Consider the following 72,089-nt stretch of genomic DNA (forward strand, 5'->3'; position numbering starts at 1 on the left):
ATTCTCTTCCTAGTAGCACATTAAAGTTAGCTTTCGAGGGAGTGACAATAAATATGGTGGTCCTTCTCACACTACCAATTTGCACATTCAACAATATCATTCCTTCTGGTTGAGACGATTTTCCAGCATAATCAGAAATAAGGATATTGTGAGGTTTCAGATCTGCCAATGTTTTCCCAAAACGTTTCAGTAATGTCTGTGGGAGTATGTTTATAGCAGCACCTCCATCCACTAGGACTTTGTTGACTTCAATTCCTTCGATCATAAGGGTCAACAATAAAGGTTTCAGATGGTCCTTCATTTCTGGGGTAGGTAAATCGAACACTGCTGAATTGAACCTTGGAATGACTCGAGATATTTGATTCACCCATACTATTTTTGACTCATAGTTGGGGTCACCGAAAAAATCTTCACGGTGTATGTCTTCTTGTTCATTCACGGATTCCATTGCTTCAGCATATTCGGAAGGTAAGATTGATACCACTCCGCAAATATCTTCGAGAGAGTCCTCAAAACCACTTTCAAAACAATCTGTGATCAAATCTTCCTCATCCTCTGTGAATTTCTTGGATACCCCACCTTCGTAAGGTACAGGAATCGAAAACGGATTACCTTTGTGTACCTCGAAAGTTGCCTTTCTCATTCTTTGTTGCCTTCTCCATTGAGTCTTGGTGAGGCCATTAAAAGGATATTTAATTCCTCTTCTAGAACCTCCTTACATATTTGACCCGAATCGGGGGCCTCCAGAAAATGGGTTTTTCGAGTAGTTCACAATTTGCTTCCCTCGACCCATTCCAACATTGGGCCTTTGTGGAGAAGTCCACTTCCCAATGGGAACATGCGCATTTGGCAGGTATGTATTACCAACTCGGGAGGAGTTTTACATCTCCATCTTTCCGATGGGAGCCATAGGAGCATTGCCTTGTGGCATGTGAACTTGACGCATCACTATGCCAGTCTTCACTTTCGACTTTCCTCGAGCCTTCTCAGCTTTGTAATTTTTCATAAGTTCAGATTCCTCGAAAGCCTTAGCCGCTGATCTATCGAACATAGCGCTACATCTCAGGCAAAGCATAACTTCCCGATCATCATCTTTCTTCTTCGAAAGGAAATCAAGCAAACTGTCCCGCTCTTTCGGATACATGGGTTCCGGTTCTTTCGCAAAATCCTCTAAGAGCTCCTCCAGTTTTTCATCCGAAATAGGTTCGACAACTTCCTCTTCGTTCACAACCAGGTCAACCATATTAATTTCAAGCACATTGATCCCCATAGGGAGAGGTTCCACATATCCTGCTTGTGCAGCGAATGGATCAGTATCAACTTTCATTTCTTTCTCCTCGAAAGCCAAGCGACCATCAGTAATTGCTTTCTCGATCATGTCCCTAAAACGTACACAATTGTTAGTCCAGTGACCATACATGTTGTGATACTTACAAAATGTTTTCCCTTTTCTTTTTTCAAAAGGAGGGATTTTATGATTTTCCGGAAGTATAATTTGCTTATCTTTCAGTAAAATATCGAATATTTTATCAGCTTTCGTAATATCGAAACTATATTTTCTATTAGATCCGGCCTCTATATTATTTTCCCCAGGCTTTAATAATTGGCATTGATAGGTTGGCTCGGGTTGTAATTCAGCTAAGTTCACTTCCATTTCTTCATTTAGACATTCAAAATTATCATCGTTAAAGTCCATATTGTCTAAATACGCCACTTTTTCTTTTCGAACAAACTTGTCAAATTTTCTCAACCTTTCTTTCTCTGCTCGAATTTGTTCAATTCGTCTCACTTTCTCTGCTAGTTGAGCCATGTCTCTTAATTGTTCATTTACAAGTTTCTTTCGAATCGAAAAATCCAACCCAGTGGCTGCGATTTTTACCAACTCATGCTCTGGAATATTCGTGTAACATCGAGACTTTAATTGTCTAAATCTATTCAAATATTCGTCCAGTGTCTCATGATGTTGCCTCTTAATATTCATCAAATCAACTATGCTCACCTTGGTTTCCTCTCGAAAAAAGTTTTCGTGGAAACTCCTTTCTAGTTGTGCCCAAGAAATAATCGAATTAGGTGGCAAAGTCGTAAACCACATAAAAAAGCATGTTTGGTTAGTGAACTTGGAAAATATTTCATTTTCAAATATTCATTACCCACTAGGTCTCCACACTCGACTAGATATCTCGCTATGTGTTCTACGGTGGATTCACCTAACTCTCCTGAAAATTTTGAGAATTTTGGGACTTTCATCCCCCTGGGTAGCTCAGATTGGGTAATATAGTCAGGAAAGGCAGATACAAAGTATGGGTGCTCATTTCGCCCCGTTTCAAATCCGTGCCTATTCAGTACCCTCTCGACTATATGATCTAAATTTTCCTCGACATTTCTCAGAGGTCCCCCTTGATTAAGATTGATACGATTTCTAATCTCTCGAATATTCGTCTCATTGACGGTTGGATTTTCGAGGCCGTTCAGATTTACACTCGTATCTCTCGAGAGCCGATTATCATTAATTTTATCTCCTATTTTGCCCATTAGCTCGTATAGGGGTGTGAGTATGTTGTGCATTTGTGTAGACAACAAATTCACCATATCGTGGTTACTATGATCCATTTGTTGTCGAAGGGCTATCATGGCTTCATTGCTTATACCCGTGGGTATATAATTACTTTGTCGAACCAACGACCCTTCTTGGCTTGTGCCAACATGCTGGTGAGGATCGTGCATGATAAAACCCATCCCATTTGGGGCTGCATTATAACCATATGATGATATTTGCATTTGAGGATTGTGCCCAGAATATGGTATTGGCATTTCTACGCTCATGGGCTGGGTACTTCTCCAATTCGGAGGCATCCCCCATGGGTATTCTCGGGTAGCGTTCACCATTTCTTGTGACGCACTAAGAAATCCCGCGGAGTTCAGAATATTTACAGGAGGTGGAGACATTGCCCCCCTGGTCTCATTTGGCACATTTTCTTGATTTGTATTCCGATTTTCTCCATTACCCTGTTCTTCATTAAGCGCATCTCTTCTGCTGGATGTAGACATAGTTCTACCACTTCTAAGTCTCATAAAAATTAAACACACACAAAACTAGTTCACTTAGTTCGATTAAGCTCACCAAACGAGTCCCACCGGGCGTGCCAAATTGTTTGTGGGAGATTTCGTTCGTAGGTTCTTTTTGTTCGAACTAGCACGAGTTCCTCCACTTTGCTCCATGCTTAGGACCGTGAACTATTGAGGTAGACCTTTGGAAGAAGCTTGAAGCTCCATGAAGAGGTCTTCAATGGAGGAGAAGCCTCAAGGTGGTCCGGTTACTCCTTGCTTAGTGTAGAAGCTTGAGGAACCAATGGTTAAGGTTGAAGAACCTTGGTGAAACCTTAGAGAGAATTCTCCACGGTTTTAGAATGGACTCTTGATGAGAGAAATCTGAATATTATTTCTCAATTTGTTCAAAAGTGATTACAAATGAAGTAATTAGAAATATATAGGGAAAGGTAGCTTGTAGGAGAAACTATCCTTAACCATGGTTCACTAGGAACCATGGTAGGGTAAGCTTTAACTCCCACGGTTTAGGTAGCTTGTAGGAGAAGCCAACCTTGACCATGGTTCACTTAAGAACCATGGTAAGGTTGTCTTAACCTTCCAAGGTTTAGAAGCTTGCAAGGCAAGCTTCAAACCTTGAAGAGCAACAAGCTAATTTCGGCCAAAGAACAAGGAGGAGAGCTAGGCGGCCTTGGTTCATGTTTGCTCCTTGAATTAATTCAAAAATGTTTGATTTGGTTTAGTTAGGTTCATCATATGATGATGAGACCTAGCTAAATCAAATCTATGAAAAATTAGGAGTAAAATGAGTCCAATATGCAAAATTTTGCCTAGGCCCAGTTCTGGCCCAATTACTTGTTACACCCTCAAGCATTGCTAAATGTCACCCCCTTTTCCCTACTGAAAAAATATAAAATGAATGTATCAACTAGGGAGGTTAAATGGAGCTAAACTCTCCAAGTAGCCTACCTTAAAAACAATATACAATCACTAGGAAAAAGCAAGTAAAGTGCCTCACAAATACAAAGGCAAAAATAACCTATACAAGAGACTATTTACAAAATATATGAAAAAGGTCTTTAATATCATCCCATTCCTCTTGGTTCTTTCAGTATATCACCTCTTGGATTCCTTGGCCTTGGTCATAGTCTATCATCCCCTCCCTCTTGAAAAGGATTTGACCTCAAATCTCGAGGGTCCTCATGATTATTGGCCATACCTACAAATATATAATAAAATTCATTAGAGGTGATATTTTCAAAAAATAAATGTGAAAGGAATATCCTAGAAGGAATCCTTTCATGGAACCTAAAGAAATCAATGACACTAGACCTACTAATATAATGAATAGGATCCTCTCCTAAACATAGACTAGGTATATTATTAAATCCTAAAAATGTGCTAAAACTAAAACTATAGCACACTAAAGACTTAATCCTAAAAACTAAAATATCTTGCCTAAAGTACCCTATGTGGTAACCTAGGCATTTCCTAGAAAATAAGGAAAATACTACTAAGAAATTTCCTAAACAATTTTGGATTATATTATTTGTTGGATGGTTATGAAAAGAATTTGTCACAAGGAACCTTGAAGGTTCATATGTTATATCCAACAAATAATATATTCCATAAATTGGGTGCATTATATTGACACAACTAAGGTAGGACAAGTCCTACAAAAAGGAAGGCTATCTACCTTGGGCACCACCAAGGAAGTAGCATGAGAAGTAGAACTAAATGAAGTCCACTTCTCCTTCACAAAATCTTGAAGTTGGGATTCTTTTTCTTTAAAAATAATGGATTTGTGAATCTCTTCTTCAAGACTAGTGACAGCGTGAGGGTAAGAGTTAAGGTCTTTATGAATAAAGAGAGTAGTTTTCATAGATTCTTTAGTGATAAAGCAATTCTCTTTAGACATAATTCCCTTAGAGGATATTTCTTCCTCTTTACTTTTCCCTACCTTTTCTCTTTTTCTTTTGTTTTTCATTTGTGCTTGATCCTCAACCACTTGTTGAGGTGAAAGAGGATAAAGTACAAATTTCTTTTCCTTGTGAGTGAAGGAAATTTCATTAGTAAGACCATTATGTATAGTTTTCTTTTCAAATTGCCATGGTCTTCCTAACAAAATATGACAAGCTTCCATTGGTACTATATCACATAAAACTTGGTCCTCATACTTCCCAATGGAAAACTTGACCTTCACTTGTTGGTCAACTACTATGTCGCCATCCTTATTAAGCCATTGCAAATGATAAGGTTGAGGATGTGGCATAGTAATTAAACTCATCTTTTTAACCAACCTAGTGCTACAACAATTGCACCATGAACCACTATCAACAATGAGAGAACAAACATTATTTAAAATATTACATCTTGTATGAAAGATTTTCTCTCTTTGTGATAGGGTACCACTAGGTTGATTATGAAGGATTCTCCTAAGCATTAGGAGCTCTCCTTCATAAGGATAAACTGGCTCCACTTTGGTCCTTTGAAGCTTTGTTTCAACCTCACTCTCACTAGAAGAGGAGGTAGTAGTCTCTTCTTGACTACTATAAGTGTCATGCCCCCTTAAGATCATGACTTTCTTTGTAGGGCATTGAGAAGCAATGTGGCCTCTCCCTAGACACTTGAAACATTTAATATCACTAGTCTTTGTGCTAGTGTGTGGAGTGTGGGTACCTTTACCCTTCTCTTTGTTTTTATCCTTATTCTTAGCTAATTCCTTGGAGGGTTCTAAAATATTTTTCTTTTCAAAAGATTTTTCCTCCTCCATGTAGTCTTTCTTAAGAGATCTAGAGTGGGAGCCTTCTCTTTTAAAAGAAGATTTTCTCAATATTTGTTGTTCTACCCTTACACAAAGTTGGACTAAATCATTTAAGTCCCTGTAGGGTAGTAGCTCCACTTGGTCTCTAATCTCTAAGTCAAGACCACTTAGGAATCTAGCTACAGTGGTGGCTTCCTCTTCCCTAATACAAGCCCTCATCATTAAAAGCTCCATTTGTTGCCTGTACTGTTCTACAGACAAATCCCTTTGTTGGAGCCTTTGGAGCTTATTCATAAGCTCCCTTCCATAATAGGTAGGAATGTGCCTCCTCCTCATTGCACTTTTAAGATCATTCCAATATTGAATTGGAGGATCATTGTGGAGGCGTCTCTCTCTTTCTAGGGTTGTCCACCAATACGTGGCATGCCCTTGGAAGCTAAGGGTAGCCAGAGGGACTTTTCTCTCTTCACTCACCCTATGGCAAGTAAAGAGTTGCTCAACCTTCATTTCCCAATCTAGGTATAACTCCACATCATCTTTGCCAAAAAATTGGGGAAGGTCAACTTTGACTTCCCTTGGCCTTGTGGTCCTCCTAGGAGTATGTTGGTAGTGATCCCCTTGATTCATGCTTTCATTAGGGGATGTGTATTGGGAATGTGAGCTCCTACTCTTTTTCCTATGTTTCTTCATATCTTCTTTTAATTTTTCTTCCTCTTGCCTTAAAATTCTCAATTCTTCCTCAAGATAAGCAAGTTGTCCTTCTCTTTCAATTCTTTCCTTCTCTCTTTGAATGGACTCTTGCTTTTTCCATAGTTTAAGTGATTTAAGCTCTTTAGTGATGTAAGAAAGACTTTTTGGAGAGCCATCACTTTCATTATTGGAGGAATTTTGAGACATTTTAATTCAAGAGATTTTTCCAAACAAAAATAGTTTTTATGAAAATAAAATTTTTGAAGTGCTTAGACTTGGCACTTGGAGGTCTAAGAGTACAAATTGAACTTTGGAGGGAGGTGAGCTACTAAAGAGCCACTTAATAACCAAGCCTCTTCAAGTAAAAATCTCTAAACCCCCTTGTACTTTTGCCTTGCACAAATCAATTTTCACAAAGTTCTTTTCTCAAAGAAAATAACAAACAAGTGCCTATGTGTACAATTTATATGATGCTTGAAAACATAAAGAGCAAGAAAACATAAATTGCTTGAAAACTTAAATGACTGAAAACATAAATTGCTTAAAACATAAAGTGCTTGAAAACTTAAAGACAAGAAAACATAAACTAGGCGTGGTAAGCAATTTAAACCTAAGTGAGAGCTTGAGAGGTACCAAAGACCTTCAAGGACCCTTTCACAAGTGCTAAACGAAATTTACTATGAGAACTCTTAAGGAGAGATGGAGATACACCAAAGGCACTCCAAGACACTCCTTAATAAAGGCCTTGTACAAAAATTTGGAAAACAAAAAATTACAAGAAAATTGAAATTGAAATTTTCTTCAAATGAAATGTAAATTCACACTCCAAATGAAATGTAAATTCACTTTCAAATGAAATTAGTGGCTGCACTTTAATTTCAAAGAAAACAAATTAGCCACTAATTAGAATCAAATTTTAGTCACGGATTTTGTAATGAAAAACTAGTTTTAGAAACAAAAATTTCCGTCACTAAAATTAGTTCTAAATTTTCACAAAAATTTTCACAAATAGCTTTGTTTCTTCTTGCTCCAATTCAGCCTCCAATTGCAGCCTCACAAAGTGTTTCACTCCTCTTTTTAGAAGTAACCTTGATGTTAGTCACTTCTAGATGTTTTCAAGAGCCTAGCCACCAAGAGAGAACAAACTCCCTAAGCAACCACCAAAGCCTTCAAGTGGATGTCCTTTGCCTTGGCCTCCTACACCTTTTAAGAAGCACTCAACCACCTTCAAGACTGAATATTAGTGCTAAAAACTGAAAAGGAACAATTTAGAATAGCTACACCAATTGGTAGAAGAAAATGTGACAAACTAGAAAGAGTTCCACAAAAATGACAAGCAACAATTAAAGGAAATTTTGAAGGCTAGCACACAAAGATTAACCTAGGAAAGACACTAGAATGGATTACAAAATTAAAAGCTAAGATTAGAAAACAAAAATAAGACTCAACAATGTGGCTGGTCACAAAATTTAGGTGTCAAACTAGTACCAAAACCAAGAGCAACACAAACAACATTTCACTCCTTTTTGGCTTTTTCTTTTGCTTTTTCTTTCTTTTCTTTTTGACAAAATATTTTTCACTTATTTTTCTTTTGATGTTCAGGAGTTTCAATGCCTTTTTAAACACTTATAGGTCTCGGTTTTAATATAGAAAAACTGCAGCAAAAATTTTACACAAAACAAGAGGTGTTCACATGCATTTTATAGCTAGTGCTTCACTATTTTGTATGGTTTTTAGGTCAAATTTTTAAGCACTCATTCTTTTGTTTTTCTCATGCATTTAGGACACTCACACCTCTGTTTTGTCTCTGTTTTAAGGCTCAAAAAATTGCAATAGGTTTCAGCCACACAACAAGACTCAAAGAAACCTAATAGGAAAGTGTTTATGAACTTTTCTTGACAAAACTTTTATTAAGACATAATAGAAACCTAACTCTAGGAAATTTGCTAGAACTAATAGCAAATTAGGAACTCAATCATGTAAAACAAAAGCACATATAGTAAGGTACAAATTTAATAAGAAAATACACAAAAATTTCGGACACAAAAACACTAAACAAAAATTAGGTCGAACAAGCTAGTCTAGGAAGTTTCAACATACAAAGGACTACACATGACTTTCTAGGACAAAACAAGTGATTCAAAAACAAAATCTATGCAATATGAATGTTGTCCAATCACGGACACATGTTATAGAATGGAAAAACTCAAGCAAAAATTAAAAACGCACAAGAACAAGAGTACCTAAAGCACAAACAATTGATTCACGGATTCAAAGGAACAAGCACTAATATGAATCAATTTAATTCACATATGACATATAGGATCCATCAAAAAAATTTATTAGAACTAGATCCTTGCAGCAAACACAAATTTAGACATGTATAAAGGAAGATACAACACGGATTCACTTAGAAAAGTTAGAAACAAAAACCTCAAGAGCACTAGGCTCTAGATACCAAAAATGATGGAACTAGGTGAGGAGATTGATGTTCCTCCACTTTGCTCCATGCTTAGGACCGTGAACTCTTGAGGTAGACCTTTGGAAGAAGCTTGAAGCTCCATGAAGAGGTCTTCAATGGAGGAGAAGCCTCAAGGTGGTTCGGTTACTCCTTGCTTAGTGTAGAAGCTTGAGGAACCAATGGTTAAGGTTGAAGAACCTTGGTGAAACCTTAGAGAGAATTCTCCACGGTTTTAGAATGGACTCTTGATGAGAGAAACTTGAATATTATTTCTCAACTTTTTCAAAAGTGATTACAAATGAAGTAATTAGAAATATATAGGGAAAGGTAGCTTGTAGGAGAAACTATCCTTAACCATGGTTCACTAGGAACCATGGTAGGGTAAGCTTTAACTCCCACGGTTTAGGTAGCTTGTAGGAGAAGCCAACCTTGACCATGGTTCATTTAAGAACCATGGTAAGGTTGTCTTAACCTTCCAAGGTTTAGAAGCTTGCAAGGCAAGCTTCAAACCTTGAAGAGCAACAAGCTAATTTCGGCCAAAGAACAAGGAGGAGAGCTAGGCGGCCTTGGTTCATGTTTGCTCCTTGAATTAATTCAAAAAAGTTTGATTTGGTTTAGTTAGGTTCATCATATGATGATGAGACCTAGCTAAATCAAATCTATGAAAAATTAGGAGTAAAATGAGTCCAATATGCAAAATTTTGCCTAGGCCCAGTTCTGGCCCAATTACTTGTTACACCCTCAAGCATTGCTAAATGTCACCCCCTTTTCCCTACTGAAAAAATATAAAATGAATGTATCAACTAGGGAGGTTAAATGGAGCTAAACTCTCCAAGTAGCCTACCTTAAAAACAATATACAATCACTAGGAAAAAGCAAGTAAAGTACCTCACAAATACAAAGGCAAAAATAACCTATACAAGAGACTATTTACAAAATATATGAAAAAGGTCTTTAATATCATCCCATTCCTCTTGGTTCTTTCAGTATATCACCTCTTGGATTCCTTGGCCTTGGCCATAGTCTATCAGGTACTAACAAGTACATAGAATGACTAAAACCTTGTTCTAGTAATAGTAATAGTACCTAGTTGAAATGCGTGTATGGAAACGTGAGTGCATAATTGTATGCTACATTATAAGAGAGTCACGTGAGTATTTCAGATGTTAGAATGTTAAAGCTCATGAAACAGAGGTAGCAAGATGCTGTAAGAAAAGAACAAAGAAAAAGAAGTCATGTATGGTGTCTTAATGCTTGTACGTTGATTCGTTGTCATCCGATACCACCTAGTGGCGGGTGTGTTGAAGAGTCGGTCCTCAAAGTGTGGATGATTATAGTTGGTACTTGGAGAGACACTACCAGAATTTCTCTTATTACATGCGACTTTTCTTGCGAATTTTGTATTAAATTCTGCAGCAAATATTATTTCTATAAATTTTTCTGTGAAACTTTATTTGCAGGTATTACCTTCGTGGATAATATGTTTTTGCGAATTTTAAAATTCGTAAGAAATTTTCTTGCGAAATTTCTTGTGAGAAAAATTCGCAGGAAAGTTTCCTGTAAAAAAAAATTGAAGGAAAGTTTCCTACGAATTTTTTCGCAAGAAATTCTGCAAAAATATTTTTTACGACAAAAATCAAAGAAATTACTACAAATTCTATCAATAATTCTTTAACTTTTAAATGCTCACAATGAATTAATCCGAAGCATTTGTTTCCACGCCTCCAACATGTGATACATAATCTTTTAAACTCTAAGATTGTAGATTATAAGTCTAACACTCAACCATACAAATCAATTTGTAAGGTACGTGTTGTCCCAACTTATATACTCTTTAATTTTTTTATTTTTAATTGATGTGGGACTTGAAGTTTTTTTTAAAATATTAAACTTATAAATTTAAATATATTTTTTTATTTTTCCTGTGAATTAAAATTAGCAGGAAAATCCGCAAGAAAAGTTACCTGCGAAATTTTTCTATCATTTAATAAACATTACTTGCGAATTTATTTTTGCAAGAAAATTTGTAAGAAACAAAATAAAATTCTTACAATATTTTCTACAATTTTTTACCATGGAAAAAAATTCTATGATCACTAAAATTGTAGCAAAATTTGCAAAAATTTCTTGTAGATTATTTTTCATAAAAAAATTTTTTGTAAGAAATATCTGTAAATTATTTTTTGCAAATAAAATTCGTAAATTTTTTTTGTGAAATTATTATTGTAAGAAAATTTGCAAAAAAATTCTGCGAATATTTTTTTGTAGAAAAATGCGCAGGAAAATGATACTTTTCTAGTAGTGAGATTACCGACGTATGGTGTGATCGTTCTTTGGGGTATAAACATTGAGTTATGACAACAATTTTCATATAGTTTGGCAATCTTAACTAAGTATGAGCAATCATCAGTTAGTGAAAGCCCACCATATTACCATGGTGAGGGGTGTACTTCCGATAGTCATCCAAACTAAATTATGTAATATCACTAAGTTCTGAAAGTTCTAGTGGCAGCTAACTAATAAAAAAGAATTAAGAGGTTTTGTAACGAAAAACAAGTCAGAATCTAGCATGAATTGACTAGATTGTTAGCTTGTGTGTGAGGTTTTGATTAAAGTTGTTGTTGCTTGACGAAATGAGGAGACTCACTTTTATATTTTATTTTCATGACTGATAAGTGTCAAATTTGTCTAATGAAAATATTGAATTAGAAAACTTATCTAGCACAATTTTTTCTTGGATATAATGATAAAATTATGGTAAATACTGATGAAATCAAAAAGGGTTTTTAATTTAAGTCATTACATGGAGTGATGAGTCTTTTGATCAGATTTCCGTTTTATTTTGTAGTTTTTGAAGACTGGAGGCAAACGGCTCAGCCCTTTTGAAGGGTTGAGCGCTTTTAAGCCAGAGAGCATCCTAAGGAGAATAGAGGAGAAGGGCTCAACGCCTCCAAAGGGTTGAGCAATTTTGTCACTGGAAGAATGAGCACTCTCTGCCTCTTAGGTGCTTAGCGGTTTCAAAGGGCTCAACCCTTTGAATTACTTAATGATGAAGAAGTCTCCTAGGTGCTCAGCGGATTTGAAGGGCTCGGCCCTTTGGATTCCTTTGTGGTGAAGTATTCTCCAAGCGCTCAACGGTTTCTTCTCTTTCCAGTTTACTCTATTTTAATTTCCAGCACATATAATAGGGCTGATGTGAGAGAAAAAGGGATATGAAGTTGCACGAGAGAAGAACAAAGAGGGAGGAACAAAACAAAACACTCTAGAGCTCGTGGGAACGAAGTTCTTAGGAGAATTTCTTTCTTCTACCTTTCTCATTTCTTTTCATCTTGTGATTTCTTCTGCTATGAAGAGCTAAAGCTCTAGGGTTGAGATTGATGTAATCATCGAACTTCTATGTATTCCTTTTTGATTCATATATATATATATTACATCTATTATTCAGTGCCAGTGATTTGTATTCTATTCTCAATACTTGGATAAACAGATCATTTATATTTTATCTTTGATCATTTAAATTATAATTCTTTTGTACTTTCAGGAATTATTAAATCGCTTACTTTCACTATAATAATTTAAGAAAAATAAAAAAGGTTTTTACAACAATAATTTAATAATCTAAAATCTAAAATTAGTATAATTATATTTTATATTTATGAAAAATAATTTTTATGGTGATATAATTGTTTTAAATTATTGATAAGTTGTTTTTAAAATATAAAAAATTAATTTATAAATAAAAATGATATATTAAAGTTGAAATATATAAAGAGTTAAAAGGATTCTTAAAAAGACTAGTAAGGTTAGCCTAGTGGTTAGGAGGGGAGGGGTCAAGGTAGTTAGAAGCATGAGGACCTAGGTTGAATCCTCATTGATTTCATCAAAAAATAATCCCTAAAAATACTCTCACGCAAGATAAAAGTTTATATTTAATATATAGTAATTGATAAGATGATTTTTAGGGATTCTTTTAACTTCTTACATATTTTGATTTATATTTATCATAATTATTTTTAAACCAAATTTAAATATTTTTAAATATTGATAATAAAAATAATATTGATTATATATATATATATTGATTATATATATATATATATATATATATATATACTAATTTACCAAGTTTTTAAATTGCAGTATATCTCAGACTTTTTTGTTTTATATTAATAAAAGAAATAAAAGCAACGATTTTGTTTTCAATTTTATATTCAACTCAAATTCGATGTCCATTCAAACGAAAACTGAACTGTTATTTCTAGTTTTGCTTCTTTGAACAGTTTCTTCAACATGCTATATCATTTAATATTATTGGAAATGCATTGACTAGCTAGGATTGACTAAATCCCATAATTTATTACAGTAAATAGAAAGTAAGGTTCGCCTGATTGTATTTTGAATAAATTTTAGGCAAAGTAGTAATACTTATGTGATTAGTATTTTTGTTCAGTTAATAAATCCAAACTGTTCCTTCATCAGATCAGTTTCGTTCATTAGTCCAGTGCAGTGTTTAAAAAAGTGCTTTATTCTCTTTTACATATAACCTTTCAAAACAGTGCTTTATTCTGTAATTCCAAAATGGCAAAATCCACTGCTTTATTTATTTATTTAATATTGTCCATGTTTATTAATTTTTATTATTTCCATTTCAATTAAAATTCTTCTTTCCTGTCCCTATCCATTTGTAGTTCTTATACTTATCACTTATTAATTATTAATTTCCATAAATCACTAACAACCAAAATTATAAAATAGATATGGTTTACTTTATATTTAGTTTTAAAAATTGGACCGATCATTAAATCGGTTAGGGTATTGGGTCAGTAGGTAAAGATTGAACCAGTAAGTCACTAATTGAACCGCATGACTCGATTTTTATTAATTTTTTTTAAATATTCATGTTAAATATATTTTACACTTATAAACTTTAATAAATTCATATCGTATTTTAAATTTCAGTTTTCATCTTATTTAAAATTATTTTTATTTTCTATAAGAAATACATAAAAAATTATATGTTAAACTATAAATTAATATAAATTAAAAATATAAATAATATGTATATATATAATATGCTTACAATTGATGTTACAAAATAATATATGTAATATTTACATAGATATTATATTATTAAATATATAATTTAGAATTAATAATATATTATAAAAATTATTTAAGTTGCATATATTATAGACAAATATATTAGAATAAGTAGTTATTCTTATGTTTAATAAGACTCTTTACTCTTCCATTAACAAATTCAATTCTCATTGTTATTTTTGTGGTTTGTGGTCCTTTTAAAAAAAATTGTGGTTGAACCAGTTTGACCTATCGGTTCACTGGTCAAACCAGAAAATTGACCGGTTTAATTCGATTTGAAACGAGTCGAATGCATAACCGATCCAACTTAAGATTTAGATTGGCTGGACCACCGGTTCCTGGTTCAACCGGTCCAACCGGCCGGTACGATCCAGGTTTTTAAACACTGCTTTATATATATATATATATATATATATATATATATAATAATAATAATAATAATAATAATTATCTGTCAAATTATTATTTTGAGAGACAATGACATATTAGGAGTATTCCATTATTAATAACTTGCTTTAAATTTTTCTCAGGAGCTCGTATTTGCCTAATAAAGGATTTGGTGAAGAGCACTGCACCGTAACTTGTGAGTTGAGTTGTAAACATTTTTCATATTATGTCTTTTTCCCCACTGCTTCATTTGTTTAAAATTTATGAAACTAATAATCATATTTTTTTAATTATGAAGAAATTATAAATAAAGAATTTACAGTTTGGTTTAATCAGCATAAGTGAACTAGAAAAAAAAACTCTACAGTTCAATTCAATTTTAAATCTAAAATTAGCTCACTAAACTATAAAATAATTGAGCTCAAAATTGAAAATAAATGGTTCAATTTAGCTTTTAGGAACTATTTTTTGGTTTAATTTTCTACTTAATTGAACTATATATAAGCAGTCTAGCACATATTGTTTAGACACTATACATGTACACATGTACTATGCAAAATAGGCGGTGTCAAAGAATTATGAGACTCAAAGGTAAAAATTTAAATTTAAAATTTAATTTAGTAAAATTCATAAGTTTATATTTTTTCTCTTATTTAAAGCAAAATTATTAATCAAAATTTTATAATATATTCCTAATATTTCATTCCCGATATATAAAATCACAAATTCATTCGATTTATTCAATAGAATAGTTAAATTAAATGATATTTAAATAAATTTAATTTAAAACATTAACTTCAACAATAAAAAATACAAATATTATCAATATGATATCTGAAAGTAATGCGTGTGTTTTTTTTAAAAAAATTATATATATATATATATATATATATATATATATATATAATTTAACACAGTGGAGTTTGATTTTTTTATTTTTTATCATTTTTAATAATGATTTTCAATATTATAATATAAAGTAAGACTTAGATATTATCAATTCATTTTCATCCAAAAATTTTAATTTTTTAGAATTCAAATAAAAAATTAAACGTGTAGTTTCATAATTTAAAAATTGTTCAAGACGATTTTCAATAGAAGAAGTAAATTGGTATTTTTTTGTGTCAAAAAATAGATTGATATAATAAGTATACAAATTAATCAATATAAGGAAATTTTTTTCAATTAAATATGTGGTCTTATCACTATTTCATGCCACCAAAATATTTTTTATAGATCCTATATTTATATATATAATTTAAATTTTATACTAATTTAATAAAAAATTTAAATGAGATAGAAAAGATAACATGAGTTCAAAATAGATGCAAAACTTATTTATCTTAACCTTTAAAATAAATAATAAAATTATACTTAAATAATTTACATATTTCTTAGAAGTGTATTATTTTATAAAATAAAAATAATATATATATATATATATAATTTACTTAATTAAAAAATATATAAAAAATATAATTGAGGCCAGGCAACCGCTTGCAGATGCCACGGCCCTGTATGCAAATAATTTATTTAATAGGAAGTTTTTTTGTTTAGTTATTGATATATGCAAAAACTTTTAGTGGTGATACCGCGACAATCGTAATACTATGTAAAAATTTGTATGACATAGTAGATTGAGGATATTTAATTTGTAGCATTGTAACTAGTAAGTTAATTGTTTAGAGTTTAATTTATTTTAAAAAGAAGAATATATAAGATTTTTAAAGAATTTTAGAGAAAAGTTTTAGAGAGTAATTTTGGGTCTATGATGAACTCCTTTCTCTTCCAAATTTCTCTATTTGAATTTTCAATTCTTATAGTTCATTAATCTCTTCTGTCTTTTTTTGGAATTCAGACAAGGAAGCTTGGTTTTGGCGAATCGAATGCGGGTCAATCGTTCGGAATTCTCTTTCTTCTTCCTCTTTCTTGGCTGATTTTGAGCAAATTTTAGGTGAAGGAAGCTAGGATGTTGTTTAATTTGTTGCATGTGAGTTTAGAAACTCAATGGATGCATGAATTATGGAAGAAATTGTTGAATCAAAGGGATTAGGCACTTTTAGAGTGTTGGACCATTTTCGGGGTTTGTAGTGATTTTTATGCACTAGATGAGTGCATGTTGAATCTGAGAGTGTTTTAGGATTGTATGAGGTTTGTTAGTTATTTTGGATGGATTGCATGTGATTTATTTACTGAGATTGCAAGTTTGTGCTTAGATTTTGAAGTTGAGGTGCCACTGTATGATTTTACGTCGGGCGTGCCTTCATGGTGCCGGGGACATTCATCAAGGGTGGCCATTTTGCGATCACTCTAAGCGTGAGGTTAGTTTCGTCGGGCGTGATTTGAAATGGGGGCCCCTAGGTGAATGGCCCCAAGCGTGAGGAAGACCACGACAAGCGCGATACTAGATAATGGCATGGGTAATTATTTACGGATATGGTATCAGGCGCAAGGCTGGTTGCGTTGGGTGTGACTGTCACATTAAGTCTCTAACTTCATGACGCTGGGCACAAGGTGAGTTGCGTTGGACATGATTCATTAAGGGAGTCTCTGCCAGACTGACACTGGGCGTGGTACCCTGACGTTGGGCGTGAGAGAGCCATGGAGCTCTTGGGTTGAGCTTAGGCCAAGCGCAAGCTGAGCTGCACCGAGCGTGAGTTGTATTTTATTTTTGTGGTTGGGTTGTGATGCTTTTGCATGTTTTAATGTTTAATATTGGTTCATATATGTTTGATACATGATGTAAATTGGTGCTTGGTTCATATGTATGCTTGGGAATGATATATATGAATGTTTAAACATGATTTGATATGTATGAATGTTGACATGAGGATGAATTTGATCATGATGGTGGATGACCATGTATGATGTATGATGCATTGTTTGCATGTGGTGCCTTATGACATGTGTCTAGCCTAGGACTTGAGGAGAGGGAAAAATGTTTTTGAACGAGAAGAGCTCACATAGAGTCTATTGAGAATGGTGCTTGGATAGGCCACTAGTTTTGGGTGATATTGGTGCTTGGATAGGCTACTAACTTGGGTGAGCCTCCTTTGAGTTCTTAACTAGTGTTGGAGCAGGGTATGAGGTCGAGGGATATTCCCTTTACCAAGTACTAAGGAAGGTTTCCTTGTTCCTAGCGAATAGGTGGTGGGAGAAACCCATAAGTAACTTGGTAATGTATGTCAGATCATGGTAAGCCTATACTCAACTGAACTATTTCAGACGGTGGAACTGGACTTTCAAGTATGTAAGTGACACCATCCGAGTAAATCCGAGTGGGGATTTGATATCCTAGTTTGTAGTGATCAAATGGGCGCATTGGGCATATGAAAATGGTTAGAATGATTTTGATCATAGGATGCGATGTCACTTATACTACTCTATTTTAGGGAGATTTCCTAGGTGAATGTGTAACAATGCATTAGATGATTAATATGCATGGATATCTGTCATGAGTTGCATTTACTGCATGATTAGTATATGATAGTGTATGGTGTGACTCTATGAAAATGATTGGTGATTTGATGATGGTGTAGCATAAATGTTTATTCTTATGCTTGCATGATTGTTTATTACACTTTAGCTTACCCTTTTGTTTTCATGTAGATGGACTGCGGTGATCATACTGTGTATGAGAGCAGGTCAAGGTTAGGTTGGAGCTAGTTGTTGTGACCGCTGCTGGATGCTAGAGTTTTATCTTAGTGTTATGATTACTGTCTCGAGTAACTAGTAGGATGTGCTTGACCGACATTAGGAAGGTATTATTATTTTAGATGACTGTATATATATAGTATTCATCTTGTACATAGTGGTGTGGTTTTATTATTACATTTACATACATGTATCTATTTTATTATCCAATTTAATAGCTTTTTTTTAGTTAATTAGTGTAATTAGTGCGATTCCACTAAGTATAGAGATCACAACAATCGTTACATAATTTATGATGAGATAAAAAAATACTAAAAATATTGGTAAAAAATGAAGAATATATTTAATACATAAAAGTTTACAAAAATGTTTAATATTTAATTTTTAGATGACTAAAACTATATTTCAAATATATTAAATGTTTCATAATCCATTAAATTATATCTTAAAATTAATTTCCATACATTATCTAGAAATCAGTGAACTATACATATAATACTTTATATAAAGTTAATATTTTCTTTATTTATTCTCTTTATTACATTATTATTTATTATAACTCTTATTTCTTTTTCTTTTTTTATTTGAGTCGTTAAAGAATTTGTTATGCAAATAGTAATATCCCTTCTTTTTATAAAAAAAAAAAGAGCTTCAATAATTACATGATTTCAGCATTAATTTATATATATATATATATATATATATATATATATATATATATATATATATATTCAACACATTCTTACTCACAACTGACACTGATCAATGCGCATATATATTCAACACATTCTTACTCACAACTGACACTGTTCATGCGCATTATGACGCCATTTCGGTTTTTTCTCTCAACTCTAACCTTTCTGCTTTCTCTTTTCGTTGCATCTTCGGATTTATCACCCCTTCAAAACTTTCTCTACTGTCTCTCAAACCATCCAAGCCCTGCAAACATATCCAACGTCATTTACACCCCAAACCACCCTTCATTCTTATCCATCTTGCACATGCACACACACAATCACAGATTTTCCGCATCAACAACACCGAAACCTTTGGCTATTGTGACTGCTATGCATGAGTCTCACGTGCAGGGAAGTGTAACATGTGCCAAGAGCAATGGCCTTCAGATTAGGATCAGAAGTGGTGGCCATGATTCTGAAGGCCTTTCATATGTATCAGACGTGCCCTTTGTTATTCTTGACATGTTTCATTTTGGATCGGTTGATATGGACATTGCAAAAGGGGTAGCGTGGGTTCAAGCTGGTGCAACACTTGGTCAGGTTTACTATCATATTGCAGAGAAAAGTAGGGTGCATGGTTTCCCTGCTGGGGTGTGCCCTACTGTGGGTGCTGGTGGACACTTTTCTGGGGGTGGCTATGGGAATATGATGAGAAAATATGGTCTTTCTGTTGATAATATCATTGATGCAACGTTGGTTGATGTCAATGGTAATATACATGATAGAAAGTCAATGGGGGAGGATCTATTTTGGGCTATAAGAGGAGGTGGTGCTGCTAGTTTTGGTGTCATTCTCTCATGGAAAATCAATTTGGTTGTTGTAACTCCAAAAGTGACTGTCTTCAAAGTGATAAGAACCTTGGAGGATGGTGCAGTGGATCTTGTTTACAAATGGCAACTAATTGCAACAAAATTGAGTGACGATCTTTTCATAAGAGTCATGCATGATGTGGTTGATGGTACTACTCAAAAGGGAGATAAGACCATACGGGTAACTTTTATTGGCCTATTCTTGGGTCAAAGTGATAAAATGTTGAGTTTAGTGAATGAGAGTTTCCCTGAATTGGGTTTGAAGGAAAGTGACTGCATTGAAATGCCATGGGTCAATTCCACACTTTATTGGGCCAATTACCCAACTGGGACCCCCACTGAGGTTTTGCTTGATGTGCCTACAAAGCCCCTTACACACAGTTACAAAACCATGTCGGATTATGTGAAGAGGCCCATTTCAAAAACTGCTCTTGAATCGATGTGGGAGCTTATGATGAAAAGTGTGAATGTGAAGATGGAATGGAACCCTTATGGTGGGAAGATGCAAGAGATTTCACCATCAGAAACTCCATTCCCTCACAGAGCTGGGAACTTGTTCTTGATTGAGTACTTGACATCTTGGAGGCAAGATGGGGTTGAAGCAGCTAGTTATTACTTGAACGTTTCAAGGTCATTCTATGAATTTATGACCCCATATGTTTCACACTCACCAAGGGAAGCATTTCTCAATTATAGGAACCTTGATTTAGGTGCCAATCATCCAAGTAATGCAACAAACATATACATTGCTCGAAGTTATGGGAACAAGTACTTCCGAGGGAATTTTGAAAGATTAGTGAGAGTGAAATCCAGGGTTGATCCCGATAATTTCTTCAGATTTGAGCAGAGTATACCACCTCTTTCCCGTTAGTTGGAAAATCAATGTTCCGTAATTTATTTCTGAAGTTGTTGATTATATAAAAAAAAAAAATAGAGTAAAACAGTTTAATAAATTGATAATTATAGCTGCTTTGTAACTTATACAACAAGTTTAAATAATAGTAATGTCTAATGTGATAAGTAAGTGAGAGTTAGTCTAGAATCTCTACATTAATTAATTCACAAATAAACTCCTCCCCTCTCACATCAAAATGGTCGTTATTGATCATTTTCTTTGATGAGAAAAAGTCTAGCTTTCTATCTCATAAACAATTTTACCTAGTTTTTTCTTTCTAAAAAAATCTTTTTCAGTATGGTAAATAGAGTTGTCAAGCGAAGAAAAAATGAATGAATCAATCCAAATTATTATAAGTTTGTGTAGAGTTAAATCAAATAAATTTGGTCTATTTTAGTTATAAGAGAGATTTGGTTCATGAACAAGATTAATTCACGAATTAGTCTATATAGTATACTTTTATTTTTATTTTATTTTTTATATTTTTAAATATTAATTTATATATTTATATCATTGATTAAATTTTATATATATTAGTTGTTTTCCTCTAGAGAAAAAAATATTAGTTGTGAATTGTGATAATTAGTGTTAATTTAATATTATTTATTAATATTTTATGTAACAATTTTGATATTATTTTATATTATAAGTTGATTAAGTGAATTGAGAATGATGTCTATTTTTTTTGACATTTTTTTGTTTCTATTATTAACATAGTTGTAATTCTAAAATATAAATTTATAATATATATTTTTATAAATTTAATATAGTTTTTTTATTTTTTTATTTTTTAATTTAAGTAAGCCAACTTATATAATCTATCAATCCATGTTAAACTAGGTTGAGTTAACATTTTTTTAAGTTTACCAAAATGAGTCAAACTAAAATGACCTACCTATTATTCAATATATGATGAGTTCAACCTACGATGAGTTAGATCAGGTTGAATTGAATTTCTTATTTTAACTGCTATAATAATAAACTTCATTTTTTTCGTCTAGGAAATAGATAAACTCAAAACGAATACGTATCTACATCGTTATAAATTCGCCAAAAGTCCAAAAGGAAGTCAAATAGGAGAAACGACAATAAAGAATGAGAAAGTGTATCCTTAATAATTAAATAAAAACGAATTAATATCTAAATTAATAATTTTAAAATAGAAATTGATATAATATTAATAAATTGATAAATATTTATAATAAATGTATTATTTAATGTTATTGAACATTCAATTTTAATTTTAATATTTTAATAATGATAATTATAAAATAAAACATATTTATTAAATTTAATGAATATAATATATTTTTTAATTGTGATTCTTTAAATCAGTTAATATATATTAAAAAAATATTAAGTAAAATGTAATATAATTATAATGTAAAGTTTCTGCGTGGTATAGCAATTATATTAGTAACTGAAGGGTTAAGTTAGTGGTGGAAATTAGAGCAATATAAGTAGGATTCTATGTTTGAACACTATCAGCATCTATATGTAAAAAAAAAAATGATAATAGTAATTAAATTTTTAGCAAATAAAATTGTCAATATTTTTCATGTTAATATATAGCATATCCACTTTTACATATATTATCAATCCTTATATATTAAACATAAATAGTTATATAAATCTGAGAGTGTTTTATATATTATTTTTTTATTAAGATATTTTTAAGAATTCTTATAACTTTTTAACTAATTTATTTTTTTTATTTATCATACTTGTTTATAAATTTAATTTTAATATTTTAAAATAAATTATCAACAATTAAAAATAACTTTGTGCTACAATATAAAATATTTATCTTAAATCTAAAATATAATTTATATGATTAAATATTTATTTATAAAAAATTTAAATATAATTTATTAATGTAAATATAATATTTATTTATATATAATTTATTATAAATTTTAATTATGCATAATAAATATTTATTCTGTGAAGTTCATATGCTAAAATAATAGTATATATTAAATATAAATTTCTATCTTATACGAAAATATTTTTATTTAGGAATTTCTCTTTATTGAAAAAAATTTTTAGAAGTTTTTTTTAACATTTTATCTAATTTAATTTTTATTTATTATATTTATTTATAAGTTATATTTTAATATTTAAAATAACAATAATTAAAAAATGTGTCACAATGTAAATTTTTTATTAAAAATATAAAATATATTTTGTATGTTTAAAATGTCTATATATACAAATTTAAATGCTCGAATATAGTATTTATTTATTTACATAATATATTATAATTTCTAAGTTATGTATAACAAACATCTATCACGTGCATTGACCTACAAAAACACTAGTTTTAAACAGATGGAGACAAACAAAATAATCATGTTAATTAAAATTAAATAATTTTGGTTGCAGTAATAAATATTATTAATTAAATTTTATAATTAATTCCATTTTGGAAAATAATACTTCTTTCATTTTAAAAATAATTGACATAAGAATATATATATATATATATATATATATATATATATATATATATATATATATATATATATATGAGGAGGGTTTAAACGACACTGGTGTAACTTTTACTAAGTATTACACCGCTCAATAACTTTATATTAAATGTGAATTTTAAAAATTCAACCGTTAGATGGAAAGTTCATATCTCTTAGATCATATATGTCAAATTTTGTTAAAATTGAACAACAACTTGAAGGTAATCAAAGTGTTCATATTTTAGTATATTTTAAAATGTATATATTACGTCAATTTTGTTTTATGAGAATGAAGTATCAAATCATCTTAGATTAATATAAAATTTGATATATATGATCTAAGAGATATGAACTTTCAATCTAATGGTTGGATTTAAAAAATTCACATTTAATATAAAGTTATTGAGCAGTGTAACACTTAGTTAAAATTACACCGGTGTCGTTTGAACCCTCCTCTATATATATATATATTATTTTTTTTATAATTACTCACTCCTTTAATAGAAATATTCAAATTATATTATCCTTTACTTATTTAAAAGAAAACACCATTAATTAAAAGAATAATTTTTTTTATTAATTTTAGTAAATTAATTAATTATTTGAATCTTATAATAAAGATGATAGAGAGTATTCTCTTTAATCTATTTCAAAACAAAAAATACTAATTATTATTTTGCTCTATTTAAATAACCTGACATTTATTATAAGATTGAAGAAGTATGGAACAAACTTAATAAATAAAACACTTTTGTTATAAAAAAAAAAAAAAGAGATTGAATTTTAAATGAAAAAATAAAAAGAAAGTAATTCAAAATATTTATTGAGGGTGTAACCTATCTCTTTCTTCTTTAAATGAAAAAAACAAAAACTTTTAAACTACTTTATTAACCATAATAATGACACTAACAAAATTAATATTAGTAACGTGTTTATAAACAAAAATGTTAACAATAATAGTAAATTTTTTTAAAATAATTATTATAAAAACTAACAAAATTATGACACTCTTCATCTCGTACTGAATATAGTTCTATAATTTAAAAATTTAGAAAGTGATATGAAATAAATGATGTTTTTAATTTTTTAATGTAATATGAAAACTCAAATGTGTTCTTGGTCTTTTAAGTTTAGTAGTTGTGTGATTTTAATCTTTTAAATTTTAATTAAGCAACCTTATTCTCAAAAGTATCATAATTATTTGATTTACTCTCTTAAGTATTACAATTATACAAATTTTTTAATATTTAAATTATATATAATAGTAATTTTAGTAATAATAATTGTATAATTGTAATACGAATTAAAATGGTTTAATTGAAAGACCAAATTTACATAATTGCAATATTTAAGAGACTAAAATTACTTATTTAAAATCTTAGGAACCAAAATTGCACAATTATAATACAAGAGGGATCAAAAACATAATTAAGCCTAATATTAAATTTTGTTTCTTTAATTTATATATATATTTTTTATAAATTATTCACTACAAAAAAAATTCAAATTACCGACTGGTAATTTCTGACAGATACAAATTAATCCGTCGAGAAATTTATATTTTTGACGGAAAAAAAATCGTAGAAAAAGTTATATTATTGATAGATAATTTTTTACGGATACAAATCTGTCAAAAAATTTATACTTCTGATGGATATATATATTCGTTGGTTTCTGACAGATAAAAATCTGTCGAAAATTTTTTATTTTCCACGGATAATTTATGATGGATACAAATATGTTGAAAAATTTATATCTTCAACGAATATATCCGTCGTTAATTTCCGAAGAATTTATCCGTCGATAATTTCTGATAAATTTATATTTGTAAAAAATGTAAGAATTTTTTACGAAAATTAAAAAATATATATTAAAAAAGGTCAATAAAATTTTAAATATCTCTCTCTCTCTCTCTCTCTCTCTCTCTCTATATATATATATATATATATATATATATATATATATAAGGAGGGTTATAATAATACCGGTGTAACTTTCACAAAGTATTACACCACTCAATAACTTGATATTAAATGTGAATTTTGTAAATCCAACCGTTAGATTGAAAATTCTTTACTCTTAGATCTTATATACAAAATTTTATATTAATCTAAGATAATTTGATACCTCATTCTTATAAAATAAAATTAATGTAATATATACATTTCAAAATACACTAAAATATGAACATTTTGATTACCTTCACGTTGTTGTTCAATTTTAACAAAATTTGATATAAACATATAAAATGATATGAACTTTAATCTAACGGTTGGATTTACAAAATTCACATTTAATATAAATTTATTGACACTAGTAGAAAATAAGCATATTACGTCACCTCTTTTACGTCGGAAATACGAAAATCCGACGTAAAAAAATTGCGGTGACATTTTTGTAATTTTTGCGAACTTTTTTACGTCGGACCTGGTAGGGTCTGACGTAAAAAGTCAAATCTACGTCGGAGGTATGTTATGTCCGACGTAGATTTGACATTTTACGTCGGACCCTACCAGGTCCGACATAAAAAATCCGCATCTCCCCTTTAAAACAAGCTTTACACTAGCGATTTCAAAAATTCCTTCTCCCGCGCGTTGTGTAAATCTCTCCGCCTCCTACTCCTTCGGTCCTTCCTTCCTTATAATTTTTCTATCATTTCAGTCTACGTTCATACGACAAAAACAAGCAGTTTCCGTTCATACGACAAAAACAGGCTTTGAGTATAAATAATCCGCATCTCCCCTTTTTTCTTGCTAATAGTGTTATAGTAAATGTGTATTTTGTACTTATTATGTGTGTTCCTTTTTATATTTTGAGTAGGAACAACCAGTGGCTGAAGCCAAGCCTGAGGAGAACAGAGAAAAGAAGCCAGAGGAAAAACCAGAAGAAAAGCGAATTCTGGGAAGCAGAACGGGCCGTTCTGCTTGGAGAACGACCCGTTCTCCGTGCTGAACGGGGCGTTCTACTGCATTCATTTTTTTTTTTAACTCTCCTCTCCCTCTCCCTCTCTCTCTTTGTCTCTCTCTCTCCCTCTCTCTCTCTCTATATATATATATATACATAGAGAGAGAGAGAGGAGGAATCAAATGACTCACAAAATAACTCTTGGTAAAGTTATTCCACTCAATAACTCATGGTGTATGTTGAATTTCATCGATCCAATTGTTAAATTAAAAGTTATTAAATTTTACTAATAATTAATATAGAAAAAATTAATTAGCTTTGGAATAAATTATTTTCTAACAATATAGTTAAAAAATTAATTATTTTAAATTATTTAAGTAGAATCTTATTAACAATTTATTATATGATCTTGATATTTTTGTATAACTAATATCTTGTTTTAAATTTGATATGAAAATATTATGATATAATTAGATAAAATTTTAAGTTAGTATTTTATTAATGGTTGATAATTAGAAAATAAAACAAGAATAAATACATTTTTTAAATTTTATATCTTAGATTTAAGATAAATAAATATATTAAGTTAATTAATAATTTATTTAAACTGTTAATTTATAAGTATGTAATAAATAAATATTTATAATTTATAAATTATATTATCATTATAAATTATAAAAATAATATTTTTAAATATATAAATTATTATTTAAACTTTTAAATTTAAAATAAATAATTTTAATTATAATTTTAAATAAAAATAAGTAGATTGTTAATTATAAAAGTAAGTATATATATATATATATATAAAAATTAAGATTAATTAAATATAATATAATTATTATTATTCATAATATAATTATTTTATATTATTATATTTGTATAACAGTCCGCACACACCAGAATGAGAAGGATCCAAAGATAGTACAAATATGAGATTGTATAGTTGATGATGACTTAAATGAATTAATTTATATTACTTGTATTGAGAACATGCATATACTTTTCGGTAGCTTATTTCATCAGAACTTCACAGTTAAACGTGCTTGACTTAGAGTAATATAGGGATGAGTGACCTTTTGGAAAGTTTCTCAGAAATTGTGCAAGTAAGGGTAAAACACGCTAAAAAGTGAAGTGTCGTGAAATAGAATACTTGAGAGCCCAAATATGAGGGGTGTTACATTAATAAATTTATTAAAATTAAACAAATTTTTTTTGATGGATTATTCACATAAAGATTTTTAAACAATTTTTTATGAATATTCCTTTTTACTGATGGATTATGTTCGTAAAAAAATTGCATTTTTCTTGTAGTAATTTAACTGCTACAATTAAAAGTAATGTCTCTATTGAAAAGTGATGTATTTATTCCTTAATATATGTGTAAAAATCTTAAAATGTAAAACTACTCTACAATGTGGATACACAAAATGTTGACTTATTAAAACAATATTAAAATATGATAGTAATAATTAAGGTTTTCTTGACTTTTGTAATAAAGACTTATTTTTTAATATAAAACCATCACATGATATTCAATCAAGATAATTAACCCCAAGCGTGTAGTTCAGCGGTAGGGGTTGATCCACGCTTAAGCAAGGTCAGGGGTTCGAATCCTGCCTTGTGTATGCAGCCGCGTTAAATCTTGGGGTCAGCTATCCCACCCTTTGAGGTGCCTCCAACGTAGCGAGGAGATTAGTCACTGCTGTCAGCGGTGGATACTCCAGGGACGAACCAAAAAAAAAAAATCAAGATAATTAAGGTTTTCTTAAAATCACATTAAAATATGATAGTATTCAATTAAGGCAATCAATTTTTTTTAGGAGTATGTTAAAATATAGTGATATTTAATTAAGACCTTTTTCATTCAAAAAAAAATTGTTGGTCTTAAAAAAATGTAAAAATTTCAATGAATTATTCTGAACAATAGATTTTGTGAGACTTTTTTTTTACTAGAATTCACGTATAGTTCACTCAACCAATAACTTTACTAGGATCTTTAAAATTTCGCATGACTTATTTTTTTGTTTTATTTCTCTTCTCTTTTTTCTCTCTTGCCTTTCTTGTTTCTCTTTCTCTCTTCTCTATCTCATCTCATCTTTTTCTCTTTTTATTCACCTCTCTCATTTATCTTTTTTTTTCTTCCTTTTCTCTATTTCTTCTCCTATCTTTTTTATATATCAATATTTTTATATATTTTTATTTATTAATATTAATGTGAGATCTTGACTTAAGGGAGGGGGGGGGAGAGGAACTTCAAGAACCAAACACTTCTCTTTCTTTTCTCAGATTCTTAAGGGAAGATCTTTGAGACTTGGAGCTGATGAGAATCCCATGTGTAGCTGTGGGACTTGAGTTGTTGGAGCTTAGAGTCCACTTCCTTCTCCTTCTCTTCTTCCACCTCGGAGTAGCCCAAAGTTCTCTATTCTCTTCTTCTTCTTCCTCGAAGAGCTTGGAATCAAGGTAAGAGAAGATAGAAATCTTGGATTTTTGGTTAACATGTGGGGTTGTTGAATGAATTAAGACTTAAAATTGGTAGGATTTATGAAAATTTGTAGCTTGGGGAAAGGAATTCGAACTGATTGCATGTTGAATACTAATTAAAGGTTTGGTTTTCTTGATGGAAGGTTAAATGTTGATGATCTCATTTGAAGTTTTGATGCATGCATGTTGAATTTCTTGTGATTTTTAGGTTTCATGAAGGAATTTAGTACAAATTATGAGTGTAGATCATGTTTAGGGAGAAAATTGGTGAAATATAGTTGAGGAACGAAGGGGGGAAGCTGTGAAAGTGTAGAAAATTCTACACTAAACGCTACAAATGTGAGAGAAAACAAGGTGGCAAAGATCCAGCACTGCAACATTAAGTTGAGTGTTGTAGCCTTGGGAGAAAACTGATATGGCAAAAATCTAGCACTATAACCTCGAGTAGAAACAAAGCTGGTAGAAATCCAACATTGGAACACTGAATTGAGTGCTACAACACGAGGGTAGATGATCAAATTTTATCTTGAGGTCTTCATGAAAGTTGTAGCCTTGAATGTTAGCTTTCCAATAACATTTAAATCATCTAGAAATAAGGTCTAGAACTCTAGTTATGACCTTTTTAATAAGCGAAGGTCAAACTGTCAACATTTAGACAAATTGTTGCAATTTTAACAATTTTTAACATGGTAAATAAGGGAATTAGAACCTGGGTTCTTCATGACAGTTGTAGAAAATCTTCTTGCTTTCATATGAGATGAGAATGAGCATGATAGGAGTAGTAGAACTTCCTATGTGTCATTTTATGTGAAAGTTGTTGGTGTAGGATAAGTTATATGTTGATCCATGTTGTATGATGGGTGAATTTGGTGAACATGAATAGAGTACTTGTGTCTATTACATGTTTTATGATGTAGGATGGTGATAGTAAGAATTGGTATGCTATCTTTGTGTACTTGAAATGATAATGAGCATTGGTATGTTATCTTTGTGTACTTGAAATGATGATGAGCATTAGTATGCTATTTATGATTGACATGCTATGTTTGAATGAATTGTGGAGCATTAATATACTATTATTGTATGAATTATTAAGCATTGGTATTCTATTCTTGGTTGAGGTGTTAAGCATTGGTATGTTGTACATGATTGATGTTATTGATCTCTATATGATTTGACTAAATGTGATGTATATAGTAGATACATGATGAGGTGTAAATACCGAGCATGCGGTGTGACATTAAAACATGATGGCTAACTTCGGATTTGAGGAGAGAAAACTATTTTGGAAACTAAAGATCCCACATAGGGTATCTTGGAGTGGAGCTCGGGTAAGTTGTTATTTGGAAAACCCTCCATGAGGGTGTGTATCTTGGAGTAGGTTTTGAGGTGCGTTGAATCTCCTCCAAGTCCTTAGTTAGTGACTGAGTAAGGTAAGAAGGCGAGGGTTACAACCTTTAACTAAGTACTTGGAAATGTTGTGTGGTTTCTTGAGGATAGTTAGTGGGGGAATTCCATATGTGACTTGGTAATGCATGTCAAGGTTATGATAAACCTATACCTAGTTGTACTACTCTTGTCGGTTGAACCAAACTTTCCTAGTGTAAGTGATGAGACCCGAGAAGCCAGAGGAGGGGTTGGTATCCTATTTTACTGTGATCAAGCTGACGCTTCAGGCATAAAAACGATTTGGTTGGTTTTGGTAAGGTGAAAATCACTTAGACTTCTCATGTTGTTAGGAGACCTCCGTAGGTGAATGTATGACGACACATTAGTTGATATGTTTGCATATGATGTATGTTGAGGTGTATTCATATGCATTGTTGATGTTTTTTGGGACATGATTGGATAAGGTACATGATTACTTTGGGTGTGTTAGCTTTCATGTATGATATAAGGCGTGATGTTGTATATTATAGACTTGCTTTATATATCTACATGTTTTTGAACACTAGCTTATCCTTTCTGTTTTCAAGGTGGTTTGGACTGCAATGATCATACGTTGTATGATAGCAAATCAAGGCTAGGCTTAGAGAAATTGTTGCAGATAGAGTGCTTTGTATAGGTGTGCTTGACTGGTACTAGAACATAGGATTATTTGGGATGATTGTATACTTCCTATTTATATGATTTTGATTATTTTACTTATATACTCATATTATATATATGTATGTTATGTCTCTTCCCTTAATCTTGTACGTTCTAGTAATTTAGTTTTCGCTATTAGTAGTGATTTCACACAGTATGACAACCACGACGAGTTGTTACAATTAATGTATAGTTTATCAATATTTTTTAATTATTAAATATTAAATATTATTTTTGAATAAATAACTATTATCTATTATTAAAATTCTAAATTATTAAAATTTAACACCTATTTATTTTTAATAAAATTTAATATTGAAATATCAAATTTTTATACAAATATTAAAAATATTTTGATAATTCTACTAGTTAATGAATATTATAAATTTGAACATTTAGTTTAAATTTAATAACATGAATGAAAAAATATAAATGCACAGAAAATTATATGTAGAGAAATATTACTTAGGAAGACATGAAATTAAAATTAATTATTTATTAAAATATTACAAAAAATATTTATTTTATTTTTCTTTATTCAAACTTTATCATATATATATATATATGTTAATTTTTATTAATTATATCTTTTTTTAGAAAAATTCATATTATCTTTTGAAATCTTCCAAAATCTTGATTATAAAATTTTTTTAAAAAAATCTTAAAATTTATTACATTTCTATAATATTTTTTAAAAAAATCTTAAAAATTATTAAATTTTTATAAATGTTTTAAAATTCATAAAACCTTTTTTTACTAATTAAAATAATCTCTTAATGTAATGTTGTGTGCTAATTTATCGTAATTAACTCGACTATTAACTATTATATATATATATATATCAAATCTTATAACACATAATTTTTTTAATTCATTTAAGATCAAACATTTTTTTAAATAAAAATAATATTATTAAAATAATTTTTCACCACTATCAATATGTATACTTTCATAAATAAATTTTGTATATAAACTCTCTCAAACATCTCCAAATATGTGATTATTTTATCGAAATAAGTTGTTAAAATTTCTATACTATGACAATTTAAAATAGAAATTAATAATCTTTAATAAAATTAATATTCATAATGAAATTTTTCATATTTTTTAATGTAGATTTGTGTCAAAAATTTGATAATAATTTATAATTTTATTAAATTTTTTTTTAATAAGATTGGTGATTGATTATTGTGTCTTAGTCATTACCCTAACTTTAATTTTTTGTTACCGTTGAAAATAAAAGCTCTTATAATTTTTTGGTATTTTATATGAAAAACACTTGATAAATAAAACACTTGACATTTGCTGCAAACAATAAAACTTTTTCATTTAATGCAATATCTCTCTTCATTAATTTGACGGTGTAATCTACCCCTTTCTTCTTTAACCACGATTTGCAAGAGTTTTAGTTGTCGTACAAAATAATATTAATTGAGTTTAGAGTTTAGGGTTTAATATTCTCTTCTTTCTACAATAACTTTAGTTATAATATTTAAAAAAATGTCTTTAACTATATTTTTACTTTTAATATAATATTAATTATTATTTTTTAAGTTGATTCTTTATAAATTATTTAACTATTACAATTAAAGATACTATGAAGCGAACTATTTAATTCAAAATTATATTTAATATATGTATTTTGTTATCCTTAATCTGTGAAAAAAAAATTTAAATTACAATTATTGTTGAACATCTCTAAACTATATACAAACAAAAAAAAAATTGAATTCAAATATAAACAAATTTAGAATACTATCAATCATAAATATAGTTAAAGATATTTTAAGAAATATAATACATATTATATGTAAGATTTTAAAAATTAAATATATTCAGTTAAATTTTTAATATATATGAAAATGTTATATATATATATATATATATATATATATATATGAGGAGGGTTATATAATTACATCGGTGTAATTTTTACTAAGTATTACACCATTCAATAATTTTATATTAAACTCTTAGATCATATATACAAAATTTTATATTAATCCAAGATAATTTGATACTTCATTCTTATAAAACAAAATTGACGTAATATATTCATTTCAAAATATATCAAAATATGAACACTTTGATTGTCTTTAAGTTATTGTTCAATTTTAACAAAATTTGATATATACATATAAAATGATATGAACTTTTAATCTAACGGTTGAATTTACAAAATTTATATTTAATATAAAGTTATTGAGCGGTATAATATTTAATAAAAGATATTATTATAATCATGGTTGGATTTACAAAATTTATATTTAATATAAAGTTATTGAGCGGTGTAATATTTAGTAAAAGTTACATTATTATAATCATTCTCTTTATATATATTAGAGGGATCGAGGCACCTCGTACCTCTAATAATTACACACAAACAAATATTAAAAATTGTATATAATTATTTAGAAAAAATATAAGAATATTTTTTTTAATATTTTAAGAAGTATAATGGTCGACTCAAAAATAGAGACTAAAGGAATTGTTAGATTCTCTTTATACATGTTGAGAGGGAGTAATAATTTAGAATTGAATTACTATATATGAAACTGCCTTGACAACGTGAGGGCACAAAAGGTTGACTCCGTAGTTTCTTTTCGTTTTCCAAAAATAAATTTTGGAGATCCTCCATTAATAATTTATGAGGAGACATGAGTATATATTGAATGCAATGCATATGGGTGGTGTCTCATTCTAATTCTAACCATGGGGTTCTTCACTTTCTTTCTGACAACCCTAATGCTCATGGTGTCTGTTTCCCAGGCAAATCCTCAATATGAATACCCAGAAATTAAAAACTTCCTCTCATGCATTTCTCAATCTCCAAACGCTGGCGTCTCCGGAGTCACATACACCCAACAAAACGCCTCATTCACCTCCATCTTGAACCTGCACGTTCATAACAAACGCTTCAAAACGCAAGCCACAGCGAAACCCCTCGCCATCATAACCGCCAAATCCGTGATTCAAGTCCAGGTAACGGTTACATGCGCCAAATCGAACGGCATTCAGATCAGAATCCGAAGCGGTGGCCACGACTACGAGGGTCTCTCGTATGTCTCCGACGTCAAATATGTGGTACTCGACATGTTTCCTCTTCAATCGATTGACGTGGACTTGAAAAGTGGCACTGCGTGGGTCCAAGCTGGAGCCACGATTGGTCAACTTTATTACCAAATAGCAAACAAAAGCAATGTTCATGCTTTCCCTGCTGGGGTGTGTTTCACTTTGGGTACTGGTGGCCACTTCTCGGGTGGTGGGTATGGGAATTTGATGAGAAAATATGGTCTTTCTGTGGATAACATCATTGATGCAACGTTGGTTGATGTCAATGGTTATGTTCTTAACAGAAAGACAATGGGGGAGGATCTATTTTGGGCCATACGAGGTGGTGGTGGGGCCAGTTTTGGTGTCATTGTTGCATGGAAGATCAAATTGGTCCCTGTGCCTCCTCAGGTGACGGTCTTCCGAGTCAAAAAATCTGTGGCGGAAGGTGCAACCGATGTTGTATACAAATGGCAACATGTTGCAACCAAGCTAGACAAAGATCTTTTCATTAGGGTCGAACCCGATGTGGTGAATGGAACAGTGGTGGTCTCATTCATCGGGCAATTCTTGGGCAAAATTAATAGGCTTCTTCCTTTGGTGAATGAGAGTTTCCCTGAATTGGGTTTGAAGCAAAGTGATTGCACAGAAATGCCATGGGTTAATACCACTCTCTTTTGGTTTGATCTCCCAATTGGTACTCCCATTGAGGCTTTGTTACCAACCGATCAGGAGCCACCTTCGATCTACACTAAGGGCAAATCAGACTATGTGAAAACCCCCATCCCAAAGGAGGCTTTGAATTCCATTTGGTCTATGATGGTTAAAGTTAATAACATGTGGATGCAATGGAACCCTTATGGAGGGGCCATGGATGAGATTTCATCCAATGCAACCCCATTTCCTCACAGAGCAGGGAACCTGTTCCTGGTTCAGTACTTTACGTTTTGGCCTCAAGATGGTGATGAGGCCGCTAATCTTAATCTGAACAAGTCGAGGTCGTTTTATCAGTTTATGACCCCTTATGTTTCAAGCTCTCCAAGGGAAGTGTTTCTTAATTATAGGGATATTGATGTTGGTGCCAAACATCCTAGTAGTTCCAAAGACTTGGACGTCGCTCGGACTACTTATGGAACCAAGTTCTTTAAGGAGAATTTTGACAGATTAGTGGCTGTGAAAACCAAGGTTGATCCTGGCAATTTCTTTACTTATGAACAGAGTATACCACCTAAATCATATAACTAGTTTTGAAGTTTGATCTGCCTTGTTAATTACAACAATTAATAATATTCTCTATTTCCTTTTTTTTTTTAGTTTTGCTTCTATTTATTTATTATTTCTAAATTTCAGTATTTGTTACTTCCTTTTTTCAATTATACTCTTAATTTTCATTTATATATTGATAGTTAATATATATATATATATTATTTATTTATTTATTAGGTAAAACTAAGATAATATAATAAAAAAATATTCTTTAAAAATTAAGAAATTTATTATGATTTTGAATGAGTGTAAAAATTTTAAAATTCAGTATTATACCAGTTTAATACTTAGTAAAAGTTACACCGGTGTAATCAAAGTGTTCATATTTTAGTATATTTTGAAATGAATATATTACGTCAATTTTGTCTTATAAGAATGAAGTATCAAATGATCTTGGATTAATATAAAATATTGTATATATAAAGTTATAATTATACCCGTGTAACTTTTACTAAGTATTACACCAGTGTAATTATTACTAAGTATTACACCATTCAATAACTTTATATTAATCGTAAATTTTGTAAATCCAACTGTTAGATTGAAAGTTTTTTACTCTTAGTAAATATGAGAGGGGTTATAATTACATTGATGTAACTTTTATTAAGTATTACACTGCTCAATATAAAATTGAACAACAACTTGATGGTAATCAAAGTGTTCATATTTTAGTATATTTTGAAATAAATATATTACGTCAATTTTATCTTATAAGAATGAAGTATTAAATCATCTTGGATTAATATAAAATTTTGTATATATAATATAAGAATAAGAACTTTCAATCTAACGGTTGGATTTACAAAATTCACATTTAATATAAAGTTATTGAGTGATATAATACTTAATAAGGTGTTATTATAACCCCTATATATATATATATATATATATATATATATATATATATATATATATATATATGAGAGGAACTACTCAAATCTACTTCGCAGTGAGAGGAACTACTCAAATATCTGCTTCGCAGTGAAAGTGAATGGTTGGAGGTTATATGCGCATAATATCAAAATTTTGAGTATATGTATGTTTCGTATACTTAAGGGTGATGTCTCTGATAGTCCAGAGAGACAAGTGGTCCATGGGTGGTGCATCTAAAATCACCATAGATATAATATTAAAAAGAATGAATGGTTGAGATTGTGATTTAGTGAGAAAATATATTGTACACCTTCCCACACTGGATAAAATTTCTGAATTTTTTATTGAAATATTTTTTTTTTAAATTACCTAAAAAAAACACGTATTACGAGGATGCAGCAGCTGTCACTTTCAGAACGGGCTGTTCTGAAACCAGAACGGCCCGTTCTAGATGAAAAAATAACACAGGAATAATGCAACAGAACGGGCCGTTCTGATTTCAGAACGGCCCGTTCCAGATTTAAAAGTAACATATGATTACTTAAACCAGAACGGGCCGTTCTGAATTCGGAACGGCCCGTTCTGGCTACATATTTGTTTTTTTTTTTCATTCTACTAAATCACATTTAAAATTTAAGTATAGTTTTTCAATTGAGCGAGATATGAAGCCCCTTCCTCAATGACATCAAACATCTTATGAATAAAGGCCAAAACTAGGTCTAATAAACTTAAAACCCAAAAAGTCTTATACTAAGGCCCATAATACAAGACCAAACAATATAAACTCTTATATTACCAAATATATGAGAAAGGTGGTCATCTATGTAAAGTCCAAGTAAAGAGAACCTTATGTCCATCAAACCCATTAGGCTCACTAAGCTCAAAAGCAATCAAAAGTCTAAAGGCCCATGAAGCCCAAAGCTAGGCCCAACAAGCTTAAAACCTAAAAAGTCTTATACTTAGGTCCATAATACAAGACCAAACAATATAAACTCCTATACTAAAGACCAAGTAAAGAGAACCTTAGGCCCACCAAACTCATTGGGCTCACTAAGCTCAGAAGCAGTCAAAAGCTCAAAGGCCCATGAAGCCCAAAACTAGGTCCAATAAGCTTAAAACCCAAAAAGTCATATACTATACAAGACCAAACAATATAAACTCCTATACTACCAAATATATGAGAAATGTGGTCATCTATGAAAAATCCAAGTAAAGAGAACTTTAGGCCCATCAAACCCATTGGGCTCACTAAGCTCAAAAGCAATTAAAAGTCCAAAGGCCCATGAAGCCCAAAACTAGGCCCAATAAGCTTAAAACCCAAAAAGTCTTATACTAAGGCCCATAATACAAGACCAAACAATATAAACTCCTATACTACCAAATATATGAGAAAGGTGGTCATCTATGTAAAGCCCAAGTAAAGAGAACCTTAGGCCCACCAAACCCATTGGGCTCACTAAGCTCAAAAGCAATCAAAAGTCCAAAGGCCCATGAAGCCCAAAACTAGGCCCAATAAGCATAAAACCCAAAAAGTCTAATACTAAGGCTCATAATACAAGACCAAACATTATAAACTCTTATACTACCAAATATATGAGAAATGTGGTCATCTATGTAAAATCCAAGTAAAGAGAACTTTAGGCCCATCAAACCCATTGGGCTCACTAAGCTCAAAAGCAATTAAAAGTCCAAAGGCCCATGAAGCCCAAAACTAGGCCCAATAAGCTTAAAACCCAAAAAGTCTTATACTAAGGCCCATAATACAAGACCAAACAATATAAACTCCTATACTACCAAATATATGAGAAAGGTGGTCATCTATGTAAAGCCCAAGTAAAGAGAACCTTAGGCCCACCAAACCCATTGGGCTCACTAAGCTCAAAAGCAATCAAAAGTCCAAAGGCCCATGAAGCCCAAAACTAGGCCCAATAAGCATAAAACCCAAAAAGTCTTATACTAAGGCCCATAATACAAGACCAAACAATATAAACTCCTATACTGCCAAATATATGAGAAAGGTGGTCATCTATGTAAAGCCCAAGTAAAGAGAACCTTTGGCCCACCAAACCCATTGGGCTCACTAACCTAGTTTTGTACTTCATGGACCTTTGAACTTTTGTTTTGGTCTTGTATTATGGGTCTTAGTATAAGCTTTTTTGGGTTTTATGCTTATTGGGCCTAGTTTTGGGCTTCATGGGCCTTTGGACTTTTGATTGCTTTTGAGCTTAGTGAGCCCAATGGGTTTGGTGGGCCTAAGGTTCTCTTTACTTGGGCTTTACATAGATGACCACCTTTCTCATATATTTGGTAGTATAGGAGTTTATAATGTTTGGTCTTGTATTATGAGCCTTAGTATTAGACTTTTTGTGTTTTAAGCTTATTGGGCCTAGTTCTGGGCTTTATGGGCCTTTGGGCTTTTGTTTACTTTTGAGCTTAGTGAGCCCAATGAGTTTGGTGGGCCTAAGGTTCTCTTTACTTGGGCTTTACATGGATGACCACCTTTCTCATATATTTGGTAGTATAGGAGTTTACAATGTTTGGTCTTGTATTATGAGCCTTAGTATTAGACTTTTTGGGTTTTAAGCTTATTGGGCCTAGTTTTGGGCTTCATGGGCCTTTGAGCTTTTGACTGCTTCTGAGCTTAGTGAGCCCAATGGGTTTGGTGGGCCTAAGGTTCTCTTTACTTGGGCTTTACATAGATGACCACCTTTCTCATATATTTGGTAGTATAGGAGTTTATATTGTTTGGTCTTGTATTATGGGCCTTAGTATAAGACTTTTTGGATTTTAAGCTTATTGGGCCTAGTTTTGGGCTTCATGGGCCTTTGGACTTTTGATTGCTTTTGAGCTTAATGAGCCCAATGGGTTTGGTGGGCCTAAGGTTCTCTTTACTTGGGCTTTACATAGATGACCACCTTTCTCATATATTTGGCAGTATAGGAGTTTATATTGTTTGGTCTTGTATTATGGGCCTTAGTATAAGACTTTTTGGGTTTTATGCTTATTGGGCCTAGTTTTGGGCTTCATGGGCCTTTGGAATTTTGATTGCTTTTGAGCTTAGTGAGCCCAATGGGTTTGGTGGGCCTAAGGTTCTCTTTACTTGGGCTTTACATAGATGACCACCTTTCTCATATATTTGGTAGTATAGGAGTTTATATTGTTTGGTCTTGTATTATGGGCCTTAGTATAAGACTTTTTGGATTTTAAGCTTATTGGGCCTAGTTTTGGGCTTCATGGGCCTTTGGACTTTTGATTGCTTTTGAGCTTAATGAGCCCAATGGGTTTGATGGGCCTAAGGTTCTCTTTACTTGGGCTTTACATAGATGACCACCTTTCTCATATATTTGGTAGTATAGGAGTTTATAATGTTTGGTCTTGTATTATGAGCCTTAGTATTAGACTTTTTGGGTTTTAAGCTTATTGGGCCTAGTTTTGGGCTTTATGGGCCTTTGGGCTTTTGTTTACTTTTGAGCTTAGTGAGCCCAATGAGTTTGGTGGGCCTAAGGTTCTCTTTACTTGGGCTTTACATGGATGACCACCTTTCTCATATATTTGGTAGTATAGGAGTTTATAATGTTTGGTCTTGTATTATGAGCCTTAGTATTAGACTTTTTGGGTTTTAAGCTTATTGGGCCTAGTTTTGGGCTTCATGGGCCTTTGAGCTTTTGACTGCTTCTGAGCTTAGTGAGCCCAATGGGTTTGGTGGGCCTAAGGTTCTCTTTACTTGGGCTTTACATAGATGACCACCTTTCTCATATATTTGGTAGTATAAGAGTTTATATTGTTTGGTCTTGTATTATGGGCCTTAGTATAAGACTTTTTGGATTTTAAGCTTATTGGGCCTAGTTTTGGGCTTCATGGGCCTTTGGACTTTTGATTGCTTTTGAGCTTAATGAGCCCAATGGGTTTGATGGGCCTAAGGTTCTCTTTACTTGGGCTTTACATAGATGACCACCTTTCTCATATATTTGGTAGTATAGGAATTTATAATGTTTGGTCTTGTATTATGAGCCTTAGTATTAGACTTTTTGTGTTTTAAGCTTATTGGGCCTAGTTTTGGGCTTTATGGGCCTTTGGGCTTTTGTTTACTTTTGAGGTTAGTGAGCCCAATGAGTTTGGTGGGCCTAAGGTTCTCTTTACTTGGGCTTTACATGGATAACCACCTTTCTCATATATTTGGTAGTATAGGAGTTTATAATGTTTGGTCTTGTATTATGAGCCTTAGTATTAGACTTTTTGGGTTTTAAGCTTATTGGGCCTAGTTTTGGGCTTCATGGGCCTTTGAGCTTTTGACTGCTTCTGAGCTTAGTGAGCCCAATGAGTTTGGTGGGCCTAAGGTTCTCTTTACTTGGTCTTTACATGGATGACCACCTTTCTCATATATTTGGTAGTATTGGAGTTTATAATGTTTGGTCTTGTATTATGGGCCTTAGTATAAGACTTTTTGGGTTTTAAGCTTATTGGACCTAGTTTTGGGCTTTGTGGGCCTTTGGACTTTTGTTTACTTCTGAGCTTAGTGAGCCCAATGGGTTTGGTGGGCCTAAGGTTCTCTTTACTTGGACTTTACATTGATGACCACCTTTCTCATATATTTGGTAGTATAGGAGTTTATAATGTTTGGTCTTGTATTATGAGCCTTAGTGGATGACCACTTTTCTTAGATATTTGGTAGTACAAGAGTTTATATTGTTTTGTCTTGTATTATGGACCTTAGTATAAGATTTTTTGGGTTGGTTTAGGGTGTAGATGTAATTTAGTAGAATGGAAAAAAATATATTATTTTGCTTTAAAAAATTCGTGTGACAAATTTGTAGTTAGAACGGGCCGTTCCATTTTCAGAACGGCCCGTTCTGATTTAATTATTGATGTGTCATTTTTGAATTCGGAACGGGCCGTTCTGATATTGGAACGGGCCGTTCCGTTCCATTCGTCATGTGTTTTTTTGTCATCTGGAACGGCCCGTTCTGGTCCAATATTTATGTGTTATTTGTTCATTTGGAACGGGCCGTTCTGATTTCAGAACAGTCCGTTCCGAGTGTCAGTAGCAGCTGCGTCTGTTGCCACGTGTTTTTTTTTTTGGGTAATTTTAAAAAAAAAAAAGTAAAAAAATCAAAAATTTAGATCCAGTGTGGTAAGGTGTATTATGGTGTACTAGTTTAGATACATCTAAGGGTGAAAATTGATGATGCACCCATGGACCACTTGTGAAAGTGGTCCGTCAGAGAATTCACCATACTTAAGATGTTATCAAATTTAAGTTACACTTTGACAATCTCTCTATTTATTTTGTTATCGTTTTTCTATTTTCTACATTATCTATACAATTATATAAGAGAATTTTTTTTAATAATTATTTTGATCTTTATGTTTATATAAATCATTTTATCGTCTTTTATTTTATTCATAAATTGAAGTCACTTTATTTTAATGTTTTTTTTGTCTTAATTTTTTTTATTTTTAAATAATTACTCACGTGATTATCAATTATATAACTTGTTTTATTTATTTTAAAAATAGATAGACACGAAATTTTTTTATTCTTCTAATAAACTCCTTATGATTTTGTTTTCACTTTTCACAGTATGTTTATCATTATCTTTATGGCAAGCGGATTTGGAATAATAAACGAACGAATCAAGTTGCCCCCAAACAATTCATAAAGTCGAGATTTGTCAAACCAGCAATATTAATCAAAATGCTGTTAAACGAGTGGGATTCTGATTTCTGATTGTGTTTTTAAAAGAAGCTTCGAGAGAGTAAAAGGAGATTAGATTTTAGTGTGTGGTTAATTGTCAATAAAAAGAAAATCATTTTTTTTTTTTTACTTTTCTTGTCTTTTTCTAGTCAAATAGAATTTAGAAAAAGAGCTATTAAAAAAAGTTAATTTTAGGATTGTACTCCTCCTCTTGGCTAAGCGAAAATCTCACCGTTGTTATGATTAAATTTGATTTTCTCTTGCTAGAGTTTAAAAAGTAGTAATAAAACTAATGATGAACAAATCAAAGATAATAAAAACATAAATTTGTACGATATAGTAGAATAATAAAGGTTAAATAATTGAAGAAGCATTACCATGTAAAAAGAAGATATTTTTTTTACTAGAATAATTTGTTGTGACTAATGATTTTAAAATCGTTCTTTATGGACCAAAAAGGCATTACTAATATACGAAATTATATGAAATCGTTTTTTGTGCTAATGATTTTTCATTGAGAATATTTTAAAATAATAAAAATCTTTACTAGAATTTCTCTTATTACATGCGACTTTTGCTGCGAATTTTTCATAAAAATTTGCAGGAAATGTTGTTCCTGCAAATTTTTCTGCGAAATTTTATCTGCAGGTAATACTTTCATGGATAATATTTTTTTGCGAATTTTAAAATTCGCAGGAAATTTTCCTGCGAAATTTCTTGCCAAAAAATTCGCAGGAAAATTTCTTGCAAAAAAAAATTCGCAGGAAAGTTTCCCGCGAATTTTTTCGCAAGAAATTTTGCAAGAATATTTTTTACGAAAAAAAATAAAGAAATTACTATAAATTATATCAATAATTTTTTAACTTTCAAATGCTTACAATAAATTCATTCAAAACATTTGTTTCCATGCCTCCAACATGTGATACATAATCTTTTAAATTCTAAGATTGTAGATTATAAGTCTAACACTCAATCATACAAATCAACTTGTAAGGTAAGTGTTGCCCCAACTTATATACACTTTAATTGCTTTATTTTCAATCGATGTGAGACTTGAAGTTTTTTTAAAATATTAAACTTATAAATTTAAATATTTTTTATTTTTCCTGCGGATTAAAATTTGCAAGAAAATCCACAAGAAAAGTTACGTGCAAAATTTTTCTACCATTTAGTAAACATTACTTGCGAATTTATTTTTGCAAGAAAATCTGCAAGAAACAAAATAAAATTCTTACAATATTTTCTGCAAACTTTTACCATAGAAAAAAATTTCTATGATTATTAAAATTGTAGCAAAATTTGTAAGAAATATCTGTAAATTATTTTTTGCAAATAAATTCGCAAAAAATTTCTGCAAATATTTTTTTGCAGGAAAATTCGAAAAAATTTCTGCGAATATTTTTTTGCAAGAAAATTTGCAAAAAAATTCTACGAATATTTTTTTACAAGAAAATTTGTAAGAAAATGACATTTTCTAGTAGTGAATTAATAGCAAAGCACACAATATATAATTAAAAAATACAATAATTGAAGCTAAAAATTGTAATTAAAATATTCGATCTTTAAATAAAATTAATATTTTAATATGTGTAATGCATACATCTTAATTTTAACATGTGCATAAATGTTGTTTTATTGTTGAAGTTGATGGACCGGTCTGTAGGCTGCGACTCACTTAATTTGTCGTCTCTATGATTAACCTATTTTGACTTTAATTGTTAGCTTTTATCCATAGTGATTAAGTATTGTGTTGAACTTCTACTATGGATAATTACACACTAAGTCGTTGTTTGTTTTTGTCTTGAATGTATTGTTTTGACTTCTACTCTTGATGATTAAGCTATATTGCTTCTGCCTTATATAGTGGTTACGCTTTTGTCATTGTTTTGATTTTGGCCTTTTGAGTGATTAAGCATGCATGTTTTCTTCGGTGTTTTGCTTGATGGTTAAGCCCTTTGTCTATTGGCTTATATGTTTCTAGCTGTTCATTGTATTTCTTGTATATAATTGATGTATTTTCAAAATCTTTCATCACTATCTTTCACTACTTGTATTGCTTATTCCAAGTTAGAATTTACGTGGCACAGAAATAAGGAATTTGCACAGCCCAGAAATAAGAATTTACTGAGCAGCACAGAGATAAGAATAAGAATTACCTCACCTCATCTGATTACGTATATAGGCAAGTACACCAAATTATTACGGGGATAAGAATGTTATCTCAAATCAGTGAACTGAGTGAGCCCTTATTTACCTATAAATAGGCCTCAATTACAGTAAATTGAGAGGCACAAAGTAACGGATGTAGAGTAGAAAACAAGAGAGAAGGAAGAGAAGAGAGAAAAAAGAGAAAGTAGCGAAGTGAGAAAATAAAGTCTCGATAAATCTACATTCCAAGGTAAGGGGAGGAGAATTTTGTTTCCTTAAAATTTTATTTACTATTATGTTTATTTATTTATGTTATTTTCTTTGTACATTTATCTAGTGAGGTGTCCCTAACCTCATTTATTTGCTTAACCTATGATTATTGTTATCCATAATAATTATTAATATGTTCATATTTTATATTGTTTAATTATTTTATAATGATTATCATTGTCATTTAATTAATTAGTGCTCTTAATATATTTTATTTACGTATATGTCATTTATTTAAAGCTTAAATAATGATAAATTCTCAAATATATTTAGTGTGATTATTTTTATGATTGATTATAATATAATTATATTAAAATGTCTTTGACTCGTTTTAAAGATAAATATTATTCTATGGCCATAGAAGATAAAATTTGAATTATTTGTAGCTGGAGGTTTGACCTTGAGGATTTAAATGAGTAAGAAATGAAGGTGAAATATCCTATTGTTGATTAAGGTGAAATATCCTTTTATTGGTTGATATTATGATAATGCTCATTTATCCTGACTAGTCACTACAAGTATAATTCAACTACAAGTATAATTCAAATTTTAATGTTAATCATCATTAATATATTATATGTTTTTTTTGTATTAATTATTGATACGCGTATTATGTGATTAAAATTATTTATTTGAAAATTGTTCTCACTCCTTATGTTTTTTTGTGTAATATAATCATAAAAATAATTAAATAAATAGAGATGGATGTTCCAGCGATCCCAACTCCTTTTCCTTCAGTAATTTCTGCAGTATTTTTTGGGACTATGTGGAGTGTTGATGCGGTAGCAAATGCAGTCACATTTAATGGAGTAGCAGTGTCGAGTTTTACCTTTTCTCTAAACCAAAAGTCCCTACCGTGATCGACGGCCCCATAATATAGTCACTTTCTTTTTACCGCCCGCTAACCATGTGAACTCAATTGTAAATTTGTTTCAACCACCCATGTAAATATTATATTAGAAATAGAAAAAGAAACTAGATCATGTAAATAGGCACGTATTGTAAATGTTTCCAAAAATATGTATTATATATGTAAAAGTAAGCAACTACGCACGTAGTGGTAAATATTTATGGTACGGTATGATATATAATATTATTACTATACATGTGTTTTCTAGCTAGAAATATATATATATATATATATATATATATACGTATATTACCGAGATTAATAATAATACGACTAGACATTACATTTTATTGGTATCAGAGCAACGTTCCATGTGTAACTTGGGGAAATGTGCTAACCATGTTTCTAGTATAATGAGCTAACCTATAAAAATTTCAAATGGCAGGGAGAAGAAATACATAACTGACTGAGGCTGTGCAAGCTATTAAGGACATGGCTGCCGCCTTGTTAAGGAATCAACGACCGGAAGGAATGGGGGAGTCACAAGGATTAGTGGAATTTAGGAGAAATAAACCTTCCCATTTTGATGGAGGATATAATCCTGAAAAAACTGAATTATGGATTAAAGAAATAGAAAAGATATTTCGAGTCATGAACTGTCCTGATAACCAAAAAGTAAACTATGCAGTGTTTATGTTAGTAGGAGAAGCGAAATATTGGTGGGATAGTACTAGAAGATTATTAGAAGCAGGAGGAATAATTATTACATGGGAAGTGTTTAGAGCAAAATTTTTTGAAAAATATTTTCCTAATGATGTTAGGAGGGCTAAAAAAATAGAATTTATGCAATTAAAACAGGGTAATATGACAGTAGGAGAATATGCCTCTAAGTTTGAGGAATTGGGGAAGTATTCTACTTTCTTTTATCAACCTGATGAGAGAATGAAGTGTATTAAATTTGAGGATGGACTTAGACCAGAATTAAGAAAGGCAGTAGGAATATTAGAAATTTCTGATTTTCCCACATTAATACACAAGTGTCGTTTTCTGGAAGGTTTTGATCATAATAAGGATAATAGACCAAAATTTTTTGGCCCTCAGTTTAATAAGAAAAGGAATAATGAAGGAAAACCTTATGATCGACCTCAATGGAAACCCCAATCTTCTCAATTTGCAGGAAATTCTAGTAGACCCATGAATAATCCAGCTAAGTGTCTTAAGTGTGGACAGGGTCATTATACTAAAGACTGACATCTCAAGGAACCTGTTTGTTTCAAGTGTGGAAAGCCTGGTCATGTGTTTTCTGAGTGAGGACAACCAACGGCGCATGCCAATACTTCTGGATCCAAACCGAGACCTCCTACAACTGGGAGAGTTTATACCATTACCGGAACTGAAGCGGCTCAAAACAACAATCTAATACAAGGTACATGTTTCATTAAAGGCAAAACTTTAAATGTACTGTATGATTCAGGCGCAACTCATTCTTTTATCTCCAATGATTGTGTTCAACACCTTCAATTGTCAGTTTCTTCTTTAGAGTTTGACCTAATTGTTTCGACCCCTACAAACAAATTTGTAATTGCCAAAAAGGTTTGTTTAGACTGTCCTATTTTTATTAGTGATAGAAAATTTCTTGTAAATTTGATTTGCTTACCTTTATCACAATTAGATGTGATTTTAGGTATGGACTGATTATCTTCCAATCATGTCCTTCTCAATTGTGCAGAAAGGTTTGTAATGTTTCTTGATTCTAAGGACCTATTGATTTCATTATCCAAACCAATGTTAAGTCTCAATTTTACCTCTTTTTGGATGAGGCTTATTGAACAAATTCCACTCATCCTTTGAACCATTGCAATATAATTGTTCTCTTTTTGGTTCATTTTGTGTGCAGATATAACTAACCCAAATTCATCTAACAATACCTTAATCCACCTCATTTTTTGTGCAGGTATTGAGGAAGAGTGGAAAGTTGAAGACTTTTAGGATTGGAAACCTAAGAAGCTAAGGAGCAGAGAAGAGGTTCTGCGCCGGGCTCAATATAACCTGCGCTGGGCGTGACAAAAACAGAGTATTTCATCTCTGCCAGTTATATTAAGCCGGGCGCAAAAAGAATTAAGCCGGGCGCAAAAGGAATTGCGCCGGGCTTGTGTTGAGACAGAGAGTGCTTGACTTCTCTGGAAGAACTTGCGCCGGGCGCGAAGAATTGTGCGCCGGGCGCGGAACCCTAATCTGATCTCCCAGGCTCGTATTTGAAGCCATTTTCGGGGATCTTTCTCTCCATTCTCACATTGGGCGCCTCCAGGAGCTGCGGAAGGGATTCCCAGGGCTTGGGATCGTCCGTGTGCGGATCTTTCCTTCGGTTCTTCACTTCCTCTTCCATCTCTATTTTGTATTTGCCCTCTTTGTTGAGTGGTTTCACCCATTTTGTGGGGTTAGATGTAGCCAACATACTCTATTGTAATCCTTACGTTTTCAATGATATATATATTTGTTGTTTCATTCATTGTTGTGTTTGTTTCTTTGCTTAATGCTTGCTTTGGATTGATCACCCTTTGCATGATTTAAGGTTCCATTGAGTATTGGGAAATACCTTTGAAATTAGTTCTGGAACATATGCCTAGTGGAGATTGTATCTAGGGATAGAGCTTGACCCATTAGTAGTCTTAAACCCTAGCCCGTAATGCGGGTGTAGGTATTGGGTACTCAAGGGATTGATATTCAATATCCGCACCTAGGCTCTTTCTCTAAGGGATTAGGTTTGAGTAAACTATTGGGTTGACTAAGCAATGAATTTAACAAGAGATTAAGGATACATTAGTGTTACGTTCGGTGAAATCTGACCCCCACAGCCTCACAATACCATTATCCCATTTCTACTCTTTCCCATTCTAAAACTAATCTTTTTATAGTTTTAACATTCCAATAGTCATGCTCTTCATCTCACATTTACATGACAAACTATAAATTGGAATTATTCTTTAGTCACGAATAGTCAATAAATGCTTATTTTACCTTCTAATCCCTGTGGATACGATATTTTTACTACTTGAACGGCCGGTATACTTGCCGTGTTTGAGACCGTTGATAGAATTAAACGAATTTACAAATATTAACAAAAGTGTTTCAACGGAAATCTCAACAAGTTTTTGGCGCCGTTGCCGGGGATTAGAATGGCAATTTAGTATTTATAGCTATTTGTGATTTAATCCTTTACTGTTTTTGTTATTCTTTGTTAGTAATGAATTGTTGGAGCTAACCTGTGTACTCTAGTCTTCAGCTTTCTCTTGTATGCAAGGTACTGCTCAAATTGAATTCACCAATCCTTCTGAGTCATTGTTGAGCAATCATGAGATTGCACACGGGGCAAAAAGGAACAAGAGCAACAAGAGGAGAAGGAGAATCAGAGCACTTCAAGTTGGTCACCGTCAGGCTCGGGACAGTAAACAAGCGCTTCCTGGGAGGCAACCCAGAGATCTGACTTTGTTTATGTGTTTGTCCTTTCATTCTGTTGTAGATTTTAGTGTTAATGTTTGTTATGCATGATTGTTTTGTGTACACGTTGTTTGTGTTATATGTTGGTTTGTGGTATGTATTGTTTTGTGTTAGATGTTGATTGTTAGAATCATGCTTGAGTGGGTAAATATAGGGTACATCTTGTTGGGAGTGTGAGGAAGAGGTAACTCTGTATCTAGGTGGAAATCAGGCCTTATCTCAAAGTAAATTTAGGCAAAACTGACCATATCAGGGTTATGCGCCCGGCGCGCTTCACCTCGCGCCCAACACAAGACTCGAATTGTGGTCTCTGGAACCCACCACGCCGGGCGCGTTTAACGCACGCCCGGCGCGATATCAGATTTTGAAACCTCGTTGATTTTTACTGATATTAAGCCCGGCGCATCTGTGTTAAGCCCGGCGCACCACATTCCTGACAGCCCATATTTATCTGTTTTCAATCATGTTTCTTTATGTTCTGTTGTATGTTGTATGTTTGTGTGCTTTATGTTGCATTGTTATAGTTCATTTCCGTGTGCATGCATGTTGTGCTTAATTTTGGTCTAAGGATATTCTCCATTTTTGCTATATTTGCTTGGTCATCACTGTGTATAATTTTTGTGCTCACCATGTTCTTTCATGAGTACACTCTGCAATCACTTCTGGTTACCAGGACTTTCAGGCGTATACTGGTTGGCCTGGGGACCAGGCTCCTAAGTTTGGGGGAGTGGAGCTGCTGAGGTTGATGGAGTTGATGATGGTGGAGCAGCTCTTGGAGATGATGATGACCAGACCCCATAGATGGAAGCAGACGGAGCCTACCTTAGTTTACCTTTGTTATTGCAATTTACTTTTCTGTCTTTTATTTTCAGTATTTAACTGTTTTTATATATAGTCTTTTTGATGATTACTCTGTTGGTTCTTTTTGTGAATAGTCTGCCTTAGCATGGTTTTTAATCTTGTTGATACTTGTTTTGCTTGTGGTCGATTCTGGATTATAGTTTGCTTGATGTTTATGGTGTGTGTACCTTAGACATTTTCAATTCACATTAGATCTTTAGTTCATGACTAGTTGCATACGGGTTTCAATGTTGATCATAGAACTGAGCTGAGTTTGATAGTTTGTGGATGCATAGCCGGGTGAGGTTTGAGCCTAAATACCTATGAGTGAACTACGCTTAGGTTGCATGATAGACTTTGCTTGAGTTTCCCTGGTGGTTTGCTTATGTTGTGCACTTATATGATCAAGGCATTTACATTTCCATATTTTGTTAATCATCTAAGCCAAAAAGCCATATCCACTTTCCACTTGACCCATACCTTCCTAAGCCTAAACACCACACCTTCCACTTGTCCCAAACCATAGAAAATTAACCATAACCTTTGCCTTGGTTAAGAGAGCAAAATGATGACATCAAATAAGTTTGGGAGAGTTGAAGAATGAGGAAATTTGGGAAGAAGAAAGTATGTGGTCAGCCATTACAAAAAAACAAAAAAAACAAAAAACAAAAAAAACAAAAAACAAAAAACAAAAAACAAAAAGCAAAACAAAAACAATAAGGCTAATGGCTTGGATCCGGTTAGGGGCATGTGCTTAATTGTTGTAATGGGGTATGGAGAGGGACATCATTGTAAAATCTTATTTGCTCTCTTAAGCTATAGCACCTTCAATCTTTGAAAAACCATAAAACTGCTACCGCTTGACCCTGCTTGACCCAGATTGCCCTAATAAAGACCTTGTGATAAGTGTCTGCATTTGTTTTACCACTGGTTTCATTTGGAAACGAAGAGCAAAGTTGAATTATGTGGCGTGAGTAGTAGACTAGAGAGAAACACTCACCCTGATACACTAGTGTGCATAGAGAGAAACATTTTCCTAGTGAGGATGCATACACAGATAGTCATTACTCTTCTCAGCTCTTTGATCTCTTTTGAAACCTTTGTTTGCACCTTGTCATGTTCTATTGCAATAATTGTGATTGGAAATTCATCTGAGGTTCATGCTTGCGAAAAGAAGATACAAGTGAACTAGGATGTAGAAATTGACTCACTTGCATTGTTTGTTATCTGCTAGATTAATTACCTTTTGCTTGAGGACAAGCAAGGTTCTAAGTTTGGGGGAGTTGTTAAGTCTCAATTTTACCTCTTTTTGGATGAGGCTTATTGAACAAATTCCACTCATCCTTTGAACCATTGCAATATAATTGTTCTCTTTTTGGTTCATTTTGTGTGCAGATATAACTAACCCAAATTCATCTAACAATACCTTAATCCACCTCATTTTTTGTGCAGGTATTGAGGAAGAGTGGAAAGTTGAAGACTTTTAGGATTGGAAACCTAAGAAGCTAAGGAGCAGAGAAGAGGTTCTGCGCCGGGCTCAATATAACCTGCGCTGGGCGTGACAAAAACAGAGTATTTCATCTCTGCCAGTTATATTAAGCCGGGCGCAAAAGGAATTAAGCCGGGCGCAAAAAGAATTGCGCCGGGCTTGTGTTGAGACAGAGAGTGCTTGACTTCTCTGGAAGAACTTGCGCCGGGCGCGAAGAATTGTGCGCCGGGCGCGGAACCCTAATCTGATCTCCCAGGCTCGTATTTGAAGCCATTTTCGGGGATCTTTCTCTCCATTCTCACATTGGGCGCCTCCAGGAGCTGCGGAAGGGATTCCCAGGGCTTGGGATCGTCCGTGTGCGGATCTTTCCTTCGGTTCTTCACTTCCTCTTCCATCTCTATTTTGTATTTGCCCTCTTTGTTGAGTGGTTTCACCCATTTTGTGGGGTTAGATGTAGCCAACATACTCTATTGTAATCCTTACGTTTTCAATGATATATATATTTGTTGTTTCATTCATTGTTGTGTTTGTTTCTTTGCTTAATGCTTGCTTTGGATTGATCACCCTTTGCATGATTTAAGGTTCCATTGAGTATTGGGAAATACCTTTGAAATTAGTTCTGGAACATATGCCTAGTGGAGATTGTATCTAGGGATAGAGCTTGACCCATTAGTAGTCTTAAACCCTAGCCCGTAATGCGGGTGTAGGTATTGGGTACTCAAGGGATTGATATTCAATATCCGCACCTAGGCTCTTTCTCTAAGGGATTAGGTTTGAGTAAACTATTGGGTTGACTAAGCAATGAATTTAACAAGAGATTAAGGATACATTAGTGTTACGTTCGGTGAAATCTGACCCCCACAGCCTCACAATACCATTATCCCATTTCTACTCTTTCCCATTCTAAAACTAATCTTTTTATAGTTTTAACATTCCAATAGTCATGCTCTTCATCTCACATTTACATGACAAACTATAAATTGGAATTATTCTTTAGTCACGAATAGTCAATAAATGCTTATTTTACCTTCTAATCCCTGTGGATACGATATTTTTACTACTTGAACGGCCGGTATACTTGCCGTGTTTGAGACCGTTGATAGAATTAAACGAATTTACAAATATTAACAAAAGTGTTTCAACGGAAATCTCAACAACCAATAAGCAAGTTTTCTTGGGGTAAAGTTCAAGGATATTTAATCTTATCCTCTATGGAAGCTAAAAAGGAAGTCAACTTGAAAAACATAGCTGCTGTTCAAAATTTTCCTGAAGTTTTTCCTAATGATATTCCTGGTTTGCCACCCGATAGAGAGATTGAATTTTCGATTGATTTAATACTTGGAACTGGACCAATTTCAATGGCATCTTATAGGATGTCACCTTCTGAATTAGCTGAGTTGAAGAAACAATTAGAGGAGTTGCTTGAAAAACAATTCATACGCCCTAGTGTGTCACCTTGGGGCTCCTGTTTTGTTAGTTAAAAAGAAAGATGGAAGTTTTAGGTTGTGTGTAGACTATCGTCAATTAAATAAGTTTACTATAAAGAATAAATACCCTCTTCCTATGATAGATGATTTGATGGATCAATTGAGAGGAGCCACTGTGTTTTCTAAGATAGATTTAAGATCAGGATACCATCAAATCAAAGTGAAAGCAGAAGATATACAGAAAACTGCATTTAGAACAAGGTATGGTCATTATGAATATCAAGTAATGCCTTTTGGAGTAACCAATGCACCTGCAGTGTTCATGGATTATATGAATAGGATTTTTCATCCATATTTAGACCATTTTGTGGTGGTCTTTATAGACGATATCCTCATATATTCTCGAATTCAGGAAGAGCATGAAGAACACCTTCAAACTATTCTTCAAATCCTGAAAGATAAACAATTATATGCCAAACTTTCTTAGTGTGAATTTTGGTTAGAGGAGGTTAAATTTTTAGGACATGTGATCTCCAAAGACGGAGTGTTTGTGGATCCGTCTAAAGTAGAAACAGTTTTGTTATGGGAACCTCCAAAGACAGTGACAGAAATCCGTAATTTTTTGGGTTTAGTAGGATATTATAGGAGATTCATCGAAGGATTTTCTAAAATAGCTATGCCTTTAACTCAACTCACTAAGAAAGGACAACCCTTTGAGTGGACAGAAAAATGTGAGAATAGTTTTCAAGAGCTTAAGAAAAGATTAATCACTGCACCAGTCTTAGCCTTACCCAACCCTAATGGACAATTTGTCATATTTTGTGATGCCTCAAAAATGGGATTAGGGTGTGTTCTTATGCAAGATAGAAGGGTAGTAGCATATGGTTCTAGACAACTGAGAGCTCATGAAAAGAATTACCCAACCCATGATCTAGAACTAGTTGCCATTGTTTTTGCACTCGAGATATGGAGACATTATGTATATGGTGGTAAGTTTGATGTTTTTAGTGACCATAAGAGTTTAAAATATTTGTTTGATCAAAAGGAACTGAATATGAGACAAAGAAGGTAGATGAAATTTTTGAAAGATTATGAGTTTGAATTACATTACCATCCAGGGAAAGTCAATGTTGTGGCTGATGCACTGAGTAGAAAATCTTTACATATCTCTTCATTAATGATTCATGAGATGAATTTGATAGAAAAATTTAGAGATATGAGTTTATCAACTATAATAAGTCAGGATAGAATACAATTGTATGCAGTTCAGATTACTAGTGACTTACATGGACAAATTGGTGAGGCTTAGGTGGTTGATAAATTCATTCAAAAGAAAAAGAGATTGTTGGGTCAAAAGGATGGTGAAAAGTTTAATATAGATCAAAAGGGAGTTTTGAGATTTAATGATAGGATATGTGTACCCAATGATTCAGAAATTAAGAAAACAATTCTAGGTGAGGCACATAAGAACAAGTTGAGTATACACCCTGAGGCAACAAAAATGTATTAGGACCTCAAGAAAATGTTTTGGTGGCCCAAAATGAAAAAGGAAATAGCACAATATGTGGCTACATGTTTGATTTGTCAGAAGGCCAAGATAGAACACCAAAAGCCAGCAGGAATGTTACAACCCTTAGATATACCTGAATGGAAATGGGACAGTATAGCAATGGATTTTGTAGTTGGTTTACCACGAACAACACATAAATTTGATTCCATATGGGTGATCGTCGATAGACTAACAAAATCTGCTCATTTCTTACCCATCAACATTAGGTATTCTCTAGAAAAATTGACTGAATTGTACATAAGGGAGATTATACGACTGCATGGTGTACCATCTAGCATAATATTTGATAGGGATCCTAGATTCACGTCTAAATTTTGGGGAAGTTTACATCAAGCATTAGGAACTAAGCTTCACCTTAGCTCTGCATATCATCCTCAAATAGACGGACAATCAGAAAGGACCATTCAATCCTTAGAAGATTTATTGAGAGCTTGTGTGCTAGAGGATTATGGTAGTTGGGATCAATATCTGCCTCTGATTGAATTCACATATAACAACAGTTTTCATTCTAGCATAGGTATGACACCCTATGAAGCTCTATATGGGAGAAGGTGCAGAAATCCTTTGTGTTGGTTTGAGACAGGAGAAAATTTAATCTTGGGCGCTGAAGTGGTGCAACAAACCACGGAAAAGATCAAAATGATTCAGGAAAATTGAGAATGACTCAAAGCAGACAGAAAAGTTATGCTGATAAAAGAAGACGACCTCTTGAATTTCAGGAAGGTGATCATGTATTTTTGAAAGTTACACCAACAACTGGTATTGGTAGGGTAATGAAATCAAAGAAACTCACACCTCGATTTATTGGTCCTTATCAAATCCTCAGAAAAATAGGTCTTATTGCTTACCAAATTTCTCTACCTCCTTTTCTTTCTAATCTTTACAATGTTTTTCATGTATCTCAGTTAAGAAAATATATTTCTGATCCATCTCATGTAATAATGTCTGATACAGTACAGTTAAAGGATAACCTTACATTTGAAACAATGCCTATACAGATCGTAGACAGGAGGATCAAGCAGTTGAGAGGCAAACAAATTTCACTGCTAAAAGTCATCTGGAATAATGTTACTGGAGATGCTACGTGGGAATTGGAAGAAAGAATTAGAGAAAACTATCCTTATTTATTTTAAGCAATAAAAATTTCGAGGATGAAATTTCTGTAAGTAGGGGAGAATTGTAATGTCTTAAATTTTTAGATAACAATATTCTCAATATTATTATTAAGTGTACTCTTCTTAAAATAGTAATTGAAATTTTTAGTTATTATAATATATATATATATATATATATATATATATATATATATATATATATATATATATATGTGTGTGTGTGTGTGTGTGTGTGTGTGTGTGTGTGTGTGTATAATAGAGAATAAATATATATATCAAATTTTTATTGAAATAAAATTATAAAATATTTATTCCTAATTACATAATTATTATGATCTAATTAATAAAATAGAATCATCTAATATTCATAATTTTATTATTATTATTATCATTATTTTAAATCAAACTCTTAAAATTTTAGTTTGTATATTTAAAATGAATAGGTAGATACTAGTAGGCTATTTTTATTTATAGTAAACTAAATATATATATATATATATATATATATATATATATATATATATATATATGCAATAATTGGGAATGTACAGCGGATTTCAATGCTATGTAACGTATATATATATTTGCAATAATTTATTAGGGAAAAAAGGAATGTGCTACAAGTTATAATTGGGAATGTGCAGCGAATTTCAATGCTATTTTAATGTTATGTATATAAAGTAATATATATGCAGTTACGTGGCAAAGTAATGAGCATGTGCTCTAAGCATTTACGTGGCAAAGTAACGTAAACATTTACGTGGCATAGAAATAAGGAATTTGCACAGCCCAGAGATAAGAATTTACTGAGCAGCACAAAGATAAGAATAAGAATTACCTCACCTCATCTGATTACGTATATAGGCAAGTACACCAAATTATTACGGGGATAAGAATGTTATCTCAAATCAGTGAACTGAGTGAGCCCTTATTTACCTATAAATAGGCCTCAATTACAGTAAATTGAGAGGCACAAAGTAACGGATGTAGAGTAGAAAACAAGAGAGAAGGAAGAGAAGAGAGAAAAAAGAGAAAGCAGCGAAGTGAGAAAATAAAGTCTCGATAAATCTACATTCCAAGGTAAGGGGGAGGAGAACTTTGTTTCCTTAAAATTTTATCTACTATTATGTTTATTTATTTATGTTATTTTCTTTGTACATTTATCTAGTGAGGTGTCTCTAACCTCATTTATTTGCTTAACCTATGATTATTGTTATCCATAATAATTATTAATATGTTCATATTTTATATTGTTTAATTATTTTATAATGATTATCATTGTCATTTAATTAATTAGTGCTCTTAATATATTTTATTTACGTATATGTCATTTATTTAAAGCTTAAATAATGATAAATTCTCAAATATATTTAGCGTGATTATTTTTATGATTGATTATAATATAATTATATTAAAATGTCTTTGACTCATTTTAAAGATAAATATTATTCTATGGGCATAGAAGATAAAATTTGAATTATTTGTAGTTGGAGGTTTGACCTTGGAGATTTAAATGAGTAAGAAATGAAGGTGAAATATCCTATTGTTGATTAAGGTGAAATATCTTTTTATTGGTTGATATTATGATAATGTTCATTTATCCTTACTAGTCACTACAAGTATAATTCAAATTTTAATGTTAATCATCATTAATATATTATATGTTTTTTTTTGTATTAATTATTGATACGCGTATTATGTGATTAAAATTATTTATTTGAAAATTGTTCTCACTCCTTATGTTTTTTTGTGTAATATAATCATAAAAATAATTAAATAAATAGAGATGGATGTTCCAGCGATCCCAGCTCCTTTTCCTTCAGTAATTTCTGCAGTATTTTTTGGGACTACGTGGAGTGTTGATGCGGTAGCAAATGCAGTCACATTTAATGGAGTAGCAGTGTCGAGTTTTACCTTTTCTCCAAACCAAGAAGTCCCTACCGTGATCGACGGCCCCATAATAGTCACTTTCTTTTTACCGCCCGCTAACCATGTGAACCCAATTGTAAATTTGTTTCAACCACCCATGTAAATATTATATTAGAAATAGAAAAAGAAACTAGATTATGTAAATAGGCACGTATTGTAAATGTTTCCAAAAATATGTATTATATATGTAAAAGTAAGCAACTACGCACGTAGTGGTAAATATTTATGGTACGGTATGATATATAATATTATTACTATACATGTGTTTTCTAGCTAGAAATATTATTTATATATATATACACGTATATTACCGAGATTAATAATAATACGACTAGACGTTATAATTTATGTTGATAGTATATAGTTGTTTTCACTTTTATATTGATTATTTTGATTTCTTTGAACTCTAACTTGCCCTCGCATATTTCTACGTGATTAGATTGTGATGATCATACTTGATATGAAAGTAGAACAGTGATAGGTTTTTCAGGTGAAGTCCTTTAGAGGCCATGTTAGATGGCAATTCTAATATTGTGGAGTTACCCCTATGAAGCTATATTAGTTGTATCTGGCAGGTTTGACTGGCTACTAAGCTTATTATTTAGTATCTAGATTACTGTATACTTTCATATACTTGTATAGAAATTTTATTTCTCTAGGTTTTGGAACTCTTACTTGTATATATTATAGTATCTATTTTCCATATAGGTCTTGAATAATAATTCTAGATAATTAGTTATGTATGTCTTTCGTTGCTAGTTGTTAACGGTTAAATATAAAGACTGACAAGTCGTTACAATTTGAGTTTAAGTTTTAATAAAATCTAACAATGTCCATTAATAATATCAAGTTTACATCTAGAATAAAAATTATCAAATTAATATAATATAAACTATAAAAAATAAAAATATTAAAATTACAAATTAATATAAATGATTATATTATATTTATAAGGAAAGTACTAAAATAAGTTATTCTAATTTATAATTTTTTATTAAATATATTTTAAATTAAATTTTAAAAATTAAAAAATATTTTTATTTTAGTTGGATTGGTTCAATGCAAAATGATTTTCTGAACTAATAAAATCAGTTAAGAACTGATTCTCGATCTAATCAACCCACCAATTGGTTTAGTCCAATTTTCAAAATTATAATATTTTATATATTTTTCGTCTACCAACTTGAATCAATGTGAATGACGAGAAATTCATGTCAATCAAGGATCATATGGTGACTTTTGTAAATATAAAAAATTTAAGTTAAGGGAAAATGTCCACTTACTCTGTGTCTATTAAACTTTCGGGAAATTAGTCATTGTATTCGATGAAGAAATATTTTTTGGTGATTAAGAAAATGTTTTTCTTTTGCCAATTTAAGCATAGTGTAAACTATCTCAAGTATGTTAGGGACTAAGGTGATGTCTTATCTCATCTTAATATAGCAGATTGTTCTGTTTTTCTACAATTTGCTCCATTTGTTTTTCGATCCAAATAGGTGATGTCTTATCTCACCTTCATTATTCTCATCCCTATTATTACATTATGAAGTTGATGATGGACATAGTAAGCCACGTTTAAACCACATTAATGCACAACTCCGAAAAAGAAATACATGAAAGTTGATGAGGATCCGTGTCTTTGGTTTTGATTTGACATGCATGTGGATGTTTCCAATGTGAAGATTTAGGTTAAACCTGTAGAAAATAGAGCCCCTTAGGTTCACTTTGAGAAGCAAAAGGGTCCCAAACCATGTGACTAAAGCATTGCAAAAGTGAGAATTTCTCTAGCAGCTTCGTGGCTTTGAGCAATGAACAGAGATAGATAAACTGTTGCCACCACAACTAATGTGGCAGCCAATCTATCAACTCTGTCATTGAGGCAGGGCTTCCTTCCAACAAGTAGATTATTAGTCTCACCAACTGTTATGTCCTTCTAGGTCCTTTACCTTGTACAACTTTCTCTTGTTGTGTAGACAATAGAAGAATACAACTACGAGGATAAAAAACAAAGAGCACTAGGGGCATGACTGCATGAGTTAGGAGACAAAAGTTGTGACTTAACCCTGTCGTTCCCTTGGTCCCTTTTACTTTAACCACACCATCCTTGTGAACATTGTGACATTAATTCAATGATGCTCTACTTTCTTGTAAGCTAAGTTGGGGCATAGGGGTAGATCCATGTTTCCATTTTTTTAATTTTAATAGGTAATTTTGTGTAAATTTTTTTAGAAACATTTTTAAATCTGAAAAATTAGTAAGAAAAGTTAAAATTAATAAACTTACAATACATAAAATCATCTTATACATAAACTAATTTATATAAATTTTTCTTTTAAAATTTTCAAAATCTTTTTTTTTTTAACTTTATATAAATTAGTTTTAATTTATTAAATCTTATTTAAAAAAATTTTGTATAAATTAGTTTTAATTTATTTAAAAACTTATTTTAATGTTTTCAAGCTCTATAGTTTTCTCTATAGTTTTTTTAGTTTTCTCTGTGTATTCGTTCATTCCTTGTAGGTGTGGTATCTACTGCAGCTAAAAAAAGTGGATGGATAAATTTAATGATTAACATAAAATGATGATAAATATGATAGATTATTGGTGGGCTATAAGCTCCAAAGCCACTGAAATGATGGCTTCCTTAATAATGCCTTGAGTTTGAGAGCTTTCTCTACTATTAACTACAACATTCTGCAACTTTATAAACCCTAAACCCATCATTTTCCTTTGAGCTAGTTAACATAAAGCTTAGGTAATCCGAAGAGAGAAATAGTAACTAACTAGGAAGTACAGTAAGAACTAAAAATAGAAAGGTTTATTAAGATCGGGTGTCTGCGTTTTCTTTATGTTAAACGAGGTTAAAAAATGAAAAGGATTTTTCATCTTAAATTTATGTGTTATCGACCATGGTAAAATAAGCCAATAAACTCACCCAACAAACGGACCTTACTCACATATTTTTGAGATCCTTTCTGAATGGAGAACCACTGAACTGAAGTGAACCACACGATCATAACTCGTACTAGGTTAGAAACAATGATTTGTTTGAGAAATCATAAAGGCGAGAAACAAACCGTACAAACAATTACCCAACATAGGGCTAAACGGAAGCCACGTTATACGAACCAAATATATCACGTAGATGTAATAAGTCTACATACATACGCTATAAAGAAATAAATGTTAAAAACTAAATAAATTAAAAATATAAATATAGAAACTAAAAAAACATTTTAAACTATAACTATAAAAAAATAAAAAATAAAATATTTTTTTTAACCTTTTTTAATCATAATTATGGTGCAAAATATTTATTAAATTAAAGTGTGTTTGTATTAAGTTGAATTTCATTCAACGTCAATCTTATGCAAAAGAGCTCGTTCAGGTTGAATGTACATTAAAATGTGAGAATTAAGCAATACATTAGTTGACTATTTTTAATCAAGTTTTTTTCTCTTGCTCGTCAGACTAATTTTAATAGAGTTTTCTATCTCAACCATATTATTTTTATTCATGAAATTTGAATAGGAGATTTATTTAAAATTATGCCTCTTTATTTAAGACATTTAAGTCCTGATTTACTATACTAATTAACAATTAACAACATTTTGGTATTATGCTCGGCTTAGAATTTATTTGAGAAAATCTAAAATCTTTTAGACTTTTATATATAATAAACATGAATTATCGAAAATCTTGCCCAATTCTCCTTTGCCTGGATTAGGTGGAACCTATACTTCGTTATATATAATTTTCATGGCATTTTTTCGATCACTGCGATCTACTTAACCTTGCGCCATCGATCGTCGTAGATATCAGTATCACACCTGATGAAAAACTATTGACATTATGTTAAAAATAGATAGCACTCTTGTTAACAAAAACGAAAAAAGAATAAATCTTATTTAGTGTATATTGGATCAAGCAATAGTTAGTCTTAATGGAAATGAACTATCCTTATATGCAAAATTTACATGATATTAGGGGTACGGCTTGAATCTTGAAGTTATCATTTCTGTTCCAGTGGTCAGTCTCACAACTGTCTTTGTGGATTTCATCTCAAAGACCGAAAATTTAATTAATAATGGATTATTTTGCTTCAAAAATAGTCATTTCTCTTTTCTTTTAATAATTTATAAGAGTTTTTTTCAGTAAGTATTTCCCTGTTGATTATACTTGTCTTTAAAAATAGTAAAATTATATAAAATAAAATAAAAAAATTTCTTGTCTTTCCCTGCTAATTCTTTTTCAATCATAATAGTTTTTTTAATCAATATTCAATCATAGTAATTTATGAATAACTCAACAATACCTCATCATCAACTTGTTATCACTTTAAAAAAAAAAAACAAGAAAACTTGTTGTCACGTGTGGTAGCCTTTATGACATGCTTTGTTATGGACCAGAGCCAGCAATTTGAGCTGAAAAGGTGCTAAATTCTAACCGAGAAACTCTTTTCATATTACCCCAATTGGCCAAAGTTGCAACTAGACGAGTAAAGGAAATTAAAAACCAATTTCATGACTCAGAAAATCACAGAATTAATAAAATCTAAAACTTTCTTTTTCACATAAGCATCGGCATATATGTGTAAGAGATAAGCTTCAAATATTGTGAATTATAGTTAAAGAAAAGAGAACTTATTAAAGTCCTTACCCATCTACTCGTAGGGAACCTCATTATAAAAATAATCTTCACGCTTTCCATAAATAATTATGTGACTTAATAATTTCTCTGCTTCTCATGCTTGTTTTTTAGCTGCTGTAACTGCAGGACATGAGCCAACATGCTTCTTTGAAGCTGTTCGTTTTCCTTCATGGCGTGATGTCATGCGCAAGGAGATTAAGGCTCTTGAAAATAATGGTACAGGGACTCTTGAAGATTTGCCACCTGAAAAGAAAAATATTCGGTGTAAATAGGTGTATAAAATCAAATACAGCTTTAATAGTACTGTAGAGAGACACAAAGCACGTCTTGTTATTCTTGGCAACAATCAAGTTGCGGATATTATCTTCAATGAGACCTTTGCTCCAATCGCTAAGATGGTCTCTGTTCGTGTATCCCTTGCAGTAGTTGTTGTTTGTGGGTGGGAACTTCATCAAATGAATGTTCACAATGCTTTTCTACGTGGTAATCTTGATGAAGAAGTATATATGTCTCTTCCTCCTAAGTTTTTTGGTGCCTCTCTTGGAACATTTTGTAGATTGAGGAAATCTCTATAAGGTATCCGACAAGTTCCTCGTAATTAATTATCTAAGCTTGCTTCCCTTGAAATCATTTGGATTTGTTCAATCTTATGTTGATTACTCGTTGTTCTCTTGAATCACATGGTTTCATTATTCATATTCTTAATATATGTTAATGATTTGATCATTGTCGGGAATGATTCTGCGACAATTCCTAATTTCAAAGTTTATCTTAATACTTGTTTTCACATGAAAAATTTGGGAGTTTTGAAGTATTTTCTTGGTATTGAGACTGCTCATGGACATGATGGTTTATTTCTTTCTTAGCATAAATATATGCTTGATATCCTTTCTGAAGCGGGTATGCTTGGTTCAAAACCTTGTGAGTTTCCTATGGAACAAAATCATCAATTAGCCCTTGTTACGGGTCCCAATTTTGCTCATCTAGATCGTTACAGACGATTAGTCAGTCATTTGATTTACCTCACCATCACACGCCCAAAACTTTGTTATGTTGTTCACACTCTAACTCATTTTATGCAAAATCCCAAAGAAGTTCATTAGAATGTTGTTCTACGGGTTCTTCATTATTTAAAAGGAAATCTTGGGCAAGATCTTTTGCTTTCTATAAATAGTGTTTTACTTCTGACTACTTACTGTGATTCAAATTGAGCCACTTGTCCTTTGATTCGTCGTTTTCCTATCGATTACTTTATTAGATTGGGTGTTTCCCATATTTTTTGGAAGATTAAGAAACAACCGACTAAGGCTGAATATCGTTCTATGACCACTGCTAGCTGTGAGCTGACTTTGCTTAAATTTGTGCTTAAGTCTCTTGGAGTTCATCATTCGACACCTATGTGTCTACTATTTGATAATCAAGAAGCTCTCCACATTACTGTAAATCCTATTTTTCATGAATGCACAAAGTATATTGAGGTTGATTGTCATTTTGTTTGCTACCTTTCATGTTCCTACCAACCTACAACTAGCATATATTTTTACCAAGGCTCTTCAGAAACAACAATTTCAGTTTCTTCTTCGCAAGTTGAACATTCGGAATCTTCATGTTCTAACTTGAAGGGAAGTGTTGGAATAATTGAGAGTTGTATCTTAACAACATATCATCTATATCTCAATTATATCTTCATGTAATTAGGAATAACATGTTTATCTCCTATAATATCTCTTGTAAATATTTAGAATATTAATTACAATATTAATTACAGACCTTTTGACAGAACATAATTTATATAATTTTTTACTATCAACATGAATAAGATAAAATTATCTTTCGTATTCATTCTTTACCCCAATTGGCCAAAGTTGCACTAGACTAGTAAAGGAAATTAAAAACCAATTTCATAACTAAAAGATCACAGAATTAATAAAATGTGAAACTTTTTTTTTCACATAAGCATTGACATATATGTGTATGAGAGATAAGCTTCAAATATTGTGAATTATAGTTAAAGAAAAGAGAATTTACTAAAGTCTTTACCTGTTTACTCAAAGGAACCTCATAATAAAAATAATCTTAATTAATGGTTCATGATTTGAATTATAATTAAAGAAAAGAGAATTTACTAAAGTCTTTACCAGTCTATTCGAAGAAACCTCATTATAAAAATAATCTTAATGGTTCATGTATTTATCCTTGATTTATGAATTTAATTCATTATTATTCACCTCGATATTGTCCATGGAAAGAATGAAGAAATTAAAATCACCAAATGTTACCCCCCTCCCCAAACACAAAAAGTATTTTTAGTTGTAGGGACTGCCAAGCCAATATTTTCCATCCCACTGCAATAAAGGGGACAGAAACTGTACCCATAAAGACCACTGCCACTTGATAAAATGTTTTGTCACGCAAAAGTGTATGACAGAAAAGTGAGACATCATTTTAGCAAAGATAACATTGATTGTTACTACGAAACCACTATATATTTTCTCCACTACTCTAGGATTCTTAAGCCTTTTGTTTTTACCTCATAATTTCAACTACAATTTTTAAGTACAACGACATTTTCTAGTTTCTCTTTCTAATAGTAATGAAAAAGAACGTATCCCCTTCTGAATCCTATTCAGAGAAAAATAAAACCAATTAAAGGGATTTGAGTGTTTTCCATCCGAATAATGCAGCGAATGCCAAGGCCGATTTTCGGTTTAAGGTTCCATTTGGATAATGTACGTATGAGCATGTTTCAACTTGATGAGCTCCTAATTTGTCCTAGCCTAAGTGAATTTAGTCTGATTTAGACTTTAAAATTAGTCATGTATTTTTAAAGGGCTTAGGTTTATATTTCAGGTGGTTCAACCTGATTTAAAATATAATATTTTTTAAAATATTATATTTTTATTAATTATTAAAAATTAATGATAAAAATTATTTAGTTATTAATATTTTTTATAACATAATATTATATTTATAATGAAATTACTTACTTAAAGATAATTATAATATTATATTTACAATGAAATTATTTATTTAAAGATAATTATATATATATATATATATATATTTGTAAAATATATCTTATTTTAAGTTTTGTACTTTTCTATTTTACAATTTAATTATACATAATACTAAAATTAATATAGTGTAATATAGTCGATTAACCTTACTTTGTACCATATATTTTTTAGTTTTGCTCTAGTTGGGTTTTAAAGAATTGTCTAATTAAAAAATTCTAGTTCGTTGTTGTTCTTACCGGAAATCTGCTGTAGAGCTGATCCGCCAGGTAAGATCGATGAGCCTCCTTCACGGGTACGCTGGTGCTCCAAGATAGGAGTGGTACCTGCAAAAGAGACTCCGATGCTAAAGTTAGGGTTTGTATGAGTGTGAGTCTCGTATAAATAATGCACATACCTGAGTGTGAATTAGGGTTTTTCTGGGCCTTGGGCCCGAGATCAGTTATGACCTAATTGGATAGCGGACCTCGTCTTGGTCGAGGTCGCCCAACGCGTATCCGAAGTCGTCTTGCGCTGTGATGCCGAGCTCGAGCTCGATAAGACGGTACGGATAGTACAGTTGTGAATAAGAATAAGCTTGAGTGCCTAACGTGATCCATGTTCACCTCTACTACAAACTAGTATAGATATAATATATTTACTTATTAGGTAAGTTGATGTTTAGGATAAAATTAAATTTGACAAACATTATATAAGTAAATATCTTCTCCTAACTTAAGTTTTCTACATTTGTAATAGTCAATATTTGAATCTTAATTATTAAGTTAAATGACATAAATCACTTGTCACTCACATCAACCTAAGTTAGTAATTGAATTCTTTTAGTTTGAATTTATTTTCTTAACAATCCAAACTCTGATTAAAATTGAGTTGAGTTTATTTAGAATTATGATAAAAGAATAAATTATATTATTTTTAAAGTTTTTATCTCTAAAATTTATTAATTTAATTTACTTTTGTAGTTGTATATTCTTAAAAAATAAAATTATTTCTTGTTACTTAGCGACTAAATATTTATTACATATTTAATATTTAACTAACCGTTTAGCTTCTACAATGTATAAAATAAATGTTTGTATTTATATAACCTAAAACTTATAATAAGCAAATATTATTCGATATATAAATTATATTCTAATTAAATTTAAAATTAAATAAATACTTTTAAGATATAAATTATGAAATTTACGAACATACATTCATTTTTTATGGGAGTACATTAACAAGGTATACTATGGTTATATTTTAAGAAAATTATAATTATAATTTATTAACATATTTAAACTAAAAATAAATAAATGAGTTTGCATTAACAAATTGGACAAATATTTTCTAACGCACACCAACTTTCGTTTAATTAGAGGATTCTATTTATTTATTTATTTATTATAAAAGGGGTTTAAAGAATTAGAGTATACTATAGCAAGTTTCACCGTAGGTATATTTTAAGATAAACACAGTAGGTATTCAATAATTCATCCTTCAAGTGTAGTATTATATATACTTTTTTTTATAAATAAAAAAAGGTATATAAGAAATGAGATACTATGAACAAAAATATTACATGATCGTGGTTTATTATTTTTCAGTAAATAGTTGATCATTCTTTTTATGGAAAATGTTGGTCATTAATTAAACTTTAGAACTTGAGTTATTTGATAAACTATCCCACATTTTGAATGAATTTAATTTTGATACTGATACAATGTTGATGTAAAAAAATTACAATAATTTTTTTAATACTAACAGTAAATTATGATTAAATTCTATTTGTTGATAAATAGTTGATACTTGATGGTAACCTAGTTAATTCATAATAAATAATTATCACTAAAATTTATATAGAATTATGGAACCGATTTAATTAAATAGTTTCGAACTAGTGTACTTTGCTACCACCCCTTGTCGAGTCATTTAGATACATCACGAATTGAAGTAACGAACAAAATAAAAAAGAAATATAAATGAGTGGAACATAATATTACAAATCGTAGTACTCTTGATTATTTTAGTGAATGAAAAGGAAAGAAAACGACATGTGTTTCCTTAGACAAAGGAAAGAAAATGATAGTACTCATAATATCTATATCTTCTATTTTTTATGATTTTAGTTGAACATTTTATTTTATGTAGAAAAAAAAATAAAACTTTTTTTTACTAAAAAACATATGCTTTGTGTTGAATTAACTTCTTTATATAAATTTTTTTTAAAAAAAATTATTAATATAGATATATAAAATAATACATGAACAAAGTAATACATTGTGTTAACGTATACAATTTTATTAATATAAAAAAATATTTTCATTTTTAAACAATACATCAAATAATAATATATAAAATTTATATATTTTATTCGATAAAAAAAAGTATAACTTTTCTTTATTATATCAACCTTTAAAAACATAAAGTGATTTTTCTAATTATAACGACTTTATACCTAAAGTGAGAATTAAACACATCCTTAATTAACCAGCATAAATATTTAGCTATCAACTATATATTGATATATAACAATCTATACCGTTGATAGACATACAATAATGTTTATGTTAAATGGCTAAAGGAGCCAACGGGTACCCCAAAGAAAACCCATGATAAGAATGCGTAATTTTTACTATAATAACAACAAATTCTTTCTTCTTCATTTTGTATATTAAAATTCAAATATACGTACATACATTAATTTTTTTAAAAATAATATCCTATTTCATCTAACAATAATCTATATCTTCAAAAGAACTTATTTTCCTTAAAAAGTGGCACATGTCACTCTTAGTATGTTAAATTTGTCAACAACGCAAAACTACAAATACAATAGAAACTCTTTAAATTAATAATGTCAGGACCGGAAAAATTTATTAATTTAGAGAGTTATTAATTTATCGATAAATTAATAATTATTAATTTAAAGAGTTTAGAAGATATTGTGGGTACTATCATTGAGAGCAATGCAGAGGATGACAGCGAAGATGATACAGTGTCTTTGGAGCCTATTACGTGAAAGGAAGCATTTATGGCATCGAACACTCTTCACAACTTTATGATACAATACAAAAATACAACACCTGAGCTATTGGATGCAATAAGAAAAGTTATAGATGAGCTCCAAATAGACTTGAACTTTAAAGGAAAATAGACAACTATTGAATCATATTTTAATAAAGTGTAATATATTTTTTTCAGTTTCTATGAATTATTAATTTATGATTTTTTTTTGATCGAAAATTATAAAGGAATCTCCCAAAAAATTATTATCTTATTATTTTGTCGAGTTTTTCAATTTTTTACATTGACCCAAGTCGGGACTGAACAAATTTATTATTTTAGAGAGTTTATTAATTTACCGAGTATTAATTTAAAGAGTTTCTACTGTAATTGCTTCTACCGGGAGGTGTAAAATGTAAGAAGATGCAAAATCAAACACGATGTTAAATTATCTTCATTTAAATTATATATTCATTTTTTTTAATTAAATATACATATACTCCTATAAGTTTAGAAAGAAAAAAAATACGTCATCTCACTTAATCTCAAATTATGTTGTATAATAAACTTGTTTATTTTATAATAATAATAATAATAATAATCTTAAAAATTATACTTACGATAACTCCAGATGGACTAATAATTTAAGAAAATACTAATAATGCATTAAATCATAATTTTAAGTATATTTTTAAGAATTCAATACATATGATGTGTAAAAATATTTTCTCTATCAACTAATAAAAAATAAGTTTTGATGTGAATTTTGGAGTGATTATTATCAAAAATCAAAAAATTATTGTACATGAATATTTGTAATTGAATTATAGTATAAAAAATTATACTATCAATGTGTATACTATTTTCTCTATTTATAAAATGAGTTTAATATTCATGCATTATCAATATAAAATTACTATTGGAATAACTTTTCAAATAAGTTTTATAAAATTCAACACGCTCACAATAAATGATAATTTGAATTTGTTTATAATATTTATATGTTATTTTTTTCTTATAAAATAAGCATGTGATGATCTTGAAGGGTTGAAATAGAAATAAAGAATGAACTTTAAAAAGAAATAATAATAATAATAATAAAAGAATGTTGATTAGGTTTAGCTTCTTTCTATCTAAGCTATGCACTTTTTAGGAAAACTTGGAAAAGAAAAAGAAGGGAGCAAAAATGAGGAAGGAATAGTGACATGTGTGGGCACTTATTGACCGACTTACCCTAAAAGAACAGTCCAGCCTGCATCTCATGTGGTCTAGGTGAAGTTTCACATTCTGAAAAGTAAAATACAACTAAAAGTGCTCAACAGCTTAAACGCCATTTGCATTTCCACCTTAAATCAACGTCTTCCATGGATATGGATATGATATAGATATGGATCGCTCCATCAAAGGTAAAACGTGAACAGGTTCCATGAATAAAACCCTATATCCAAAAAGCCTCAAAATACTTTGATTAACATCATGGATTTGATTTGAGTTAAGGGCAAAAGCTAATCAACTTTTTTATGTTTTTGGTGCATACAAGATCATCTAGCTCACTCACTCTACCCTACCTTGTAGGTCCACACCCCCATTAGCTTTATTATTCCATGCCACAAAAACACTCTTTCTAAACCCCTCATGCATGCTTCTGGTGGCCCGTGGCCCTTTCAGTCCCATCATTTTTTTCTTCACCCAAACACTGCCTATGCTTAATGCTTTCTCCTCATTCATGCCCTTCATTTTCCTATTTTCATTTCTCTCGGAACCGTAGTCAACTAGAAGAGCAAGAGAAACTAATGGATGAAACCAAGTTTCTCTTAGAACTAAAATTCGTTTCTTCCTTTTGTCTTCATAAATTCGTAAACCTCCTATGCGAAGAAACCGCTTCCTTTCTCTCTGTTTTCTCTTCAGATCCTCTGTTTTCATGCGTCGTGACATTTTGCACCTTGGTTTTCCTCTACTTGCCGCACTTTTTCTTGAAGATAGTCTTGTCTCCGGTTCTCATTCTCACCACAGTTCTCCTTCTCTCCATTCTCCGCCTCGGTGCAATTCAGAAGTCACAACAACATGAACGAAGGGAAAATCAAGAACCCGTCGTTTACGAAGAAAACAGGGGAAGCAAATGCAGGGAAGAGAAACAGAGCTCAGGTCCCGTTGAAGAAACGACGTCGTTGGAACAACTGACCCAGTGGGTTCACTCGGAAACAGAGGTGATTTCCGAAATGGGTTTTGAATCAAGTTCGTGTTTTGTGGAGTGGGACGTGAAAGCGCCATTGGAGGTGATATATGAAGAGTACGGTGAAGGAGAAGATGTAGGTGATGATGCAAACGAGAACGTGGGTATCGTGAGGTACCCTTCGTTGTCGCGGTTTTACCCGGAATCGGATTCGGATAGCGAATCGTCGGAAAATGGATTTTCGGCGATCGGAGATTGGGACTCGCCGGAGGAGGTTGGGTTCCGGTGGGACGAAGAAGAAGAGAGAGAAGGGTTGTATGAGATAGCTCTTGATGGTTGCAAGAGGAAGAGAGGCTTGGAGTTTCACTTCGAGGAAGAGAATTTGATAGAGATCGATATTTCTCCGTCGAGGTTCAGAGACCTTTCCGGTGACGACGAGGTTTTTTCCGGTGAGATCAGCTGCAACTAATAATGTGACATTCATTCCAGATTAACGTAGTGGATTGTTCTGTTTTTTTGGGTCGGTCAAAGGGGAAACCGGAGAATAGAAATCTCTGTTTTTTTTTTTTTAATTTTTAATTTTTTTTTTCAGTGCTAGGATTTTGGTGCTTGCCTGTTTCGACGTGTTTACGATTTCATTAAATTTGTGATCTATGTACAATTAATTAGTAAACCCAAACTTTCATTAATAATGTATTTTTGCGTAGGGTTGTTCTTCTACTTCCCGGGTCCTTCCTCCATACCCAAATAATTAATAATAATGTGTTGTTGCAGCCAAACTTGCTGGTATACGTGGCATTTGTAGTAGCGATGAAGGTTATGCATGATTCAACTATTCAAGCATGAAAATGTGTCTACTTGAAGTTGTTTGCATGTTGATGGGAATGGAATCTGTAGAAATGTTCATTGACAACAAGTAAGGCGAACAAATGACACATGCACACAGCAAATTAGGGGTAATGTTGAATGTGTAATACTAATACATAAAAAAAATTGGATAACATTCACCTTAGAATGCATAATCAACCAACACGAAATTATTCTATTTAATTAATAATTTTAATAAGTTATAAACATGTAATTGAGTTAAATATTTAAAAATAAAACTGTTAATTATCAAGTTTTATTCATTACTTGAATAAAATAATTTCTCATAAAAATATGTAAAATTCTTTTTTTTTTTAATTAACTTCATCTTCAGTCTTTTGAACTGAGTATGAAACTAATATTTGGCCCGAGTTTTATCACATTTAAAGTTCATTGTTACTTTTTCTCATATATGTGTCTTGCAATCTATATATAAATTACTGCTAAAACCTATATATAAATTGATTTATATATTAGTTTTTTTATTATATAAGAAAAATACAATTTATGTGAGTATGTACCTTTTTTATAATCTAAGAACTACACATATTTATGCGGGTATGTACATTCAGGTTAACCTCAACCAAAGCTCAAATTTTATGCTAGTTTTTTGCTTTATGGAGCTCCATCTCTCCTCCAACTTAGAACTTGAGAGATTGTACACTTTTTATGTTCATGTCAACTGTTACATGAGTAAGGCTTCCTTAACCTTAAGTCAAACGCATACTGTTATCTATCTATATCTATTATAATCTATATTATTATTAATAAAATAAAAATAAAAATCTCATTTTGGTTTATACAAATTTTTGACTAATTCACTCTTATAACTTTTACTAAACCACTTTCTCATTCAATATCTTTTATTTATTTTTCTTTGTTATTCTCTTTTTTCTAATAACAACTCATTGTCATTTTTTTTAAATAGGAAGGTCAAAACTGTATCTCTTTTTTTTTTTTTTCTGGTCTATAACATTATATAAAGGAAATGTCTCATTTTATTAATTGAATGTAGTCTCCATTTTTAAATGGACTTTTTTTCCCCTTAAATTACTCTTCTAATTTATTTTATTTAGTTTCTTTTTTCTCCCGCTTTTTTACTTAATCATCAAACATGAGTAATTATCCACTATATTTTTTATTTTCCACATTCTTTTAATAATCAACCACCTTATTATTATTTTTATTTTGAAAAAATAATTAAGAGACAATAACACAAATAGTTTTTAGCAATATTTGAAAAATGTTACTTAATTATGTATAAATGTTATTAATTTGTTTTAGCAACATATTATCAAATGTTGTATATAGTCCATGTTACTAAAGACTTTTAATAACACTTTTACATAATTAGGCAACATTTGAAAAATGTTGTCAAAGTAGTTTTTTTTGTAACACTTTAATGATGTTGCTAAGATTTTGTTAATTTTATAAAATGATAATTAATTTTAATTTAGATATCACTATCAATTATTATATATTTATATGTCTCCTAAACTCCTAGGACTTCTTCGAGAAAAGATTAAAGACATTCTTAATTGTTTTTTAGGAAAAGAAATTCTTAGTTAGTCATCATTAATTATATATAAAATATTAAATTTCATTTATCTTAAGTATAACTATGTGATTATATATACTCTTTATGAGTCATTAATCTATTCAATGTAGAACTTTAATTATGGATAACAATTAGAGATAAGAGAAATATATTTTTTTTACTCAATGTGGGACTTTGATTTTAGAGACAATTATAGTAACATTTTTTTTAAAAATATTGCAAAATAACTTATATGAATTTTTTTTACTCGATATAAGAATTTGATTTTGAAAATAATTAGAAAGAATAATATTAAAATAAAAAAAGTTACTTTATTTATAATGATATTT

At 31.2% G+C, this 72,089-nt stretch overlaps 2 protein-coding genes and 1 pseudogene across 2 annotated transcripts; all 3 read left to right on the plus strand.

Moving 5' to 3' along the window:
- Window positions 1-18,875: 18,875 nt before the first annotated feature.
- On the plus strand, window positions 18,876-20,986 carry LOC109812013 (berberine bridge enzyme-like 17 pseudogene; annotated as a pseudogene).
- A 12,138-nt stretch (window positions 20,987-33,124) lies between these two features.
- LOC109812037 (berberine bridge enzyme-like 17) lies at window positions 33,125-34,853 on the plus strand. Its single transcript, XM_020375897.3, has one exon. It carries the CDS (start codon window positions 33,202-33,204, stop codon window positions 34,783-34,785), a length of 1,584 nt encoding a protein of 527 aa, XP_020231486.2. The 5' UTR covers window positions 33,125-33,201; the 3' UTR covers window positions 34,786-34,853.
- A 33,709-nt stretch (window positions 34,854-68,562) lies between these two features.
- Window positions 68,563-70,381, plus strand: LOC109812014 (uncharacterized). The gene is made up of 2 exons (XM_020375871.3): window positions 68,563-69,784; window positions 70,110-70,381. The coding sequence occupies exons 1-2, from the start codon at window positions 68,872-68,874 to the stop codon at window positions 70,160-70,162; spliced, it is 966 nt and encodes a 321-aa protein (XP_020231460.1). The 5' UTR covers window positions 68,563-68,871; the 3' UTR covers window positions 70,163-70,381.
- Window positions 70,382-72,089: the final 1,708 nt, after the last annotated feature.

Source organism: Cajanus cajan, chromosome 2, assembly GCF_000230855.2.
Source record: "Cajanus cajan strain Asha chromosome 2, NIPB_CcT2T_4, whole genome shotgun sequence".
NCBI lineage: Eukaryota > Viridiplantae > Streptophyta > Magnoliopsida > Fabales > Fabaceae > Cajanus > Cajanus cajan.

Coding starts and splice junctions, on each gene's coding strand:
- LOC109812037 (XM_020375897.3), top strand. CDS start 33,202: ATGGGGTTCTTCACTTTCTTTCTGACAACCCTAATGCTCATGGTGTCT.
- LOC109812014 (XM_020375871.3), top strand. CDS start 68,872: ATGCTTTCTCCTCATTCATGCCCTTCATTTTCCTATTTTCATTTCTCT. Junction 69,785..70,109: donor TGACGACGAGGTTTTTTCCG/GTGAGATCAGCT, acceptor GTGTTGTTGCAG/CCAAACTTGCTGGTATACGT.